Source organism: Schistocerca cancellata, chromosome 6 (assembly GCF_023864275.1).
Source record: "Schistocerca cancellata isolate TAMUIC-IGC-003103 chromosome 6, iqSchCanc2.1, whole genome shotgun sequence".
NCBI lineage: Eukaryota > Metazoa > Arthropoda > Insecta > Orthoptera > Acrididae > Schistocerca > Schistocerca cancellata.
Window position 1 is genome coordinate 513,031,911 of NC_064631.1, and position 72,089 is coordinate 513,103,999.

Here is a 72,089-nt window from a genome sequence, read left to right on the forward strand (position 1 = left end):
AGAGCGGCACTTGGGCTTGCGCCGGCCCTGGGCACAGTGAAATATGGAGTACCACAAAGCTAGTTGCTTAGTACCTCACTTTTCCGAATCTTTATTTATGATCTGACCATGTTCGATGTCACAAAACCACACTTCAACCTATTTGCAGATGACGCAACCATTGTGATAGAGAAAGTGCCAAACTGCAGTCTTCTAATGATCTGTCTCTCAATATTAACGATACTCAATTCATTCAGTGTCAAACAGCAAACATAATACTGGAATATACCGAAATAAAATGTGACAAAGAAATATTCAGAGTTGAGTCTTCCAAGTTTCTGGGATTAGACGTTAACAACACTCTAAACTTGTCAGATCACATCATTGATCTATGTAAAAGACTGAATTCCCCAGCATCTGCCATTTGCTCAATTTCATCTTTTGTGACTTGAAAACAGTTAAAGCTGCATACTTATGATATTTCCATTCACTTATGCTATATGGCATCATGTTCTGGGGAAACCAGTCACAAGGAAATAAAGTCTTTATTACACAATTATTATGGGTACAGTACACCCTAGATGCTCATGCAGAAAACTTTTCAAACAACTGGGGATCCTCACCATACCATGCCTAAACATTTTTCCTCTAGCGTGCTTTGTGAACAATAATCATACAATGTACAGGACAAACAGTGAATATCATGGTACAAGAAGCTAGCATGGTCATCACAAAGATATAAAAAATACAAGCATGTACAGAAAGGAGTACATTACTCAAGCATAAAAGTATGCAATGAACTTCCAGTTCATGTTAAATCAGTCATTGGGGATAAGACTAAATTCAAGAAACAGCCTAAACTTTATCTTTTGAATAGTTCTTTCTATTCTTTAAAGAAATTCTTTTAACAATGTGTAATAACTAGTGAAATGTGTTCCAGTTTAAGCATTTCTTTAAGAAATGACTATGTAGTACTGGTATATCAATTGCCGACAATACTTTTTTGTGAATTAAAATGTATGCCTTATAATTCGTTTGTGCAAGATCATTACTACTACAATCTATGTTGTTATTTGAAAACTTGAATCTTGTGTATATTTTTACATATGATTTAGACTGGAATTTTCATGACCATTTGCATATTTATTATTGTAATAGTCTGACACATCCTATGATACACTCGCATCAAGGATTCATGGATTGACTGACTCATTTTTTTAATACAAAAATAAAATAAGATAGCCTTCATACGATTATTAGGAGTGTCTTTCTTCCGTTTAGTATGCTCGTCCTTACCAAAAAAATATTTTTTACTGTTCTGATTTGTACCAGTCCCGTCCACTTTCTGTATTGTGTTCACCATATAGTTCAAGGTCTGAGTTTACACTTTCTTCACCTGATTCTTCACTAGCCATTTCATTTAGCAGTGTGTAGTTACACAGATCTTTTCTCTCATCCATTTTAGTTCTCTCCTGAAATAAGCACCCTGATTCAGCGTATTGAATGTGTGCTAAAATCGTATTTATGTTACGAAAAAAGATATCACAAATGCTACTCTGGGTCCCGCAGACGCAAAAAGTACTTACCTGCTTGCTACCATCAGTTCTGGCAGACCCAAACACGTCAAAATCGCTCCTAGACAATGGACTTAACACACATTCAGCAATTAAATTTCACAACAATGAAAGATAAGAAGCTACACGAAATGCCACACGGGTACTGTGTTATAAATCTAACAAAAGTTAATCACCAACATAGCCCAGAGTCTCCACTACGCTACTCTACAGTACCAATGGAAGTTTAATTCAATATTGCAGGTTTACGCTGAAATGTCAAGATATTTGAATACGCCTGTCATTCACAAGCTCTCTCCACGGCCAATGCAATTAAAGGAGAGTCACAAGTCAGAGCTTGTAAGAAGGTAGAAAGACAACTGACATTGCAATTAGAAACCACCGAGATAATGATACTGTTACTTGTAGTAGAAAATAATCCAAGTGGGTGGAGCAGCTGCCATTTGAAACAAAAGTAGTAGTTGCCAGAAAGATACACTGACGGTTAAAAGTCATACTGATTGACTGTTCGTTTGCATCAACTTTTCTGTGATGAGTCTTTTAGCCCAATTTTGCTTCTTTCTCCTATTTATGAAGAAAGCAATGAGAAAGATACGAGTAAAGTCACACATTTAATACACATAAATATAAATGATTTTGAATGCTCATAGATCTATATATACCTTGTTGTATATCGAAAGTGAGAACTGTACTGTAGGACTATTATCACAATATCAGTGTGATTCACGTGCTAAGTGTGTAAACAGACTTCGAACTCCAGAGTCTAAGTGGAATTTCAACTTTTGCGTGTCAGTTCTATTAGAGGCAAGTGGGTTGTTAGCATTTCGCAATTTCACCGTGCAAGGAAATGCTTAGAGTCGAGCAATGTATTAACAAAATAAAGAGCCGTATGGATTGTCACATTCGTGCCCATTTTACACTACTCGAGCCCGACCTTGAAAATTGTGCATATGAAAAACGATGAAAATAATCAATGTCGTAAAATTTTAGCGATATTGTTGTTGGACAGCAAAATGGAAAATCCATTTTTTCCGTATTCATTATAATGCAAAAAATGAATTTTTGTTATGGCCATGTCCTGTAGTGCTTGTTGTGAAACAGGCTTTCGTTCTGCCCGTTTGCTCATTTACCGGCGGACATCTGTAACTTAATTACTCAACGTACTCTACTTAAATCATTGTTTTACCATGGCGTTACTAGTTGCTGCCCAAAATATTAATAGCATTTTTCCACTTTTCTTCAAAGTTGCGGTCCTGTAGGTTAATTAAAGTAAATCTATTCCATTCATTACTCATATAGACCCTACTCGTATTAAACTTTCCTTTGCTACATTTGTGAAATATGCGTTTTTCAAAAGTGTTTGCAGCATGTATCACTAGAGCATATTTTGTTTTTTTAATTGTAGTATTCATTGCATAAAAGAAAGTCATTAGAACTGTGTGAGAGGTTTACACATATACATGTTGCAAGCATCTGTGTAAGCAGTTGGAAATGTTAACCACACCCTTACAGTCTCTATATCTACATCCATAGGCTACTCTCCAAACCACTGTGAAATGGCATAGCATAGGATAGGCCTACTCCTCATTGTACCAGTTATTGGGCTTCTTCCTGATCCATTCATGTATGGAATGTGGGAAGAATGGCTGTTTACATTCCCACATGCATGCTGTGATTAAGGTTATTCTCGCATTCCCCATGGGAGTGATTTGTAAGGAATTGTAGGATATTCCTAGATTCATCATTTACAGTTTGTTGTTGATGCTTTATAAATAAGCTTTCTCAGGACAGTTGTGTCTATCTTCAAATTAGTTAGTTTTGTGTTCCATGGATCATTTGTGTGATTTCTTGAGCACCTCGGCCAAACAAACCTGTGACTTCTGCTGTATGTGTTCAATATCTTCTGGTAGTCCTATTTGGTACGGTCACACATACTTACGAGCATTATTATAGTGTGGTTGCATGAGTGAATTGTAAGCAATCTCCTTTGTAGATAAATTGCATTTCCTTAGTATTCTAACAATGAACCAGTCTGCCACTTGCTTTACTTAAGACTGACTCCTAGGACACACCCAATGTTACTTAGTTATATGCATCATTTCCTCCATTCAAGATAATATGCTGCATCCTCCCTACCATGAAATCTTCAGTCCAGTCACAAATCTTGCTTGATAGGTCCATATGGGCTTACTTTTGACAGTAAGTATCGGTCTGGTATTGAGTCAAATGCTATTTGGAATTCGAGAAATTCTGCTGACTGCCTTGATCTGTGGCTTATAGGATGTCATGTGAGGAAATTGCAACTTCAGTTTTCACAATCATAGTTTTTGGAATCCTTTATTAATTTATGAAATCTGTCTCCAACAATACATTGCAACTCAATGTTGGGTTAATGGAAGCGTCCAATTCCACCCGTCGACTTTGACCCATGACATAAGGCTGTTGTGGTGTGTGACGTCACAACAGTGCGGAATTTAGTTTGTGAGAGTGACTTGTTTGTAGGTGTCGTTTTGATGTGATTGGCGGTGTTCTCTGGTGGTGTGTTTATGTGTTGTGTGTTAGGTGATGTTTTTGGATGTTTCATTGCATAAATCTGAAATGGAAATGCCATTTAGAATATATAAACTATAGAGTCTATCTGAAAAACCTAACAGTTTCTTTGGAAGATTGGTTCATCTCTTTTTTTTGCTGACCACAGTTAAGGAAATACTGTCCAACTCAATAGAACCTCATATCTCTATCCTTCACCCCTCTAAGGTGTCAAGTTCTTCTATTTCTAGTGCTGTTTTAGTGTTTGATTTTTTACCAGATGGATTTTTTTTCTTTTTGGCACAGGATATGCATATATCAAAGATTTCATCAGTGATTTCATCTTCTACATCAACATCTACATTGTGCAAACCACTATGAGGTTCAGGGCAGAGGCTATGTCCCAATGTACGTTATTAGGGTTTCCTCTCTGTTCTATTCACATAAGTAGTGTGAGAAGAATGATTGTTTCAGTGCCTCCATGCATGCAGAAATTATTCTAGTCTTATACTCATGATCCCTATGTGAGCAATATGTAGTGGGTTGTAGTATATTTCTACAGTTGTCATTTAAAACCGTTTCTTGAAACTTTATTAATAGACTTTCTCCGGATGGTTACGTCTATCTTCAAGAGTCTTCCAGTTCAGTTCCTTTGGTATCTTTCTGACACACTTCCACAGACTAAACAAACCTGTGCCCATTGGTGCTGCCCTTCTCTGTTTGTGTTTAACATCCTTTGTTAGTCCTATCTGATACAGGTCCCACACACTTGAGCAATATTCTAGAATGGGTTGCACGAGTGATTTGTAAGCAATCTCCATTGTAGATTGTTTGCACTTCCCCAGTATTCTAGTAATAAACTGAAGTCTACCACCTGCTTTACCCACAACTAAACCTATGTGAACATTACGTTTCATATCCTTACAAAGTGTTACACCTAGGTATTTGTATGAGTTGCCCGATTCCAGCAGTGACTCTGTGTTATTATGGTCATAGGATATATCTTTTTGTTCTGTGAAACGCAAAATTTTACATTTCTGAAAATTTAAAGCAAGTTGCCAGTCTCTGCTCAGCTTTGAAATCTTATCAAGAGCTGACTGAATATTTATGGATTATAGATAACTGCATCATTTGCAAAAAGTCTGATGTTACTATTAATATTGTGTGCAAGGTCATTAATATACAAAGTGAACATCAAGGGTCCCAACACACTACCCTAGGGCACACCCAAAGTTACTTCTATATCTGACAAATACTCTCCATCTGAGATAACATGCTGCATCTTCCCTACCAAAAAGTCCTCAATCCAGTCACAAATTTCAGTTGATATCCCATATGATCGTACTTTTGACAATAAACATAGATGTGGTACTGAGTCAAACGCTTTTCAGTAATCAACAAATACAGCATCTAACTGATTGCCTTGATCCAAAGTTATTAGTATGTCATGTGAGAAAAATGTGAGTGGGGTTACACATGATTGATGTTTTCAAAATCCCTGCTGGTTGGCACTGTGGAGGTCATTCTGTTCCAGATACCTCATAATGTCTGAGCTCAGAACATGTTCTAAGATTCTACAACAAATCAATGTCGAGGATATTAGACGGTAGTTTAATGGATCACTTCTACCTACCCGTCTTGTAGACAGGTGTGATGTGTCTTTTTCCAAGAACTGGGCATTGTTTTCTGTTCAAGGAATCTATGATAGATTATAATTAGAAGAGGGGCTAACTCAACTACAAATTCAGTATAGAAACTGACAGGATTCCATTGGGCCCTGGACTTTGTTCAGTTTTAATAATTTCAACTGTTTCTCAACACCAATAACACTAATACTTATTTCATTCATCTTTTCAGTGGTATGAGGATTCAATTAGGACAATTCTCCTCAGTTTTCCTTCATAAAGGAACATTTGAAAACGGAGTTAAGCATTTCAGCTTCTGCTTTGCTACCCTTGGTTTCAGTTCGTGTCTCACTAGGGACTCGACACTAATTTTGGTGAAACTAACAGCCTTTACATATGACCAGAATTTCTTTGGGTTCTGTGAAAAGTTACTTCACAATATTCTGCTGCAGTCATCATTGAAGGCACCACACATTGCTGTCTTGACAGACAAATGCGTTTCATTCAGCATCTCTCTACCTATAGCTATATGCTCTCTTTTACACCTATTTCTTTAGGAATATCTTTACAGTGACTGTATACCATGAGATTCCATTACATTATGAACGTTTCTACTGGGTACATGGTCAACTATTCTTTTAAACTTGAGCCAGAGTTCCTCGGCTTGCTTTTGCCCTGTGCTGAAAATTTCAAGTTCCTCATTGAGAAATTACACTACTGATTTTTTATCTAAGTTACTGAACATACATACCTTTCCACTTGTTTTAGTTGTCTTTTGTACTTTGGTAATCTTTGTTGCCACAACCATGTCATGGTCATTGATCCCGATGAGGATATCCTCAACAAGGTTAGGTCTGTTTGTTGCCATTAGATCCAATATATTTCTATTGTGAGTGGGGTTTCTAACTATGTGTTCTGTATAGTTTTCAGAGAAGGTGTTTATTGAATTTTCACAGGATGTCTTATCACGCCCACCACTAACAAACCTGTAATTTTCCCAGTTGACTGTTGGACATTAAAGTCTCCACAAATGATTATAGTATAATTGAACTGAAGTTTTCTCTAGTTTTAGGTTATGTCCTGAGATGAGTCTGGTGGGCAATAGAAGAATCCAATTATCATTTTATGGCCACCCAAACAGTCTCACATGCAGCTTCAATTTCTGCCTCGGTGGATTTTATTTTCTTGTCTGCTGTGAAAATACACCACCTCTATTTCCTATTTGCCTATCCTCTTGATATACCCTTAAATTTTCTCCAAAAAGCCTTCTGTTATAAATTTCAGGTGTCAATCAGCTTCCTGTACCTAGTATTATGTGAGCTTCACTGCTTTTAATAAGCAATTGAATTTCTGGTGCTCTGTTGCGAATGCTTCGGAAGTTTACCATCTGTGGGAGACATTTCTTTCGATCTTACACTGATACTACTATCATTGTATGGATTGGATGGAGAGTCACCTAAATGACATCAGAGCCGAGACAACAGGCATCATTTGTTCCAACATGAGCCACAATCTGCTGTTGATTGCAGCCTGTTCCCTCAGTGGCTGCTGGAATAGCCTCTTTGACATGTTGTGTGAGGCACCCAGGTGCACACATTGTTGCCATTTTCATCATTCGCTATATGCGTGAGCTGCCGATGATTAATAGACTCCTTCCCTTTTGCATTTGCCACCTCCTGACACTGGACAAAACACGTTTCTCCAAAACATGTGAAATGAGTCCCACTGGCTCAGTTTCAGTAAAAGACTGCACCTCAAACTTGTTGGTTAGAAGGATTGGTACAATACCCTGAGTCCTCCCTTGTCCCCACCCACCCTGCCGGGATGCCTAGCATAGTCAGATGGTGACAGTTTGGTTGAGAGTTGGCAAAGCCAATGGATGTGAAAGCAAAAAACCTGGTTGTGGTGAAAAACTTATCTGTAGCTTAGTCCCTTTGGAAAAAATCACCACTGATATCACATTATCATTGTCATGTTGTTTACAACATTTGTCACATGTTTTCAATGTCACTTGTCAAAGCCATCAACTAGTATCACATGTTCCTCTTTATCCAAATATCTTGTTCGCAGCATTTGCAAGAGAAACATATTCCCATTACTCATTTACTGTGGGCTATCTCTAAGTGATTTGATAGTTATGTTGTGTTTTTCTTATGTATGGTCCTAAACTGTGTATTTCATGTTAACCAGTTATAAAGCTGGGTATGAATCTAGAACAGGGGCAATACCATTACTTGCTTGTTTTGCTGAATAATGCTGGCAGCAGTCATTATTACATTTAATGGTAACTCAAGAAGATGTGCAAACATCTGATTGTAAGTACCCATGACGAGAGCAGCAGACAGGTGTGGTTTGTAACTATGGGTTGAACTACTAACAAAACACATCACACTTTCTCACCTGTCAAGGTTTCCAGTAGCTGCCTGGTGGTTACGAGAAACATGCACTTTGCCGCCATATGTACTGTATGGATAAAAGTGGATTAATTGAGGAATTCAATATTGCTAGCCAACACCCGAACCTGAATCTGACCTAGTACACAGGCTACACCACAGAATGGTATGCCACCACATTTATGAGTTCATGTTCAAATTTGTTTGCTGTGACAACTTACAACCTGTCACCTTCCGACCTATCCTATACATTGGGCTATGCTATAGATCAGTCTATCATCACAACCTACATTTCAAAAACTAATACAGACACAAATGCAGTTTGTCAATCTGTTCCCTTTTGTTTTGCGCACCTATGGTGTCACATCCAGAATGTCATTATGTTACGGGAAGAAACCAACATAGGGTATCAGTAGGTTCAGCTGACCCGAAAAAGCCGTCTGGCTGGTGGTGTCCCTATTCTAGATTTTTAATAATGTAATCAGGCATGCTGCCATTTTTCATTCTATATATTTTTGTATCAGATTGGTATGCAGTTACTGGAAATGAATTACCTGTAGTAGTCTCATTCAGATAATCTTCTCTTATTTAGAAATGTTAATATAAGAAATAAGGTAGGTGTTGATTTTGCCCCGTGTTTAAGATTTTTATCTGATTATGAGTTGGAAACTGAATTAAAACTAAGGCTCCCTTTGAATGCAATAACTGGTTTGAGAGGCCCAACCCCTTGCATTGCTAAAGGACCACTTATCTCGTGGCAACAAGAACCAAGTTTGTAAGAATGTGTTGTTTCTGGAGGATTATCTGACAGGTATAACACAGCTGCTGGTATTCCATGTTATGCTACAGATCCTTACAGACAAGCTGTTTGATGTAACAGTGTCCATAAGTTTCTGGACACAAGTTTTTTTTCTTTTTTTTAAAAAAAAGTTTTATAACCAATTTAATCAGTAATGATCATCATCAGATCAAGTCCCTGATAGTGTAATTATATAAAAGCTATCATTTCTATTAACACAGACTGATGTCAAGACAATCATTATAGACTGAAACACATTACCAAACAAAATTTAAAAAACCCTCTCATGATCGGACTGATGTAAGTACTATAATTTGAAGCATTTGTGTCACTGTATCTTCGTCATGATGATACCACAAATTCACTTTCCTGTATGCAGTTCTGTAGGCTATAGGGGTTGGACAAAAAAATAGAAACACTGCAAGAAATGCACATGTGAACATAAATGCCAATGATAGCCAAGCCTCAGGTGGCCATGTCATTTTTGGCCACTGATTGCACTTGTGCAATGTCCCCAATATGTTGCAAGGGATAGTTGTGAGTGCATTATGTTGGAGCTAAGTGAGTTTGAACATGGGCAGACTGTTAGTGCTCGAATGGTGGGTGCTTCCATAAACAAGATAGCTGAAGTATTTGGTATATCAAAGATTTATATAGCATACAGGGAAAGCACAAAAATATGATACGCTAACTCACAACGTGCACGAAAGTGTGTGATGAGAAATTGTGAAGGAAGGTCATTGAAGAAGATTGTGGTGAAAGATATAAGAGCATGACAGCAACAAAAATCATTTCAGAACTGAATGTCGCACTCACGAACACTGTCAGCATGAAAACACACGAAGGGAGCTCCGTAAGCAGGAAACAGTAGGGTGAGCTAGAATTCCAAAACCATTCATCGTTGATGCAAATGCCCCTAACGACTAAACATAAAATCTGAAATGTAAAGAAATTTTGTCATATGAGTCTTGTTTCACAGTATTTCCAATTCCTGACCAAGTTTATGTCCCAAGAGTGAAACCTGGTGTGGGTACGGTTATGATTTAGGCAGCCATATTGTGGATTCCATGGCCCTGTAGTTACTCAGCAAGGATGCATTACTACCAATGATTATGTGACCATTTTGGCTGGTCTGGTCCATCCTATAGTACAGTGTTTGTTCACAACAGTGATGCTGTGTTCCAAGATGATAGTGCCCCTGATCACACAGATCACATTGTCTGTGACTGGTCTTGCGAGCACAAGCATGAACTATTATATCTCCCTTGTCCACCAGTCAGCCACCAGAGCTCATTATTGTTGAGCCTTTGTGGTCTATCTTGGAGAGAAGGTGTGTGATCACTATCCAACCCCATCATTGTTACCTCAACTTGGCATTATGTTGCATGAAGAATTATGTAAGATTCTCTTGAAAACCATACAGGACCTGTGCTTATTCATTCCACAATGACTGAAAGCTGTTTTGAATGCCATCACGATGTGTTGTGTTTTTTGGTGTTCACATTTTGTCCAATCCCTGTATTTAGCTACAATGTAGTTAGTTACTATATTGCCAAGAAAATTGAGGTTTAATAGTTGAACAAAAATTGCATGTACTTTGCTTTGATGGGAAATATATAGTTATAATGTATGCCTCTGGATTTAGAGTTATTGTGAGTATGACACTTTACATTTGTTGAAATGTAGATCAGCACCATGGTAAAATATGGATTCAACTAAAAGATGTTGCAAATGCCAAGTATCATATAAAAATCTGAGTACAAGCTTCTTTGTCTGATATGGTGTAAAAGAAACCACTGTATGATCTAATAAGAAAATAGCGTCATACTGTCTAGCGGAAGGTCCATTCTGCATAGGTGGTTTTAGGATGAAACACAAAGAAGTTGTACAATGTTGAGATAGTGTTACTGCTGAGAATGAACACTATCCACAGTGTTCAATTTAAGTGGGACGAGTGTAAGGTGTATAACTGTAATGGTCATCAAGATTTTCAAATAAAATTTATGTAAGTAAAATTAGAGTCTCAAGTAAAATACACTGACTGATAACAGATTTTCATTTCTTTTCAGACATGGCATTCAGTGGAAAAGTGGTTTTAATTACAGGTGCTAGTTCTGGAATTGGTGCAGCGACAGCAATACATTTATCACGGCTTGGAGCTTCTCTTTCTTTAACAGGCCGAAATGAGGAAAACCTGAAAAAAGTGGCAAAGTCCTGTGAGGTTCTTCCTGAGCATCCTCAACCATTTTTGCAGACAGGGGACATCACCAATGAAAATGATACAAAAAATATTGTAGAAGCAACATTAAAACATTACGGCAAACTTGATGTTTTAGTGAATAATGCTGGTATTATAGAGACTGGAAGTATTGAGAATACATCACTAGATCAATATGACCGAATCTTCAGTACAAATGTTAGGTCTATGTACCACATTACTATGTTAGCAGTTCCCCATCTTATAAAAACAAAAGGCAGTATAGTAAATGTATCAAGTGTGAATGGTATACGATCATTTCCTGGAGTACTGGCATACAATATGTCTAAAGCTGCAGTGGATCAGTTTACAAGGTGTATTGCTTTGGAATTGGCAGCCAAACAGGTTCGTGTTAACAGTGTCAATCCTGGAGTGACACTAACAGAGCTGCAGAAACGGGGTGGTTTGGATGAAGAAGCTTACTCAAAATTTTTAGAACGTAGCAAAGAAACACATGCTCTTGGTCGTGTAGGGAAACCTGAGGAAGTGGCTGAAGCAATAGCTTTCCTAGCCGGTGATACTGCAAGCTTTATTACTGGTGCAAGTTTGCCCGTGGATGGAGGCCGCCATGCTATGGGTGTACGATAAGCCCAGATTTTGCTGAAAGTATTCAAATACTTGAATGGGGCTTTCATGGTTTAATACTGCAGCCATTTATACTATACAATATATGAAGTCATATTATGGGACCAAAGCATTTATATATACATGTGATACTTATTGTAACAATTATACTATGAATAAATGTAATTTTCACCAATGCAATTCACGTTAATCACCTTTCAACCAAATCTTTTGAACTTAAAAAATGCAGACAACACATAAATTAACAAATATTCTTTTAGTGAGGGAGAAATTTGCTTTGGCCAATCAACAGTTTAAAGGCCACCAGTGGTAAATACCACAATTTTCATAAAGTAGGTAATATTAATGAAGTTATCCAGAATTAACTAGACATACATTATTTGTAGTGAGTTTGATGATAATTTTCTCTCCGGTAGTAATGATTGATGTCACTCAGAGTTGTCATCCAGCTTTGGATTATTTCCCACAGTTCACCAGGAGAATTATGGTCCATAGCGCATCAGCTATTAAAAACTTGTTCATACACTCAAATAATTCCAGTGATTTAAATGTAAAGTAACAGTAAATAGTTTTCTCTCAGCATGATGGTCAAATATTGCCAATAAGACTTGCAAAGGTCTGCTTCAGATTAGAAAAGAAAAACTGTGTATAACAGAAACATAAGCAATTATTTTCATAAGGGTTAGAGAAAACTTACAGGAAGATCATTGGAGAAGATGGGGTGGGGGGGTGGGGGAGAGAGAGAGAGAGAGAGAGAGAGAGAGAGAGAGAGAGAGAACCCTCAACAGTGTGTTAGTGTCTTGATGAAAAAAATTGACTTGTCGGGTGCAGCCGAGCTTCTTACAACAATAACTTTATTTATTGGTAAAGTGAACAACTGCATCCAGCTCACTTATAGCAGTCAGGAGAAGCTAAGCAAAAAGAAAAAAATAAACACACTATTTCTGCAGTGTCATCTGTGGTGGCATGCACAATTTCACTTGACAAATATGCCAACAATACTCAGCAGGCATGTTGCTACATCAGCCCCCATGTTAGAATGGAGTGTCATCTGTGAAACATGCAGGGAAGTGCACATGCCATCCAGAGTGGTTCGTGTGTGTTGGTTGGGAACTGTGTCGGTTGGTTGTTGAGCTTGCAGGTGAGACTGAGTCTGAGGTCATGGTCGCAGTTCTGTCACATTGGCCGACGATATGTCATGACGTGGTCAACGGAGAGAGTGATGGTTATGCTGTTGACACAAATATCTAACCTCCATGAACCTCTTTGTAATATATGGCATGGGCCTGTGTACAGAGCTTGTAGCGAAGGCTTCATGCCATCTCGATGTGTAGCATCATGTTTGAACAGCTGACCAAGTGATATATGTAATGGGTGTGTGCCATGTCTAGAACCTTGACGACGGTGAAAAAAAAGCTGTGTACTCATGCAAATGAGTAGAAAGTCTGACTGATCTTGTGTCGTGGATGGCAGAGAGTTGGTGTCAACAAATTTGCCTGGAAGATGTATCACTTTGCCGAAAACCAGCTCTGCCAATGAAGCCTCTAGGTACAGTTTGTAGGTATTTTGTGAACCAAGTAACATGCTAAGCAGAGCAGTCACCCGGTCATATCATGCCACATGAGAGCAGCTTTTAGTGAACAGCGCAACACACTATCAGATTGTTGCTTGCTGGGTGATAAATTGTGGTTTTATGATTGGCATATCCACAGAAAATTGCAAGCTTGGTCAGTAATGCTGATTCAAATTGCCTGCCACAATCTGCTATGTCCAGTGGGCAACCAAATCTTGGTAATTTCATGGACACGAAGGTGGAGGTTAATATTTCCAGGTTATGTCCAATGGCACTACTTATGCCCAGCAAGTGAAACAATCCACAATAGTCAACTGGTATCGCAGAGCACCTGATGGAGGTAAAGGACCCATGACGTTGAGGTGTACATGTGCAAAATATGAGGTGTGTTAGGAATTTGTGCACTGATGAACGTGTGTGGATAGACACTTTGCGGCACTGGCGTGGTGCACACGTGCAGGTCCACTCATGGCAGTCCTCCTCCATTCCCGGCTGGACAAAGCACTTGGACATCGGACAAAATGTCAGAAGGTCTCTGGGGTGAGACAAGTTGTGTAAGTTGCACAAAGGCTTGCTTGCAACATTGAGCAGGTAGGAAGGGTCCTTGCAGACGTCACCATATATTTTAGCACCTGTGCCAGGCACACTAACAAGTTGGTAGCTGATGATGGTGATAAACTGCATGATAAATTCCAGATGATTATATTGTCTTGTTGAACAGTTGTTACTATTCTGCCTGAATGGATACATTAATTGTTTATTGTCAGTATAGATACTGAAATCTCCCACGTCTACCTGTGCCTGGAAGTATTCAATGGCTTCATACAAGGCGAGAAGTTTTCCATCACAAGTGCTTCACTTGCATTGCAATGGTGACAGTTTATGAGAATAAAAGGCTAGTAGTTGCCACGAGTCATCTGTCCATTGTTGTAATAAAGCACTTATAGCTGTTAGGCTTGCATGAGCTCACTGCCTCTGGCCACTGCACTGGAGAGTTTTAGCTTTGATATTCGTAGAATAGCTTCAGCTTTGTTCGGACAGACGGGGACTGCGAAAATTGATTTTGGGTCGTCCACATATATATTTAGCTGTGTTCAAAATGAAACTGTACTGTTCCAATTATGGACACAGTTCTGAGGAGTTGGTGTTCTTCTTTGGTGGTCAAAAAGATCAAGATATCATCAAGTTAGGCAAAGCAGAAGGGTAGGCCTTGTGGTAAAGAATCAAATCTTTGCCACGATTGGGCTGCATTACGTAAACCAAAGTTCATAAACATGACAGTGAACAACCTGAATGGTGTTATAAATGCAGTTTTTGCTGTATCTTCTTCTGCCACCAGTATTTGAGTATAAGCCTTGGCACAACCCAGCATGCTAAAGGTCGTTGCACCATGTAAAGCATAATTAAAATCTTGCAGCAATGGAACTGGGTAACAGTCCGGTATGTTTCTTGCACTAAGTACTTTATAATCACCACATGGACGCCATGCTCCACTCTTCTTAGAAACCAGATGCAGCAGAGACAATGAAGGACTATGTGATGGTCAGATAATGCCTTCTTTCAACAAGGTGGCAAACTCCGCCTTAGCTACTGCTAGGTGATCCAGTGCCAAATGTTGAGGCCCACATGTTACTGGAGAACTGTCCATGGTTTAAATAAAATGCACAGTTTTATGCTGCACATGTTTCGGAGCTCCAGGCGGCCTAGTCAGAGCAGGAAATCAGCATAATATAGAAGCATACTTATAGTCCTTCACTTACATTAGTTTGACACTGTGTACACTCATGCTAAGGCAGAACCCAGTTGTAGTCAGGCCAGTCTCACAAGTTGGGAATTTGCCATGTCCAGCATCAGTCAGTACTATGCCAGGAAATCTGTGCTGATGATTGGCTCAGCTATGTTGAAGTCCCAGATCAACGCATGGAATAGTCTGTAGTCGAGTTCCAGACACCGAGTTCCATATGTTGATATTGTGGAGATGTTAGCAGCCAACAAGTAGAATGTGGTCAATGGCCAACAGCAGTGCACTGAGGTTGATGTCCATATGTTCAAATCAGAATGTGAATCCACTAGATATTTTAGCCTACTACTCTTGTCAGTGGTAAACAGGCACTCTGATCCTGCCTAGCAGTTGGCTGCACCTTAGACTGACTACTGTTAGCATTTGGGAAAGAGCACAGACTTGTGCACTTACATGCCTTTTCACCAAACTCCTGATGATACCATCATATTGACTGTTATGAAGTAGAAGGTGAGGTGTTGTTCAAGGATTGCCTCCTGGATCTGCAATGATAACATATTTTGTCTCATCAAGCTGTTTGCAAGGGCATTTACTTTCACCGTCGGTGAATCGTAATCAGTATGCACAACAGCTGCTGCATAACTGCCACAGCACTAACTCTTGCAGCAGTGATAACCTGTTGTATGTGGTCTGCAAGTTTCATAACAGTGTCTAGTGACATTTCTGTTTAAGGCTCCACAATTGACATAAGTTGCGACTGTTGAGCCATATCTTAAGTAATGGGTTGTCGTGACCAGTACAGTCACCTCGCTTCATAAGTGCCAGAGGTACTGGGACAGTTTACAATACCCAATGCCCCTTGGTGTATTCTTTTTGTGATATGGCTACTCTTCAGATGAGCTGTTTTTTATTTCCTATAAGGCTATTTTTTTATTCCCTATAAGACTTCTGCCGGTGGCACAGTTATAATATCCTGTAATTCGGCAACATATTGACGGTCTAGCTGCTTACTGCCAACAAAAACATTGTTGAATCAGTGGGAATCCCTGCATAATTGAAACTCGCCTCCACTTGTGCAACCAGAGTATGGGATTAAGTGGCTAACGTACAGATAATGATGATATTATGGCTTCTTCTTACATCTTGTAACATATTCTGGTGTGGTTTGTCGTCAAGGCTTTAATCGCGTCAGGGTCACCAGCTGTGGGGGTGCAGCTGAGTTCAAGGCCACTAAACTTGTTAGGTGTATTCTCCAAGGCTACTAGGGCGTATAGACGATCCATTCTCCAAATTACACAGAACATTAACTTGATTTGTTAGTAAACCGAACACCACCACCCAAGTCAATTGTAACTGTGAGGAGATGTCTCAGATGAATAATTAGACAATCAGATGAATAATTAGACAATCTAATACATAACTATGTAAAATCACCAAGAGTCAGCAAAAAGCAAAGAATAAAAATATTGTCCCTGCAACATGTACAATTTCCATTGACAAATGTGCTGAAAATACACAACAGATGACAGTGACATGTTGCTACAAACACATCCATAATTACCTGTGACTTATATTCAGCTAAAGGTGAGGTACTATTAAAGGCAACAAAGTGTTATAACAGTGACACATTGATAATTCTATATAAATATTTTCGTAGTTTCATGCTAACTAAACATTTTAGACTCTCACGAGCTAAGTGGGGAATAAAATGGCCAACTACATGGTGCTGCATATAAACGGTACACCCAACTCATCCTGGCAAACGCTTCTTATTAATGCTTAGTGTAGGTTACCATCACTGTTTTGAACACTGTTCCTAGCTGTGCTGTAGCCCTTTATGCCACATCACATTTTTGCTTTTGTTTAGGTCTCATCAGCTGTGGGCAACTTAAAACTCTGTATTTGATAAAGTATGTAGCCCAGAAATAATTTCAAGTAGAAAGCAGCAGGCTGTAATTGATTTAAAGGGAAAAACTTTTATTTATGACACACTTTCTAAAGAACTAATTATATTAGCAGAACTTGCTGTTGAAAATTACAGTTCTAACAAGCAGAAAAAGGAACACATCGAACTGAGGCATGTTCGAGTACCATTGAAATATTTTCAGCAAAAACACTCTCACTTTTTTTTGGAATGCTTTAGATAGTGTAGAACTTACAGAATGAAATTTTTACTCTACAGCAGAGTATGTGCTGATATGAAATTTCCTGGCAGATTAAACCTGTGTGTCAGACCAAGACTCAAACTCTGGATCATTGCCTTTCATGGGCAAGTGCTCTATTGGGGTAACTCAGTCAATACAGCACTTGCCTCCAAAAGGCAAAGGTCCTAAGTTTGAGTCTCGGTATGGCTTACAGTTTTGATCTGCCACGCAGTTCCAGTGCAGAACTTGGTTTGTAATCGAACTGTTACCAGGTGATCATCTGCTGCAGATGTAACTGATAGCAGTAAAGTAGTGTGTATGAAATCAGTGCAGTAAGATGTGTTAACCTGGAGACATGCCATCAGGGCTGAAAGGAGCTAACGCAATTTGACGTGGCCATGACCACACTATGATTGTAGTTAAAAGTTCGTTGTTGAATCAATGCAGACAGGCCAACGTATCAACAAGGAAGGTGTACTTCTCACTGCTATGTGACACGACATAAAATCAATGGCCATAAACAGTGACCAGAGAAGAGTCTTGTGCGTTGTTAATGATAACTGGTTTCAAAGCTGACAGGAATTGCTGCTGTCATTGAATCCCAACCACTTTTTGAGAAAGAACTGCAAAGAGAACTGCTTGCAATGGACATAAGGAGTTCAGTTTCTGCTACAAGGCTATCATTCAAGTGGCACATTAAGCTGCAGATCATCAATGAGCCAGAAAGCACAGAAACTTGACAGCAGCTGATAAAGAGACAAAGTTGTGAACTGACGAGTCTCAATTCTGCATCTTTTCAAATGGTACAAGGCAGCAAGTGCACTGATGATCCAATGAGGTGTGAGTGATAGTTCACACTGGAGGTTATTCTGTGATGTTTCAGTGGTGTTTGTAGACAATTTCAGTGCACTCATTCTGATTACTGTGAACACGAAATGGGTTGTTTATTTCAACATTCTCAGTGGTCAAGTGTTGTTCTACCTCTTCGTGCTGAGTATGCTGTTGACACTTCCACCTTTCCAGATAACAGCGGCGTTCTCAGGGTTGCAAAAATACATTCTCAATTCACAAATACTCAGGCACCCTGTCACACCTCAACTAACTCACTAAATTACTTACCTAAATCTTGTAAAAAAAAAAAAAAAGTGGGGGGGGGGGGGGTTTCCTCAGCCACCGTTATTTGCTGGACATGATTTCTCTCTTTCTGTTCCCGAGGCTGAAGAGAACCATGAAAGGACATCATTTCGCCACCACAGAATGGCTGTAGGAGCTGAACACCGCAACGAAAATTGAGTCCCAGAAGTGCTTCCAAGATTGGAAAAAGTGCTGACACAAGTGTATTAAATAATAGGGGGGGGGGGTCAGTTTGAAGGGGAGAAAGTTGATGTTGATGGATAGCAATACCTCTCTAATTTGGTAGTTTATCATCAATGAATGGCTTCAGTTGCCTACGAAATACTTGTGGACCTTCCTTGCCAAATTATTATGAAGGTTATAAGGAAGTGTTGCACAGTATTAGCGTAATGTTTCCTGGGAGTGACAGTTAAAAAAGAACTAATTGGGCAATGCAAGAGTGGTGAGGTGAGTAATAAGAAGTGGGTTGGATGTGGAAGGAGGGGGGAGAGGGAGAGTGCAAACAGCTCACACAGATGGCCACTATCTCTAGCTCCCAAGGCCAGACTGAGAGTGACAGTGCATGATGGGAGAAGCAATCTTGAGTGGTGGGGGCTGGGGCAGGGAGAGGGTGGGAGACCGGATAAGGGTGGGGAATGGTAAAGTGCTGCTTGCGGGAGCATAAAGGGATGAGGCGGAGAGAGGGTAGGACAATTAGATGCAGTTGGGAGGCTAGATGGGGGGGAAGGGGGGGATGCGAGGCAGAAAAAAAGAAGCAAAATGACTGTGGGTGTGCTTGTGGAATAGAAGGCTGTGTAATGTCAGAGTGGATACAGGGAAGGGCATATATGGGTGAAGGACAATGACTAACGAATGTTGAGGCCAGGAGGGTTACGGGAACATCGAATATATTGTAGGGAAAGTTACCACCTGCACAATTCTGAAAAATTGATGGTAGGAAGGATCCAAATGGTACAGGCTGTGAAGCAGTCTTTAAAATGAAGAATGTTGTGTTGGGAGTGTGCTCAGGAACTGAGTAGTCATTTTTTCGTGGTCACAATTTGTCAGTGGCCATTCATGTGGGTACAGATAGTTTGTTGGTTTTCATGCCCACTTAGAATGAAGCACAGTTTCTGAATTGTGCAGATGGGAACCCTCCCAGCAATACATCCTACACTTTCTCTTAAAATCCTTCTTGCCTCAATCTTCATTAGTTGTTGTCCTTCACAAACCTGTCCCCTTCCCAGCTCCCACTCCAACACTACACAGCCTTCTATTCCGCAAGCACAGCCACAGTCTTGTTACTTCTCCCTTTTCTGCCCTCCCCCAACACTCCGTCTAAACTCCCGACTTCCCTACCCTCTCTCCACCTCGTCCCTGTACAGTCGCACTGACAGCACTTAACCATCACCCACATGCACCCTGCTCTCTCTCTCTCTCTCTCTCCCCCCCCCCCCCCCTCCTCCTTACCATTACCCCATCACACAGATTGCTTCTCCCCTCATGTGCAGTTGCTCTCAGTCTGACTTCAGCAGACAGACTGTGAAAAGCTTACATGTTTATTAGTCTTTTTGTTGTATCTGTCTAGGACTCATCATCTCTGCTATATGGTTAGTAGCAATCCATCCTTTTCATAGTATTGCCATTATGCCACCCTGGATTTTCTATTGTTTGAATTCATAGCAATTGCACATATACTACTTTCTGTAAGCAAATATTTGATAACATGATCAAAAGAATATTTTACCCTGCTTGTGACATTTAGGTACAACAAACAGGGATAGGAAATTTGAACTGGCCTCAACATAAGACAATAAATGGAGCACACAAAAACTACCGAAGTAGTAAAACACAAACAAAAAATGTTGCATAAGCAAATGTCTTCTCTTGATCTGCTAATCACATATCAACCTGTTTAATACCAAACTAACTTATTCCGTATTCATTTCAATGGCTTTCTCAAACTGGGAAAATTTAACTAGCACTCACTTTGAATATTTAATAGTAAATTAGGGAAAAAAACACTAACATAAAAGGTTTTTGTGTGCCACATTTCTTAGCCTGTTTTCTCCCTTTATTCAGTGTCTAACCCTGGATATTGTGTTCCGTGACAAGTGAGTGTGCATATTATGGGCTAATAACCAAGCTACACAGTGTTTCAGTCATCTATTTCTCCTCATAAAAAGTAAAGCAATGTGATAACATTGAATGATCACACGAATACAGATGTGGCATTATTGTGCACTGTCAGTAAATCACATTTTGGTGGTAAATACTTCTTTATAAAATCTATTATGGCACCATGACTCCCTGAATAAAACTGTACTAACCACTGTAACTTCTCCTGCTGCACCCTCTCCCCTTTACACTGCATCACTTCATCAATGCAATGCCTGGAAGTGTGAATATTATGTTGTTACACACTTAACCATTTCTTGAATTTTAAATCTGTTTTTGCTCTGCAGTGCTGGCCTCAGTTGAACCAAAATTTTTGCACATATGGTTCATAACTACAACAAAAGCACAGTAACTGCATGATTTGTACAAGCTGATATTCCTTGTATCTCAATGTGTATTATTCTACTACACAGATACACAAGTTTACAGCAAAACAATGAATTTATTGGTATTTAAGATTCATACATTACTAATCGGAAACTACAGTAATAGAAATTAAACCAATGAAAGACAATCAGATACCGTCACGTACCATATTTACATACTACCAGTCTATATTAAAAGCAACATCTTTAGAAAGATATGCCAACACTACAAATCAACAAGTCAATAATAATACATACAAGAAGCATACTTTTAATTTGTGGAAATTGAGGAACTAACACTACCATTAACTAAGGAGCACCTACGAGGAGCATTTACTTGCACGACACAGATGGGTCCTCTATATGGGTTAATGAACTACAATAGGGTGTAGTTACTAATGGAATTAATAACATTTTAGGTACCATACTGGTAACTAAAGAGTTAACAGAATAAGCCTATTTGCAGTACCCTTAGGTGCACTGTAAAGTAGCAAACTGTTGCATTGATATCTTAAAAATAGGTCAGGAATGATAATACAATATGTTTTATAAGTAAAACATTCAGTAACATTAGATAACATATGTCAGATGTGTTTACAAATCATTTTGGAAACTAAAATGATCAACTGAATAATAAAAGTACAGCATACACATTTTTTTCTACAATAAGACCATACATTTACAAATATTTCAATCTCATAATTATTCTGGAAGCTCTACTTCTTAACAGGGAGCAGAACATCCAAAACTCTGTCAATATTTCCATCCTTGATTTGAATCAACTGTGTCAGCCAACCTCCCTCATTTGTGAATCCCATTGCTAGTAGCTGCTTCAGTGTTTTTGCTACTTTTGGATCTGTAAAGAAATATGAAGACATGAATTAGCGAAATGCTGATGCTAACAGTAACTACGTGAGAAAATTTTTTCAAAAATAATAGCAGCAGAGTAATAATCAGAATTAAAACCGGCTGGAATAAATTCATCACTGTATTTTTTTATACTCTGGAATAAATTCATCAGAACTGTTGAAACTTCAAAAATTAAATTTTTACATTTCTTATAATTCATACATAGGAGCAAGCAAGCAAGAAAGGAAACTTGTTGGGAATGACTGGTTTCATGCAATTTCTAGGTCTATCAGATCATTTGAAATTCAGTTATGTATTCTGACATTTTCAGCAATCAGTACGTGCAGGTCAGGGTATATTATTGGAAGTACTCAAAGGTGATACATCCAAGCAACCATCAGATGATTATTATTTCGGCTACAGGAAAAGGCACCAGAGAGGCATTTCTGAAATTATACTTGACAATGGAAGCAAGATATAACAAAAATCAAGGCACGTTTGTAAGATTTACTGACCTTGAAAAAACATTCAGCAGTGTAAACTGGTGCAAGATGTTCAAAATTCTCAGGAAAATAAGTGTAAGCTATAGATCAATACAGAATGTAAAACAAACCAAGAACCAATACTACGTATAGAAGACCAAGAGTGAAGTTATTGGATTAGAAGGGGTGTATTACAAGTTCTATTGTTTCATCCCAATTGTTCAATATACACAAAGAAGCAGCAATCACAGAAATAAAAAGAAAGTTCAGGAGTGGGATTAAAATTCAGGGTGCAAGGATATTGATGATAAGGTTTGCTGATGACACTGTTATCCTCAGTGAAAGTGAGGGATGAACTACAGGACCGGTTGAATGCAATGAACGAACTAAAGGACACACACCAAGGACTGAGAGTAAACTGAACTAGTGCCCCCCTCTTGCCGATGCTTACGATTATATAATGAGTTGTTACTTTTATTGTTTCCATTCAACCAAGGACTTTCCACCACATTTTCATTGCCACACAGCAACATTTTGAAATGCTTTGTATCTGTTGAGGGAACACCTGAAATATGGGAGGTAGTTACTCAAAAAGGTCAGACCTAAATTGAGTAGTTTGAATGTCTACATACAGGATGTAGTTACCCAGCCAGACCTAAATTCCACCCAGTTTGAATGTTTATGCAAACAGTTCCCTAGTCAACTACGGTAGTCAACACTGAAATGAAACTTCCTCAGTTTAACTCTGCAGTGGACCATTCTTCTATTTGCTTTTTGCAGGCAACACAAGGTTCAGGTTTGAAGTCAAGAACTATCAGATAATTTTAACTGTTAGGCAAGTGGAAAATAACAAATTCTTTTGTGGCATCTTATGAGATGTAAATGAATGTGATATAAACAATTTTAAGACTTCCTGGCAGATTAAGAACTATGTGCTGGACAGAGTCTCGAATTCGGGACCTCTGCCTTTCGCAGGCACGGTTCTGAATTGGAGTTTCAGTCTGGCACATAGTTTTAATGTGCCAGGAAGTTTCACATCAGTGCACACTCTGGTGCAGAGTGAAAATATCATTCCGTAAATAAATTTATTTTACATTCTTTTTTAAAACCACACCCTGTGTTGTGCATCTTGTAAAGGATTCAGTTTGTAATCAGAACTCCTGAATGCTAACTAACAGCATGCTGTAGCAGTGTGAGAGGTACCTGTAATGGACTGAAGTTCTAATTCACGTGTTCTGGCAATCACATCATCCACTCTAGGGTATATTGGACAATAATAAGGTTCCTCAAGAGTCTTTAGTAATTCGTCAACAGCTTTACTGGCTACAGGATTTGGAGATCCAACATTATCTGAAAGCATAGCACAATGTTTATTGAAACATACCCACATAATCTGTATCCATAATAAAATTGAACAATGGAATCAAAAGGTTTTCAACAAGAAAATTGCAATACTGTAAACACATGAGACTACCCAATTTTGTAGAGAATGGTGGCATTTGTAATAGTGCACAGGACTACTCAAAATTATATGCGATTCCTTTGTAAACTTTGTTGATGTTTCAGCCGGCATTTTGTATGGTTTGAATATCTTCCAGTACATTGTCTCATCATCCAAATATCTTGAAGCTAATATTTTTCCATGAGGTATATCATCGGAGCGTGAGCGCAGGTGTGTGTGTGTGTGTGTGTGTGTGTGTGTGTGTGTGTGTGTGTGTGTGTGTAGACATAGCAATAAGCACGTGATTTTGCTTTACACCTTGAGTCTTGCCTTTCTTCACAAGATTCATCAGTATATGTTACCTATTTAATCTTCTTTATAATTTAAAATTCGTCATTTCTGCTACATCGTAGAAATGTGCTCCAAAGGCACATAGAATTTCATTTAAGAAGACTGACCACTGGTCAGTATTCTATAAATTATATCTGCATAACAAAACATACTATTCACTGTAACCCAGAATTATTTATTTTTTCCTTTGTTCTGTTCATGGATGGGGATGGGAAGACCAACTGCATGTACCTCTGTACTACCTAGGATTAGTATTAGCTGAAGCTTTACAATTCATATGAAGTTTGTTTGTAAGAAAGATGAAGAAATATTCAAGTTCCTTGGTATAAAAGACTTAAAACTTTTTAAGAGAAATTTCACACAAGAATTTGTCTAGCGTCTTCTCAATTCTGCATGTGCTAAATCTGATAGGTCTACAATAGACATTTTTTTCTACAGGAACATTTAGCTATTGCTTCTGTCCTCATTCACAATGTACACTACTGGCCATTACAATTGCTACACCACAAAGATGACGTGCTACAGAGGAATTTAACTGACAGGAAGAAGATGCTGCGATATGCAAATGATTTGCTTTTCAGAGCATTCACACAAGGTTGGCGCCGGTGGTGACACCTACAACGTGCTGCTGACATGAGGAAAGTTTCCAACCGATTTCTCATACACAGACAGCAGTTGACTGGCGTTGCCTGGTGAAACGTTGTTGTGATGCCTCGTGTAAGGAGGAGAAATGCGTACCATCACGTTTCCAACTTTGATGAAGGTCGGATTGTAGCCTATTGCGATTGCGGTTCATCGTATTGTAACATTGCTGCTCACGTTGGTCGAGATCCCATGACTGTTAGCAGAATATGGAATCAGTGGGTTCAGGACGATAATACGGAACGCCGTGCTGGATCCCAACAGCCTTGTATCACTAGCAGTTGAGATGACAGGCATCTTATCCGCATGGCTGTAATGGATTGTGCAGCCGTGTCTCGATCCCTGAGTCAACGGATGGGGACGTTTGCAAGACGACAACCATCTGGACGAACAGTACGATGACGTTTGCAGCAGCATGGACTATCAGCTCAGAGACCATGGCTGCAGTTACCCTTAACGCTGCATCACAGACAGGAGCGCCTGCGATGGTGTACTCAACAACAAACCTGGGTGCATGAATGGCAATCGTCATTTTTTCGCATGAATCCAGGTTCTGTTTACAGCATCATGATGGTCGCATCCGTGTTTGGCGACATCACGGTGAACACATATTGGAAGCATGTATTCGTCATTGCCATACTGGCGTATCACCCGGCGTGATGGAATGGGGTGCCATTGGTTACACGTCTCGGTCACCTCTTGTTCGCATTGACTGCATTTTGAACAGTGGACGTTACATTTCAGATGTGTTACGACACATGGCTCTACCCTTCATTTGATCCCTGCGAAACCCTACATTTCAGCAGGATAATGCACTACCGCATGTTGCAGGTCTTGTACGGACCTTTCTGGATATGGAAAATGTTCGACTGCTGCCCTGGCCAGCACATTCTCCAGATCTCTCACCAGTTGAAAACGTCTGGTCAATGGTGGCCGAGCAACTGGCTCGTCACAATACGCCAGTCACTACTCTTGATGAACTGTGGTATCATGTTGAAACTGCATGGGCAGCTGTACCTGTACACTCCATCGAAGCTCTGTTTGACTCAATGCCCAGGCATATCAAGGCCATTATTACGGCCAGAGATGGTTGTTCTGGGTACTGATTTCTCAGGATCCACATGCACCCAAATTGCATGAAAATGTAATCACATGTCAATTCTAGTATAATATATTTGTCCAATGAATACCCGTTTATCATCTGCCTTTCTTCTTGGTGTAGCAATTTTAATGGCCAGTAGTGTATTTAATAGTTTGTTGAAATAGGTACTTTCTTATCCAAAGGAAACACTCCATTTTCTGTTATTAATCCTCATGATTATTTCCATGACAACATTTACCCATTCACATGCAGTTAAACAGGCTTGTCAAATACTGAAGTGAGCTCCTGCCAGTTTCCAATTTTGAAAGTTTAAAGAATGATTTACCATTAAAAATTTTTCACCACTTTATTTTAGCTGTCAAAATATACATACCAGCTTATGCTTCATGATACCTTTTTGCTGCTACATTTATCCCTCTGTCTTTTGCTGGATCTCTAATGATTTCAATGTTGAGAAGACGTTCAAACTTTTTGTTGGAATATTTAATTCCTTGTGTTTCTACGTTTTGTCATTTTTAGGACGAGTGAATGGCTGAATATCTCAAGCATTTTTCCTTCGATGTTAGAAATCTCTTTAATACACGTAACGGACACATTGGAAGGAGATGGAAGTTTATAATTGACCTAATAACTTTTTCCCAAGTCATTAATTTTCCACTATGTCCCTGTCCCAGATTTATTTTATTATTGCACAGCATCTATCCTTGCTCTCCACAAGTTTTCCAATTTCCCCTAATGACCAGCCTCATCAGCTCCCAGCCATTATTATTTATTTTTACCTTTGTTGTGTCCTACATCCCAGATCATTAACAGAGGAGCCATATTTCTCATTCTGATTACTGTTAACAGCAGATTGGTGAACTTGCCAGAGCTTAGAGAACGATTACTCAATTGCAGTAGGGCAAATGTGATGAATACCTGTGATAAATTTTTGCCTTGGAAGGTCTGTAAATGAGATAGGAAAAAAAAAGGTTCCTTACCATATATCACGTGATGCACTAGAATCTTAAATAATCTTTTGTTAAAGTGCCAATCATCATAGCTTTGTACTTTATTCAGTAATTTATTTTTATTTATTTTATAATTCTATTATTAAGACACACAACAGGCTACATGAACCTTGAGTCATGAAAATTGCATCATAACAGATATTTTTCTAAAGTTATATTTATCACAGGAAATGCCTCTAATTATACAAATTGCAGGTTTGCACTTTGTGTAACATCTCAGTCTATCTAACTTTTTCTTAAGCATATTTTACAGCTCCATATACGCGCATTCTTCCTTCTCTTTTAAAAAAGAAACTACGTTCAGACACACAAGTGGGCTCTTTGGACTTTATAAAAGTTGCTGAAAGTGTTTGAAACTGCTGTAAGTTACAAAAGATGTGTACGCAAAATTCAGAAATAAGAACTGATAATTATTTTTGTTAGTTCACAACCTGCAAAAAAACTAAATTAATAACCATATTGTATTAACTAAAAGAAACATAACAATATGCCAATAAAATCCCTCTACTGACTACCAATGAAGAAAGTTATAAAAACATTATTATCTATTTCTAACATATTGTGGACGAATTATAAATACTAATAAAATACCCATCAGGAAAGCTGACATGTCATTAGCAAATAGCACTAATCAACTAAAAATTTAAATGAACCAAACTACAATAATTTGATAATTTTGACCCCTGAAGACCATTTTTATCTGAGTAAGTCAGCCTGCAAGAGAAAAATACCACAAGAAACTTACTGTATTGTTTGTGTAATGAACACAATGTAGGAAAGCAATGAGTGGCTTTGAGAGAGCAGATTACAATGTTCTATAGAAGCACTACAGGATTTCTTAGACTGTAATAAAATCAGATATACACAAGTTGCTATGACACGTCACAATCATTTTTTTCTTCCATTTATAGTCTTATTAAAAAAAAAAATTTACAGAAAGTGTGTTAGGCTTAAATATAAAAGGAAGAACTTGATGTGTTAACAAAGGAATTAAAGGATATTTAAACAAGTCCAATATCTCAATGGTTAAGTTCCATACTATGATCTAAAGATTTGGGGTTATAGCCAGATCAATATAACAAAGTGATTGACAGTTACTTGTTTTCAGTACACCTACCAGTCACAGCTGGCCACAGAATGAGTGAAGTAGCATCTTTTGTTCTGTGCATGTTTGTCCTATCACTCTGTTGCCTCACATGCCCGTAACCACACTCAGCTGCATACAACTACTGCAGCTTCTAACTAAACTGTTGCAGTTTGTTTCAGTCAAGTGTTCTGTTTCCCAATACTGATTTAATTTTGGTTTACGATAAAGAATATCCAGATCTTGCAGCATGATTGAGAAGGAAGTGAAAGCTGTTATGATATTGCCAAGTGAACTCTATACTACATGTTAAAGGACATGTTAACAGACTGAGAACTGAATCTCTCAGCTGTTGCTGCCAAAGCAATATTGCATGTGCAGGCAACAGCAAACTCACAAGCCTGCACCTGTCAATCACTTTGTTATGCTGAGTCAGGTATAGGCCTATAGCTTCTACCTGCCACTTAACATTTCACGACACAATACGATTCGGAGTCCACTTTTAACTGTAGGTCTCTTTATAATGGCTAGGTAGTCAGTTCAAAGGTAAATGAGAAGGGAACACTACTTCCAATACAACCACACCTTGAAAGCACTGTGATGTCCAAACCAAGCAACAGGTTGATGACAGCCTCTTACCTGCACTAACCAACCACCATAATAGTAATGTGAATTATGAAGAGGCTACAAAGAGAGAAGAGAGAGAGAGAGAGAGAGAGAGAGAGAGAGAGAGAGAGAGAGAGAGAGAGAGAGAATAAAAGGAAATAAAACATAAATTAGAGACAAAGTGTTTACAATGTTAAAAGTGTTGTTCTTGGCTGACAAATCACTCATAAACAAGAATGAACTTTGCTGAGACTGTTTTACCTGGTATGAGGACAGTCCACTCTTCTGATTCACTGGAATGTTGTTCTGGTGGGGCTGATGGAGTCTCTGGACTCACTTCCATAGGCTCTGACACTGAAGCTGCCTCTGCCATTTCTGCCTCCCCAAACTGAACATTCTTCTCTGCTTCCTTGGCCTGGGCAATATTCTCTGCTTTCTTGGCCTGTGCAGTATTCTCTGATTCCTTGGCCTGTGCAGTTTTCTCTGCTTCCTTGGCCTGAGCTGCACCCTGGGGTGTATCCTGCTTTTCACCTGTCTGCTTCTGATTCTTGTCCTTAACCTGGATCTCAACATCTATTCCTGGTCAAACACAAAGAAATCAACAAACTAAATGACAGATTTTTTATATATTTTGTAATGCATGAAGTTTAAAGATTCTTACAATCAAATTCTATATGAATAAAGGTTTACTAAGCACAACTTTGTTGAACATGGTTAGCACTTTCCTGATTCTCCAGGAATGAAGACCACACCAAAATTCGAGTACCTGGGACACACCATGGTAAAAAGTAATTTCAAGTAACTGCATCAGTAGTAACGACTTAACTGAGTTTTAAAATTATTGGATACGATGTCCACTTCTCATAATTTGAACTGCAAGCATCACAAGTGCAAGAGCAGCAAGTCCAAATGAGGAATTTTAAAACCTAGCCGCCCTGCTTATATATCATTCAGGAAGATTAAAATCACAATGAAATGCGATCAAACGTGAATTTCGTAGTACAGAAAATAAGATATAAATCTGTACAGTTTCCACAGTCCCACCACATGTAACAAGCTTCCTTACAAAACTGAGAAAGGACCCAAAAATAGAAAACTACATTGATTCTTTTACATGTGTATTACAGAAATCGATACTGTTAACAGTTATTGCACTCGTTATTTTGCTTAGAATAATTCCTCCTCGGATACTACTTTCTCATTCAACAGGGCTACATTCAATTGGGGAAGTGCTATGGAAGTATAGATAATAGAAATGAACGGATACACTGCCTCAGAGCAGTCTTTTAGACTTCTTGACATGTAGATGCAGACCTTGATGATAATGCTGGCTAAGGAAAGCCTTGTGGATTACCACTTCAGCAATGTTGGGAATTTAGAATGGATAACAGCAAAGAAGACGCTTTCCACATTCTTACACCACACACACGGTAGCAAATGGGTAAATGTTCCATACTTACTCTCATTCTCATTTACTTAAAACAACTGAATTACCATAATGTTAAATGTAATTCCTTCAAGGTTATGATGACACAGAGAACTATAGCTAAAATCATTAGAAAAGATAAGATGGGCAATGAAGAGTACAAGGTATTCATTATTATCTTTGTAGTGCAAGAGTGAAGTAATTTACAGAAAACTGTAAGAGTGGATATAGAGGGATTTCACATCCAGTCCTCTCTCATTCCATTCATTTACAAGCATGGTTTGGTTCTTTGCAATGAATTTTTGCAAACCACTATAATTCTTTGCTGTTGCCTTTCTAACTGCAGCTCTCTTATCCACTTTAATACCACACATCATATAGAAGCAAGCTAGATCCCTCTCTGTACTATGATGCAATAGTTCATGGACGCTGCCACTAGATTTGAACACTGCCTACTGACACTACTGCTGCTTATCTGCTCAGTCAAGCACCTGTTTCGGTAACTTTCTTTGCAGAGCCACTACTAGAAGAGGTCATCCCATTCTGACCACTGTAGATTTCACTGGTGTGTGCAAAATATGGGAGCAGAAATAAATGATCAACAATAGAACAAGAAGTTGGTACTGATTAACTAAATAAAAGACAGGGTGAGAACAATTTTTACTCATAATCAACGTTAACATCAAACTGATTGCACAAGAAGGGAGAGCGAACTGACTGGGTTCTTTCCAAAATAGAATCTTCTGGAATTAACCCAAAAAATTGCAGCAGCCACAGAAAATCGAAACTGAGATCACTATAAGGGAATGGGAACACTTGCTTTAAGCAAGGAACGTGATGGTTTCTAGTCTCTCATCACAGACAAACTCACTGAAGCATGGACAGTTAAGTATTAGTGAATTGGAAGAGCTTATCACTGTCAGCTTAACATCTCTGACTCACACCAATATCTGGTAAAAACTGGCTTACTGCAGAAAGGGAAACATCATTGATCAAAGAATTCAACATGAATTTGGTAAAAGAAATCTGAATGATACAATAACTAATATTATGTGATGGCAGGAGGGAACACTTATAAAGTTACTGAGATCTGAAAGCCTTTAGAGCCAGTGACTCCTCCTCATGGCAGAAGGATTGAAGGGGAAGGAAGAGGAGAAATTCTCACCCATTTATTACCCCTTGTTAAGTCTGTTCGCATGATGCTCGTATGAATTTTTCTGATCTCACCGCTCATTTATCACGTTTTTCTTACTCCCCCCACAGCTTCTTTTTTGCCTTTCCCACCATCCCTTAACATTACAAACCCTCCTCTCTTGCCACAACAAATCTCATCACATATTACATTTGGTCCTTTCAAAAACAGCAACACTAAGGTCCCATATTCTGTTTCTTGAAACCTGCTTGTCCCTGGGACTTAACCCCAAAGGCCTAACACTGAAGGTCCCTGTTTCTGGATGCAATCCTACTTTAAACCAGTCCCTTTTACAGCCTCAAATACAGCAATCTTTTGCACTTCCCCACCTTATCTGTGACCCATGTGGCACGTCGACCAATTTCCACTTCACCAAACTTCTCTTCCCTCACAAAATCCTGCAGTTATCTGACTCTCATGTTTCCTTGGATGGTATCACCCTCCAAGCCAACTTCAAACTGCAACGACAGACCAGACTTCACCTCAGAAAGCTACCCACCTTCTTCTAAACCACAACAACAATTGTTTTCCCCTTCCAGTCCCTCTCCAGCTATCTAAACAGCCACACCATCAACCACCACTCCTCTCCTACAAACCAGTTTGGCCAACCTTCTTAACATCCCCAGCTTTTACCACTGCCTACCAGAGCAATAACAACTAAATACCACAAGAACAAGTCACAACAGCACAGTGTTCTCAACCCTCCTGAATTATCTGTATTACCCAAGGGTCTTTCAGCTCTAAATCTGCATTTAAGCTTTGGTGAAGGACCTATTTTCCTTCACACAACTGGAAATATTACTTTGTGACCCAATAACAATACCTTTCCAACAGCAAACCTAACATTGAACCCTGTCTGGAACAGTTCCAACCACAGTCCCAACATGCAGCATTGCTTCCGAGTCCTTCCTCTGGTCCCTACAATATGACTCTAATGTCCTCAGCAGAACTCCAGGCTTTTCATTCCATAAAAACAAGGATGAATAGGCATAGGCAGAGGATGTATACTGGCAGTGCACAAAACTGTGTTGCAGAAAATGGTCTACAACATGACTGTCATGACCTCACACCTATTTCACCACACACACACCATCTGAATTCTTCCCCGCAGTCACCAGTTTCTCAGAACTTTGCAGGTAGAAACTGGCACTACAACATGTTCTTCACTCTCGCCCTAAACCTGCCCTTAATTTACTTCAGTTTTTTCATTCCGTTTAGTTTTCTATAGCTTTCATTTTCTAACTTGTCTATTTTTTCCCTGCTCCCCACATCTACCACATAAAATGCACTTAAGCTTTCCATTCTTATTAACTCATATACCAGGGTGTCTACATGGACAATGAAAAATAATTCCCGGATTTTTCCCAGATTTTCCGTGTTAAGTGGCAGTATACTTTTTCTCGGCACTTATCAATCCTTTTATGGTTTACAGTGTTATACACCGGCGTAGTTTCCCGGCACTTTAGAAAATGAAACGCAGGGGAAAAAAACACGTTTTGGAAAGATCTTTGATGTGCAGCAACATATACACTGCATATTTCCGTGTTACGAAGGTATAAATTCGAATTCCACCAAACACCGCATGTTACTTTCTGAAGCATTAAAATCGAGATTGCGACGCACTTTTGTAAGCCAGTCACAGCTCATGTCACCTGATCTCGCCAGCTGATGACAGCATTTGACACATGATGCAGACAGCCAATACCAAGATCACTCTTAAACAGCGCGAACACACAAATAAGAAAAATTAATGGCTTAAATTAATGTACAATTGTTGCCACAAGAAAAGCAAAGCTATCACATATAATATTGGTCTCTAAGATTAATAAGCTGCAAGAGAAGCTAAGCTTCCAAATATATAGTTGATCTTTTTTGAGCGTCATACATCACATAAATGTGCCAGTAAAATTTTTTAATAACGACGTAAATGTCTGATCTTCTGGGCTCGAAATTCTTCATATGGTCGTCCCCAAAGAGTTGATTTTTAAATGAGAGTCAAACGCTCTGTGATTTAAGAAATTCATCGTACACTCTCTCACATAGTTTATCTCACATAAAAGGAAATTTACTTTGAATGTAACGCTTTTCAAAGCAATATTCGCAATATTTTTCCGTGACCTATTAGAAAGTTACGTTTCAGCAGTTGCCAGAGACAGCCAGATAACAGGCGTCACTGCACTTGCACAGCTACGATGACGCAGGAAGCCCGCATGTTCGTACGTGTGAAACATTAAAAGATCTTGCATTAAAACGAATCTAATGTAAAAAAAAACTGTCACATCACGCTCATTGGAGGCAATTTGTTGTTAAGAAGCACTGCACAGTCTTCCTAAAGCCTTTGACACACTTTGCTGCTGGCAGACGCTTCAATGAGCATTGTGTTTTGTTGTATATGGCTAATTTTCTTTGCGACTTAAGTTTTATTTTCTTTTTTTTCTCTCGTTCATGTTTTGTTGCTGCAGTATTATTCTGCAGAAGCGGGATACAGTAAATTTTTTTGTTAGAGTATTGGTTCTTACCAGTCAAAACCACAAAAATTTAACTGAAAACTAAAACAAAGAAAAATTCACGGAACTCAAAAAGATTCCCAGATTTTTCCCGGTTTTCTCCTGGATGAAAAAATTCCCAGGTTTTACCCGGATCTCCCGGTTGTCCCGGGTCGTAGACACCCTGTATACAATGTTCTGTCAGTAATCTTTGTCACCCGTATCACCCCATCATCCACCTTTCAGTTCTCAGGTTTTCAAATCTTGTCCAGTGGTGCAGTCTTTCCTTCTCATCCTGTCCATAAAGTTTCCCCTGACTCCGGATTCTGGTAGACTTTTCTGAACATTTCCCACTTCCTAAGCCTCCCCAGTCCTTTTGCTTCACCCCTCTTCCTTCCCCTTCAAACTTTCTGACAGAAAGAGCCACTGGCTCCAAAAGCTTGCAAATTTCAGTACAAATCTTTAACATAATGCAGCACTTCAGCAACCGTGAATTGTTCAGACAATAAGAAATTCAGCCTTCAGTTGCAAGGTAAAATTTGTTTAGTTTACCTAGGTTTCCATGCCAATTATGGTATCTTCTTCAGAATAGATCTGTGATATGGACAACGTTTGGCCCTCAAAATAATTTTTGTTCTGAAGAAGATACTATTATTGGCATCAAAACCTAGGTAAACTAAGGAAAATTTTACCCTGCAATTGAAGGCTGAATTTCTTATTGCCTGAAATTTCAGTACCTTTATTCGTGTCTCCTCCTGCTGCCAATTGGTGAGTAGATTTTCTATCTACCCCATTACGTTTTCAAAAACTGATTATTTGCACTGATACAACTAATATTAATTCAACTGTGCTAGAAAGAAGTGTAAGCCAAGCAAAAATATTACCACGTAAGTACGGAAAAATTGTTTATCAATGTTTTATTATAGTGTTAAATATTTTAGTGTGAGTTTACATAATTTTCAAAACTAGTCTCACCAATAACTATATCACTTTGGAACAAAGAAATTATGCTTCCAATACTCTATCTATTGCTCATCATTACTACTTCAATGCTGCTGTTTGTATTTTGATAACACATTCTTATACTTTATTGCACATTTGATAGTGAACTGATATTTTCCCTATCATATGGTTAGAAAATATACCATCAAGGAAAACAATATAAACTCACCCAGTGGACTAAGCAGTGCTGCAACAGTCTCACCCACATTCTGTAAATAAGTTGTATCTCTCTGCTGATTAGAATTCCTTTGTGTTGCTGTTCCCTGTGGACCTTCTGTGCACTCTGCTGCACTTGAAGTAGAAGGTTTTGGTGTAGCATTTTCTGTGGTAGTAGCAGTATTGCCTGCCTTTGGAGGAATTTCAACCTCTCCTGGAAGATTGACCCATTCACCTAGCTGGCTGCAGAGATACTCCAACCAACCAGGATGTTCACTGTAGGACCTTCTGTATGGGCACTGCACATTGCTTTCATTAACACCTTTCACATTGTTTGTGCGACGCTGGTGGTGATGCCTGTGAGTTTCAGACTGGCGAGACCACTTGGCCATATGATGTGCCAAACGTCGGCTGTAAGTTGAACGCTGGAACACATACAAAAGAACTTTGTATGAGAAATTAGCATACTATTTTATTTTATAAATGAATGTTTGACATTTCTACATTTGTTTGCTCCCACCACAATACCTAAAAATCTTCAAATTTTCTTCAGTGCAATATGTGAAAGTTGACAAACACCTGACACCATTAAGTCAACAGTGCATGGATCACAAGTCTGTTACCTCTAAATACACTGTTTTACAGCAAGGCATGAAGACATTTACTATAGACTATAACTTATATGAGAACCCCCCCCCCCCCTCCCATGCAAACACACAAAAAGAAACACAACCACAAAAGCAATTATACAATCTCACATACCCACTTAATTGGTTTTGAAATACGTATCATGAAATGTTCATCATGCATTCCAAAGCCTTCACATGAAGAGCAGAGGTCAAAATCAGGACAAACAGCACACTTGTATCTGAAACCAACAATCAGCTTGTTGCAGCCATCACAAGTCACTCCCTCGTGAACTGCAGGACCTTAAAACAAAAGCAACATTGCGTCATTATGGATAATAATTATAGCTACAAATATTAATTTGAAAAGAAAAAGAGGGAAAGATAGAGATCTGACAAGATCTTACCATCTATTGGTCGTCCCATTTCAGGCATTTCTGCATCGGGAGCTAAAGTTTCTTCAGGTTTGACAGCAACATACAACTTTCTTACGTCTGTATTCATCTCACTCAGTGCTAATGTGAGTTCCTCATCAGATGATATTGTAATTATGTCACCTTCCTGATCTGTTGGGTAAAAACCAACCCTATTAATATGTTGTTTTAAGGTTTCTAATGAAGTATTAATTAAAAATTCAAACTTTAATAGAAGTGAGGAATTTGTGATTTTACCTTTCCAGGAAACATAAAAGTTCCTATTCTGCAGTGATGGGAATACTTTCTGGAGTTTCTCTCTTAGGAAATTGAACTTGAAAGCAAGACTGCGATCAATCCCAAAACGTCGTACTTCGGTAGTGTCTGTTCCATCTTCCAGATACACTTTGTACGATATGCTCATTGATTCTGCCATCTTTGCTTTCTCTGATAACAGACTGCTTACTGCAAAAGCATTTAATAATAGTGTCAGTTTGCATGTTATCTACGCATGAGCTGCATCAGAATAATTCTAACCTAAGATCTCAAATACTATACAATGAATATACATCTATTTCTCTATAATCTTATATTAAATAGTGAAATCTGTGTGTATATAGATGGACAGCGTTCACCAGAGATTGCCAACCACATTCAAGTTCTCCAATTTAACAACCAGGCTACTGCTACACTGTCTCATACCAACAGTCTCTTCTCGGTTTTAAAATCATTATTCATTTGCTCTAGCCGGCACTGTCATCTGCTTTGCCATGTAAAATGGGATATCTGAATGCAGTCAACATGTCTGGGTGAATGTTGTGTGGGAATAATTTGTGTGGATCCAGAATAAATTATCACTCTGCAACAGAGCACGTACTGATTCGAAATTTTCTGGCAGATTAAAACTGTGTGCCAGACCAGGACTTGAACCCGGACCTTTGTCTCTCACAGTTAGCTGCTCTACCAGTTGAGCTATCCATGCATGACTCATGAACTGTCACCATAGCTCTCACTGTCAGAAGTAACGCTGTGGGTTGTACATGGCTAGTTCAGTCGGTAGAGCAATTTCCCGTGATGGGCAAAGGTTCTGGTTTCAAGTTCTAGTCCAGCTCACAAACTTTTAATCTACAAGGAGGTTTCAAATCCATGTGGGTGTTGGTGAAATACTATAGTTCTTGTTCATATGGAGAAAGGACTTCAAATGGGCGAAATGGGACAAAAATTAAATTAATATATAGAAGAAGAAAAGGGAGAGGAGAGAGAGAGAGAGAGAGAGAGAGAGAGATATGCAGGATCTGACAGTCCCATACTACTTTACAGTACAGCTGATTACTGACACTCAAGATGAAAAGTAAAATAGATACAAAGCTACTGGGTGAAAAAAAGTAGATTATGAGAATTTATGTAATGGCACAGAGGTATGCCAGATTACATTACGTAGCAAGTTTACAGAGTTAATAAAATAAAGACTACAGACTACAGACATGAATAAATCGAACAAAACTTAACAAATGTATCGGGTCATTTCATATCAAATCACCCAATAAAAAATAAATTTTACACCCACCTCCTTAGATTTTCATGAAATTTGGCTCAAATGGTTCTAATACCATCCTGACAACACCTGCAATTTTTTTTTGCTGTATCTCTTACAGTTTTTTTTAAATAAATTTTTAAAGTTTTTATGTTTTGCGTTTTCTGAACCATCGTAAATGGTCAGTTTAATTTGTATTCAAAACTTTAAATTTGCTTATCTTAAAAACTCTTTTAGATAACATGATGAATTTTTGCAGCAAGTTTATTTATTATACATATTTGAAGATAAAAATGATGCTATTAAAATATATTAATATTTTCTATGAAAAAAAAAAATATATATATGTATTTTTTCTTTTTTTTTTAACGGATGTTTTGTTTTATAAGAATTGCAATATCTCAAGTCTCAGACCTGATAGAATGCTCAAATTTGTTTTAATTTACTCTTAAACATATAGGCTACTTGATAAAACAAAAATAATGATGGCTTTTTAACATGTTTATTAATTATAGTAGATTACATTAGAATTATGTACAAAGATAGTTTACTTACGACACTTATGTATAACCCAACTGATTGCTTGAAACATTGAATTTTTTGAGTAATTTTGTCTTTTTAATAGACATTAATGCTGATTCAAACTGTTTTTCCACTTCATCCAAGAGCTTTCAGTTCTTTTTATACAGTCTTTTTTGAAGTAATACATTCTCCCAGTGCCGCTTGATTGAGGTGCGTCTACTACACAGACTATGTGCTCCAAAGGCACTATGCAGGAATCTTCTCTTTCAGGCCAATAAAATGATGCAGCGGGTCCTGAAGGATGTAGAAATAGAATTTCTGCATCTTCTTCATCATTGAATATTGTTTTTACCAGTCCAAAGTACCAGTTACCATCATAATTTGCAGCCACATAGCAATTTATGGATGGTTCAACACGAACCCAATCAGAAGAAGAATGGAAAGAAAAGGCTAAGGAGGGTTTTACACTATCTGTAGTCCTTCTAATTTCAAGGTTGTTTGTTGGAAGTGGTTTGAAGTTATGAAAACTTCTAGTTCCAGGAATGGTTCGGGTTGCTGAAAAACGTTTTTCTAGTTTTAACCGTAGCAAATCAGCTTCTTTTTTGTCAATAAAGTGAAAATGAATGTTTTCAATATTTTTTTCACAAAACTTATACACATCGATTGCTGTCATTATTTGTTCTTTGTCTGAAAGCTGTAGACTGGCTTTCCTTAGAACTCTTTTAATACACTCCTGGAAATTGAAATAAGAACACCGTGAATTCATAGTCCCAGGAAGGGGAAACTTTATTGACACATTCCTGGGGTCAGATACATCACATGATCACACTGACAGAACCACAGGCACATAGACACAGGCAACAGAGCATGCACAATGTCGGCACTAGTACAGTGTATATCCACCTTTCGCAGCAATGCAGGCTGCTATTCTCCCATGGAGACGATCGTAGAGATGCTGGATGTAGTCCTGTGGAACGGCTTGCCATGCCATTTCCACCTGGCGCCTCAGTTGGACCAGCGTACGTGCTGGACGTGCAGACCGCGTGAGACGACGCTTCATCCAGTCCCAAACATGCTCAATGGGGGACAGATCCGGAGATCTTGCTGGCCAGGGTAGTTGACTTACACCTTCTAGAGCACGTTGGGTGGCACGGGATACATGCGGACGTCATTGTCCTGTTGGAACAGCAAGTTCCTTTGCCGGTCTAGGAATGGTAGAACGATGGGTTCGATGACGGTTTGGATGTACCGTGCACTATTCAGTGTCCCCTCGACGATCACCAGTGGTGTACGGCCAGTGTAGGAGATCGCTCCCCACACCATGATGCCGGGTGTTGGCCCTGTGTGCCTCGGTCGTATGCAGTCCTGATTGTGGCGCTCACCTGCACGGCGCCAAACACGCATACGACCATCATTGGCACCAAAGCAGAAGCGACTCTCATCGCTGAAGACGACACGTCTCCATTCGTCCCTCCATTCACGCCTGTCGCGACACCACTGGAGGCGGGCTGCACGATGTTGGGGCGTGAGCGGAAGACGGCCTAACGGTGTGCGGGACCGTAGCCCAGCTTCATGGAGACGGTTGCGAATGGTCCTCGCCGATACCCCAGGAGCAACAGTGTCCCTAATTTGCTGGGAAGTGGCGGTGCGGTCCCCTACGGCACTGCGTAGGATCCTACGGTCTTGGCGTGCATCCGTGCGTCGCTGCGGTCCGGTCCCAGGTCGACGGGCACGTGCACCTTCCGCCGACCACTGGCGACAACATCGATGTACTGTGGAGACCTCACGCCCCACGTGTTGAGCAATTCGGCGGTACGTCCACCCGGCCTCCCGCATGCCCACTATACGCCCTCGCTCAAAGTCCGTCAACTGCACATACGGTTCACGTCCACGCTGTCGCGGCATGCTACCAGTGTTAAAGTATGCGATGGAGCTCCGTATGCCACGGCAAACTGGCTGACACTGACGGCGGCGGTGCACAAATGCTGCGCAGCTAGCGCCATTCGACGGCCAACACCGCGGTTCCTGGTGTGTCCGCTGTGCCGTGCGTGTGATCATTGCTTGTACAGCCCTCTCGCAGTGTCCGGAGCAAGTATGGTGGGTCTGACACACCGGTGTCAATGTGTTCTTTTTTCCATTTCCAGGAGTGTAGTTCCTCCTAGGCCATCACAAATTGACTTCCCATGACTTGTTGCAAAAAAAGAGTGTTGGGCCTTCAAATTAAAGTCTCTCAAGTGTTCAGTCAAATTTTTAAAACTGTTTCTGTTTTTGTACTGCCCAGCACAACCATCTGTAAAGTAGTGAACTGAGTCAATGTCAGTATGATGTAATGACAGCCACTTTGTAATTTCTTTTTGTACAAAGTTAACAAAACCAGTGTCATGTTCTTGGTCATCACTAATAAAACAGTGGTTGGAAACAAAAACATTGTTTTCCTCATTTCTTAGAAAAACTCCAACTGGGTGTAGAGTACAACCACCTCTATTCCAGTGGTAACTTTGGATCTCATTCTGTATAACAAAGGAATAATTTTCACTGAAATCCATCACAATAATTGCTGTTTTGGGTGGTGGGTCTTCTTTCAATCTTTTAAACGCTGCTGATTGGGATTTTGCTATAAAAGTGTGTGGGGTGAGCTTTTCCAATGACCTAACCAATAAAGAAATGTAGTCTTCAACACTGATAGACTGATTGATCATTTCTGCCCTGTCTGTGTTAACCCACTGACTGATTACAATTTCTTCTTCTAAATCATAATCTTTACTTAGTTTTTCAGTTAAGCACTCTGTTAGCGCAGTATTTGCAGGACAGCTGTTGCAATGATGTAGCATGCAGTTTTGGTTTTCTGTGTTGCACACAAGCATCTTAATTAGGTCTTTATAAGATTCTTCAATTTTCACAGCATCCAGTAATAGTTTAACATTCTGGTGGATACTGCATACACATACAGTGTGTGTGCCTGCAGCACCAGCAAGGATACACCATTTAGGTCTCAAGAAACAAAATTTTGAAACTCCTACTTCTACCTCGGGATTCTCCCATTTGAAATAATAGAGTTCTCTCAAGTTACACAAAATGAGTCTTTTTTGCATGTACACATTTTTTTGAACACTTACTTTGTCTTTTGTTCCAGGTAGCACTCCGGAACTTTCATCTTTTTCATAAAAATCTGTTACAAGTCTTACTGTATTTTCAGAAAGAGTTTTACCTTTTTTTGGACCAGGAGTTTCCAAAATACCCTTTTCAGATTTTAGTTTTCTAGCTTGTCGCACCATGTACTCACTTACATTAAATTCTTTCATCACTTTATTTCGAGTCCAAGAATCTGGAAACAAGGTCAGAATCTGGATTTTTCTAGACCTCCCAACAGATGAAATCTTCTCTTTCATAAGAGAAATCATTACATCAAAATCCTTTGCTTTCTCAACCACACTTTTATCTTCTTCGTCATCATCAGAACTTGGTGCATCATATTTTAATGCTTTTGAAACCGCCTTTTTTGCAGTCTTTTCAATACTGCTAACCTTCCTTTTAAAATAAGACCCTTTACTTTGTTCTGACAAGCCATGAAGCTTTATCGGTGTTAAACCTAAATAATCAAGAGCAATGTTTGTTTGTACGAGGGATTCATTTCTGGATTCCAATGATTCTAATTCAACCATGACTTCATCATCTGTTTCACTTTCATTGACTTCAACTCTTCATTTTTCCTCACAAAAGTTACGGCATGTTGAGCAAAGCTTTTGTCCAGGTTTTATGCTAATATTTTTTGTCAGTAATTGTTTAGAAAGATCCAAGCCTACACTTCTCAATGATTTTTTGATGGGCTTTTTGTGTTTTTTTAGTGGGTCTACACATGTTGTTTGATACTTTTCAAAAACATTTAAAAAGTAGTAGCTGTGGTGTGAACATATATTCTTAAATTCACACAGATTAATTCCAGATCGTAAGTGGATAAAATCTTTTTCTTCTCACTCAATTCTGATACCGGTTGTAACTTTTTTGAAGGTGTGTAGGTTGTTTGGAAACAGTCAGATTTTTTAAATAACCCTACACTACAGGTTTGAATATCTGACATACTGATTTCACTTTTGGTCTGATTACTGTTCTGGTTACTTTTATAGGATATTGGAAAAGAATCTCTGTAAACTAAGCAACCGTACTTACTGAGAGTTCGAATAAACTTAATAAAATACTATCCAAGCACTATTTAACACAGTAATAATTTTTTACTTCAAAACACAGGAGTAACAATACAAAATCCAAGTGTACATTGTTACTCCAAGAAGACAAAAACTTATTTTCGGTGTCTAAGTCACTTGGCATTTTTTATTTTTAAAATATAATTAATATTATTTTAAAAATTAGATAACTATTAAACAGGTTAAAAAAGCCAACATAATTTTTCTTTTATCTAATAGCCTATACAAGTAAGAGTATTTTAAAACAAATTTGAGCTTTCTATCAGGTCTGAGACTCTAGATATTGCAGTTTTTGTAAAACTTAACATCCGTTAGCTAAAAAAATAAAATAAAAAACTTATAAATTTTTTTTCATTTGGAAGAATTTAATATACTTAACATCCGTTAGCTAAAAAAATAAAATAAAAAACTTATAAATTTTTTTTCATTTGGAAGAATTTAATATATCTTTACGGTAATTTTTTTTAACATTTAGATATAATATACAAACTTGATCCAAAATTTCATACTGATATCTTGAGTATTCTTTAATATACAAATTTTTTTAGTTGTGAGGACACGTTTAAGTTACAATTTCCGACTGCTGAAACAAAGCCAAATCTAAAAACTTTAAAAATTTATATAAAAAAAACTATAAGAGATAGAGCAAAAAAATTTTACGAGTGCTTTCAGGATGATAAAAGAAGTAATTGTACCAAGTTTCATCAAAATCTGACATGGTTGGTGTCAAGGCCTGGGTGACTTGACATGGAATGACCCTATCACAACTGCTTACTATGCTGCAGGAACAATGTAAACCATAGAAAAGAAAGTTTCAAATGCAACATGACAAGTACTGCAGATAAGCAAACGTTAGAAGCAAATTGTAGTAGGAGCACAAAATATGCGGAACTAAACTGTAGCTAACAAGGTAAAGAAAACTGCAACAGTATTTTAAGACTTCTTACGGACCAAACTCGCAGATGTTCAATTGAGAAAATAATGATATTCTGGAAGTGTTGCTAATAAGATTTATGTTATTCCGTACCCTCCAACCCTTTGCATTACTCTTAGTTCACATATTTATTCATTTATCAGGTTCCAAGGGGCCATGTGAGCTACAGCTACTTGTCAGTATTTAGTTTACAAAATGAAGGTTAGAAAATTTGTAAACAAAAGAATAAAGCATAAAAATTGTGAGTATGCAAATAAACAACACAGTACGGAGAAAAATTCTCAATTACTGTAAGAAACTCCTGAATAGAATGGGAGGCATCAGCAATGAGGAAATGTTTGAAATTAGTGTTTTCTACTTTATTTTGATGTTTATTTCATTTATGTACAATCCATATGAAGACAATACTGTCTAGAAATTGATTACACATATGTGAAATAAATGTCAAAATCAAATATAGCTAAAAGGAAATTAATTTTCATTGCAATAAATAAATAACAGCTGTAAGCAACTAAACAGAAAACTTTTGAATTGTATCTGAATATTTGAAGATGACTGCTCTGCTCTGGCATCCTACCAAAAAGGAAATCTGCTAAAAAAAGCACACCTTTCTAATAAATACTTACAAAAGTGTTATCGAAGTGTGTATTGAATCTACACCTAGTGTTCACCAAATGAATATCATAGTTTCTCCTGAATGAGTCAATATTGTCAACAACAAACCCTTGGAATATATTTACACAGCTATGATATAGTACAAATTCTGAGACACTCTTTCTTGTAAGTATTGCATTAAAGATCATATGCTTTTTTTACTTTGCTCACTTTCACTCTATTATCTCACAAGGTGTCATATTTTAGAGCAGCTCTGTGCACACACCAAGAGTATTTTAGCTCAGTGATCGGCAGTGTCAATTCATGATCATCGCGGAGGCAAATTGTGTACACTACCCTCCTCCACATTGCATCAAAAACTTCTGAAAACACTGGTACCAAAGAAAATTCCCTGTCACTGTTTACATTATCTCTTTTTACTACTCTTATAAAGTGGTTTCACTACAGAGTATTTCCTTTTGTCTGGGAACAGAGCAAATCTGTGCAGGTGACTTGTGCATAGAAGTTCTACTATCTGTGCACTGCTCCACATAACCCAGCTTGACATTTCATTATACTCACAGGAGTATTCACTCTTTAATAATAATAATAATAATAATTACTATTACTATTTTTTTACATTGTCATTTTACATTACTATATAAATGATCAAATGAATATAAAACGCATAGTACAAAAATCAAACACTCAAAAATTTTGTAAATCAAATTATTTGTTTCACATTTCTCTGCTAAATAATACAGTTTTTCTGCATTTAGGCCTACTTTGCAGTTTTACATTTTTTTATACAAAGTGTATTAAATATGGAACAAATATAGGCTTTGGTATAGGCTATTTTAAAAGTCAATCTGTTTCTGCAACCTCCCTTCGCCAATTCAAAACCAACTACACTACAGGCCTGCCACTACAATCAAGCTCTTGAGGGTAGACACTATCACACTGCAACTGAGAATGCCAAATGAGGTGTATGAAGCCATTCAAGATATACAGACAGAAAATTACCTCGAGACAGTGTTTCAATAAAAGTAGTTACATTTTAGGGCAAAGTAAAAGTAAAGTAACTTACAAAATGATTTATAACGTGTGTGCATTCCTCGAACAATATTGTAACCTCCACTTCTCAAGAAAGAAAATAGCCAAGACAAAAGAATTACAGACAATATTATCACTGGCTGTACAGAAAAGAAACTTGGAACTTAATCAACCAAAGTAACGAAGTGGCATTAGAAGCCAGCAAAGGAAAATGGATAACTTGCAAATTATGAACAAAATAAGTGAACAGAGCAATATTGGGTAGTCACTGATCACTAATGCAACCTACACACACACACACACACACACACACACACACACACACACACACACACACACACACACACACACACACCTCCAGTGCGGCTAAACTCACAGACTTTGGGTGTAAGATAGAAAGTAGTCCTGGAAAATCAAACTCAATTGAACTAACAATCTATAGGCAGCACACTGAAAAGAAAAACGTACAAATTATCAAAGAATTTTGGAATGTGTTTACGAGTTTTTGTATTTAGGTTAGTTTAAGGCAATGGCTGAATGGCCAGAACAAGAAAATGAGTAAATATGGTCTTGTTTGTTTTTGATAAACTAAACAAGTTTTCAAAACACCACTTCTGATGTGTCCAAAAAGAGTTCACTAGGTGTGACTTAATGAAACTATTCTGGAGTTAAAGACTGCTCAGTAGACATTGGAGAAATATATGTTAGTGATTACTACGACAGGCAGGGAAAGAAACGAAGCAAGGAGTACTTTGAAGTGGAAAACGCAATTACGAGTACAATGAAACCGAAATGTAAGTGACAAAGTCGCGTAAAGGAAGTAGCGCTAGATCTTCGCAGGATTTCGGGGGAGGTGCAGACCAAGAAAGCGATGTAATTTAAGTGGTTACATGACAACAGAAAATCTGTGGGAACCGCATGACTACGTGAAGTTAAATACTGCAATGTATGGTAAAGCAGACGACGTCATCTTCCAGTGGCAGATGTCAAATGACTGACGATGGTTGTGGAAGTTTCATTGGGTGTATGAACACAAATATCATGTAATTTGCAATTATTCTCGTCCCTCTTTATTCCGTGAAAATTAATACATATTTTATCTTCTAAATGCGATTAGAAAATTCTTAAAACTCGAATCTGCTGTAGGTATCGTTTGGGCAACTTTCAGCAACTTTTAACCATTACTAAAGTTACAGTCAGGGCTTTACATCAACGTCGTGACGTTGTACGATGCATTTCAATATACCGAACATTATGCATTCTTTCATTCTACTGAAATTGGTTTGTTTAGAATTCAATAACTGGTAGTTATGACATAGTTACGAAAAAGTTTTCAGTGGTCCAGGAAAATATTATAATTCCAGTCTTGGATCACAATTTTTATTTGTAATCAGGTTATTAATTTCGGCAGGTAATGACCATCTTCAGATCTGAGTAGAAACATGTTGCTTTACACGTATCAGGCCTTATATGTGATACTGCAGTCAAAATCATAAGCCATTTCGGATTCGTCAAATAAAACTAAGGTATGTAAAGTGCACCACTGAAGCGTACATACTGTTCATGAACAGAGGCTCAGTAGCACTCCTTGACATATAATATATGTATAAACTGCGTGAAATAATGCAACAAGTTATTACTTAGGTCTGAAGATGGTCGTTACCTAATGAAATTACTAACCTGATTACAAATAAACATTATGATCCAAGACTTACAGTATGAAGAGTCAATAATCCGTGGCTGCCCAACAATTACATTTTTCGTAGACCCAACAGACGCGCATTACACGTTGTCATTAGAACATATTGTAATAATAATTTAAAAAAAGTGCAGTGAAGTTGTGAGGAAAGACGATTCTGATCTTAAGGCACAAATGCGAGTTTCTCATGACACGAAAACTACGAACTATTACGACTCTGTTTTTCTGAAACGTCATAAGAAATCATTGATTTACAAATTTAAACTGCTGTTGCACTTTACTTACGTTAGTAGCGACAGCAAGAACGCAGCGTTACGAAGTAATCTTCTGTGCACACGTTACAACAAAACTGATACAGCCACTGCGTCTGCAAGTCTTTATATACCTCAAACGCCGTCAGCAATTCTGATGCAACTACGCAACACACTGGAACAACCCACCATGATACTTTAAAATCGAAGATTACGATTGCCAACGTGATAGATTCGAACTTATGCTATACACAGAGGCCTTTTGAGCTAAATGTACTGGAGTATGTTGGCTGCACTGTAAGCTACTTGACAGCTACACGTCACGTGAACTGCCTCAGTACTAAAACCAACTATTTTCACTTTTATTGCCATCTGCGTTATGACTGAACTTCCGAATTTTCAGTTAAGAAACTCTGAAATAATATTTTCTTGACTTACATTCACAGCGAAGTTTTCTGACACCCACTTCTATTTGTAATGCAATTTATGTCGGCTTGCCTCATTGTGATTTGATGTGCGCGAACTGTGCAAATGCATGCAAAATATATCAAGGTGTGCACATAAGGATTATTTCGTTAGCTAATTAAATATGTTTGAGATCGCTGTGCGCGGAACCGCTGTATGGGTAGATCTTCGTGCGTGGTTCCCGCTGGAGCAAGGGACATGGGCTAATAAGTTTTTGGTTTAGCCCGGACCAGCGGCCATTCGAGCGTATGTCTACAGTACCTTAACCCAGGCAAACGTGAGAATCAGTTAATTTCTTTTGCGAATGATGTTAACTAGGCTGAAATTAACATTCAGCTAATGGCATCATTTGTATGTACACTGTTCGAATTTTACATGCAAAAAACACTTTTTCTGGGAGGTTTTTGAACCGCGCCACTTCTATACTTTAAACTTGTCGTAATTGGTTCAAACTTTGCGCTAAGGTAGATAAATGGATACACTCAAAACATTTTTTTTTATCCAATACTCTTTACCCGTTGTCGAGATACGATGGTTTGCAGTCGAGGTAAAGTGTTGCGCGTGAAATTCACACTTACATAAACCGAATGCTTGGAAACGGTTTAAAGTGATTCAGATAAATAAAAAAATGCTTTCTTACGATAAAACTGAGAACTTCCTTCCGAAAATCTAGATTCGTTCGGATTTTATGTGTAAAAAACACATGTTTTGTGAGGGTTTTTTTTTTTTTTTTTTTACGTGGGCCACTTCTATCTTTCAAGTTTGTGAGAATCGGTTCAAATATTGTAAGATGGTAGGCAAATACTTGTAGTTAATGGTCGTCCTGTTGTTTTGCGAAATGTATATCAGTTGCCATGATACAAGCAATGTGCTTCGAAAGACAATCAAAAAACCTATCCCAGATCAATGGTCGCCCGAGTCAGCAGAAATCTACTTCGGTTGCCAAGCTATCGCGGCCTAACGTGAAAATTATGGTAGAGCAAAAGTTGGGAACCAGAATGAAAAATGCTCCTATCATAGCACATGTGCCTGGGGCAGAATGAGCGATGTAAAAGAAGGGAACTAGGTTTTAGACTTATCTGGAAATTTCGAAAACATTTGGATCAAAACATCTTGACATATTCGTGCTTTTTTACGAGTTAACCCCTACTCTCCAAGCGTAGTGAGCTCTCCCTAGTAGCAAGATGATGGCGCACACTGCATCTTGCAATTTATGGACTCAAGTCTGTGATCCTGTGCTCAAAATCCAAAAGATTCGCTCGCCGTAGTAAACAAGATATAATATCATATGGCTGAAGACCATACATGTGATAGCCAAAAATAAAAAAAAATTAAAAAAAATTGGGGGGGGCGGATAAAATTTCTAGAGGTGGATTTGTTCGTGGGGGGCGAGGGTCGGTAATACAGCATGCAGCTTGATACTTTGCTTCACACGATGTATTACATTTCATGATGTGCATACTAATAATAACAAGTAAAAGTGTACAAATGTGTGAAGATATTGTGATTTAAATGCCTCTGAAGCTGCCAGAAAAGTCGGAAATCTATTTCCCTTCTTTTAAATACATTCATCACTCTGCCATCACATACGCCTTCTTTATGCTATGAGAGGAACATTTTTCATTCTGTTTCTGCTATATGTATACACCAAAATCCGCTGCACATATTTCAAAATGAGATACAGAGCTCTCTGTTAAGGTGTTCCCAACACTGAATGAAAGTATGATGAAATAGTTTGTTATATTTGAGATCTGTTTCCCAGTTCACTTAGTATTGTATCAATTACTTTGAAGCACTGTAGGTCAAATAGTTTTACTCCAGGCCTCAGTTGGCCAAAATCGGAATAAATCAGTCAAATAGCATATTTTCTTCAACACACGATCGCCAACCTTTAATAGCCCACAATACTGCAGCGAAGTATCAGCAAAAAATCCATTGTCGAAAATAAGCTAACTGTGTATGCGGCAGTTATAAGAACAAAGCGCACTATTGACACACAACCCATGTACCAACTGTTCAGAAGTAGTTATTTCTTCATGAAATTACACAGTGTGTGGCAACAGCGTGAGTAGTAGGGTGATGGCGGTACTGGGACAATTTATATTAAATTGACATCATCAAATTATGCAAATTAATTAAAGTGATCAATTAATTACCCCCCGCCCCCTGATGACATCATGGATTGTGCCCAGCCGGCACGTGGGTCCCTCCTCCACCCCTCTGGGAAATACAGACCTCTCACCCACCCCTTCCTCCTACCCCCCCCACTCCCCTCTCCCCCCCCCCCCCGCCCAGAAAAAATGGCAGGAAACCCGCTCAATCTGTATTGAGCTACTTAACTGAGAGGATCAATATAGTATTTATTTAAACAATTTCATTCTGTTTATTTATTTACTTCAACAATTTGAGGGACAGTTTTCACACTCACTATCAAGTATTGCTGGAATATCTTTATGTTCTCATAATACCGATGTTTATCTAAACTATTTGTGGGAATATTCTTTACTTATAAAATTATGAAACACGATACCTTGGGAACTCCTCTTTGAGTGCACCTCAAACAGGTTTCGACATGCATACTTGAATACAGCTCTACTATTGGCTAATATAGAATTGGTGAAGGTATTTTAACCACTACCAAACCACTCTCGATCTCAGTCAGTTATCGCTTGTGGTTGTGTTCGCTTGTGCCAGTAAGTCTCATTTATCCTCTGCCTGTGTCTCGTTGTCAGTTTTCTGAGAAAAAATGAAACATAGCAGCAGCAGTATCAACAGGAGCGGTGCCAACAAACGGTGTGGAGAGTCGGAAGAAACTGGGTTACCCTGTAAGGAGTCATTCAAATGTGACTTTCGTAACATGTGTTCATAAATGACTTTCATAGTATGTGCAAATTTTTTTCGTTGTTGCAGCATTTTTGCACAAGATCTTAGCTGACTTCGATCAGCATCTGGAGGCTGAAAGACAGCAGAGGCAGTCTCCAGCAGTAGCTGAGGCAGCAGCACATCAAGAACACAAGTACATACATTTTTTTTGGTGCTTTTTTGCTGTTGAACATAGTTTAAAATTTGATCATTTATTATGTTCTTGTCTGGGCTATACATTGTATGCTATAGATGAATCTATGAAGCAACATCAAATGATCTGGGAAGGGCGCATGCTGAGGATGAGGGCCAGGAGCCAACACATCCATCTTGTAAGTAGCGAGTTTATACATTTTGTTCGTACATTGTGTATAAGTTTTAAAATCATTATTTTGTTGTTGTAACGATTCTATAGATTTTGTTCATAGATTTGTGTATAAGTTTTAAAACCAATGTCTTGCTGCAGGCGATTTCAGAAAGTTAGATCGATGGGTCCATGCTGATTCTGATGAGGATGAGACAGCAGAATGGGTCAGGGAAATGGCAGTGGAAGAAGAGGTTTAAAGGCACCATGACCTGGTGCTGTTAGAGGAGGAGGAGAACATACCTGAGGGAGTGGGAGATATTCTTCATGAAATGGATGAAGTGCTCCTGCCATGCATCCAGAGCAGGAAAGGTCATACACAAAATGTGTATTCTTTTTGAAACTTCCTGGTACATTAAAACTGTGTGCCAGACTGAAACTCGAATTTGGGACCTATGCCTCAAAAGTTCAAGTCTTGGTCCGGCACACAGCTTTAATCTGTCAGGAAGTTTCATATCAGTGCACACTCTGCTGCAGAGTGAAGATTTCCTTCTGCATTCTTCTTCTTCTTCTTCTTCTTCTTCTTCTTCTTCTTCTGTCTGGAATGCTGCACTTAATTTTCGTTATTCTCTCTCTATGCTAAGCGGTGGCACAGCTCGCTTTGACTAGGGTTGGAGGGATGATGGTGGGCAAACCAATGGCTGTGAAGTGCTGCCTGACAAAGCATGTGCAGCCGTGCAAGGCACCTGTAGTGCAGAGCAGGAAGCTGGTGTAGTTATGGCTGCGGCTGCCGCTCAGCCCACTCCCAGTTCTGACCCAGTGCCACCTCCACTCTGGCATCCCTGGACAGGTCATCAACAGCAGCAGCAAGAACTGTCACCACTGCCAAGCTGCTCTCACTGACCTGACCCAGTAGTGTCACCTCCTCCTCCATTATAACATCCGAACCAGGATTGGCATCAACAAAAGGTATGTATGCACTCAGTGCATACCCCTTTACTCCTCATTGGCTTCATCATCAATAGGATGGACATCCACACCTACTAGTAGCAGTACTAGTAGTAATGATGATACTATGGCTAGTATTAGTTCTCTCTTCCATCCTTTTAGTTGAGGACATCAGGTCAGTGGCGTCATTTCGCCATTAGAATACTGCGCAATTGCTAAGGCCTTTAAGGGCCGAACCTCATTCACAAGAACTGAGAAACTAGCAGGAGGGCACTGAGAGCCAGCCAGGTTTCTGGAAGTGTGCCTTCCTGTGCTGGAAGTAGAGCTCCTTAAAGTCCTTAGTTATCTGTGGTATCCCACCATCATATGCAGTGCTGTTCTCTGCTGTGAGTTAATGCATCCCCCCCCCACCCCCCACCCCCAAACAGCAAGGTGACACTGAGGAAAAAAGTCTTCATTACATTTTGGGGATAATGGCGTGATATTGCGGAGCACATCAATTGTCGAGTGGTTTCATGAGTCCATTATGAGAGCTACACTGGCCCGATTTTCTGAGATGGAATTAAGGGGAGCAGGTAAAGCACTCAGCCAAATGCTACATCTTGACATCCATATACATGCCTGTGATCCAGTAAATGGAGTATCTAGCTATAAAGAGCTACCTAAAGATACAGTTGATGAAAATACATGTTAATGTTCAAAATAAAGACTGTAGTGGATTGGCAAGACAGCCAACCCACTATGAGGAAGCCGAAAGGCACGCGTTTTAGCTCACGCAGGCTGGCGTGATGTCTGGAACAGGACAAGGAAATGAGACTAGCAAAAAATGTACGTAGCTGCTGGAATACTTAACTTTAATCCATAATTGGTGAACATCGCTCTTGACGGTACATGTTTTACAGCATCAATAGTAACTGGTAATGGCGCCTTCCTAGGTCGTAGCAAATGACGTAGCTGAAGGCTATGCTAACTATCGTCTCGGCAAATGAGAGCGTAATTTGTCAGTGAACCATCGCTAGCAAAGTCGGCTGTACAACTGGGGCGAGTGCTAGGAAGTCTCTCTAGACCTGCCGTGTGGCGGCGCTCGGTCTGCAATCACTGATAGTGGCGACACGTGGGTCCGACGTATACTAACGGACCGCGGCCGATTTAAAGGCTACCACCTAGCAAGTGTGGTGTCTGGCGGTGACACTACAAAGACGATGAGGCTTGTTTTGCATGGTCAATCCTGGCTTGTGAGAGAAATTATACAGTGCATTCAGAGCACAAATCTCGATTCAGTAAATACCTTGATATTCATAGGTGTTATAACTTTGATGGTATCGAGTTCCCCATTGAACTCCAGGACATACCTAAATTTGAGGCATAGAATACCGGTACATTGGTTCATGCTTATGCAAGTCTGATGAGCATAACAAGTGTATATTCATCAGCCCCCTCCATTTCTCAAAATTTGCTGGTGAGTTTAGATGCATGTAAACACGCTCTTATTCTCCAATGAGAACAATAAAGACAACGACAATTACGATTATTTTGGATCAAAGGCTTCTATTCTCCCACCTGAGTAAACATGAACGTAAAAGCATATTTGCTTAAGATGTGTCAATGCCTTTTCAACAAGTGAGTTATTAACAAAGCATCTAGAAGATTGCGTTTCCAAGGACCCAGTATATCTTATTATGTCTACTGAGGAAAACAAATTCATAAAGTTTAAAAATGCTCACCATCAGAAGCGATGCTCTTTTGTGGTGTATGCCGACTTTGAATGCCTCCTCACCCCTGTGACCCACTGTGAAGGTGACCCTACGTTTTCACATACCATCTTTACAGAAAAACACGTACCATATCCGACTGCTTCCCTAATTATATCATCCTATGTTCAAGTTTTAATAGCTGTTTGGGATAATCCTGCAGTTTGGCTTGTCACTGAGCTTGAAAAACTTTCATGGGAGGCTGATAAGCATTACAGTGACAATGTTCCCATGACCAAACCTAAGGAGAATGAAGATTTGTGCAATAACATGGTTGATTGCCGTATTTGTGGACTTCTGATATATAGGAAAGTGGGAACTCCTCTTAGGGATCACTCTCATCTCACAGGGAAGTTATATGGCGCAGGTGCCACCCACAGGTGGGTTAAGAGTGTGTGTCATGTGGCATTGAGAGGCCACTCTATCGATGACTATTTACAGTGTCTGTGCAGCAGTGTTCACAGTGCTCTGCCACAGTCATAACACATGATGCTGCAGACTAGAACTTGTCCAATAGGACACAAGGTGCACACTGTGCTGCACTCTAAAGTCGGTTTGTCATCTCATGACAATAACAGGATCATTCGTGATGATGGGATTGAAACTCTCCTTTACTCACACTATTCACTTGTTGAGAAAGCTAGGAGGGGGGAGTGGGGCCTCTGATTGAGTGAGAGGGAGAGAATGAAAGAGAGTGAGAGTGAGAGAGAGTGTATGTGCAAAATAGTATGATCCTTACATCATAGTGAAAATAATTGTGTGTGTGTGTGTGTGGGGGGGGGGGGTAAATATATATTTATTGATGCACACAATATGTGTGTGCTGGGAAAAACGCAAAAAAGTTATAGAAAAGCATAAAGAGAAGTATTTCAGTATCTCTGTTGCTAGTTGTCTAAATATTTATACGTACCTTGTGTACTGTGTACATGTACAAATGTATCTCTGCACAATGTGGATTATGTAAATAGAATAGTTTTTTAAGTTACACCTACCACTAGCCATCCAGTCCAATTAGTTTTTAAGTGTAGATGTCTATAGATCCACCCATTTCATTGTAAATTATTTCGTCTGTTTGGGGGGGGGGGAGAGAGGAATGTACAGATCCATTTCATTTCATTTGTAAATTTTTATTATTTCGTCTGTTTGTGTGGAAAAGTGAATATCCATCCAGTTCATTTGAAAACAAAAAGGAAAGCAAAATTCATGTCCTTTATTGGATCTTCCCAGTCCATCGTGAAAATTTACTATTGCACCTGTTTGGGTGGACCTGTAGGTCCATCCAGTTCATTGTAAATTGGATGAATTTCTTTAGTATTGGTATTAGTGTAAGAAGAAAGTACCTCTGCATTAATTATAGTCCTTTGTATCTGTGATGTGAACCTAAATGTTTCACACAGTATCACTTTGAATCACTGATGTGTGTCAAAATATTTCAGTCTGTGATACTCTGAATCTGTGATGTGTTCCAAAAGAACTCTGCCTGTAAAATATTTCAAACATCTGTGATCTGAACCAAAAATCTGCCTGTAAAATATTTCAAACATCTGTGATCTGAACCAAAAATCTGTCTGTAAAATATTTCAAATAGCTGTGATGTGAACCAAAAGAACTATCAAAAAAAAATTTTGCATCAACCACACTTCCCAGAACTCCTGAACATAGACATTGACTGTGGATATTGTATCACAGATATAGTCGCTAAACCCGCCCAAAGATGTAAAGAAGCATACATGAGCAGTACCTAATAGACAGAGGGCATCCGACAGCCGATCAGTTCCATTCATTCCACCACGAAGGAGGTACACATGTTGTCTGTAGTTCAACCATGCCTAGACGGTCAATATCGCGGTTCGATCGCGTCTGCATTGTTACTTTGTGGTAGGAAGGGTTCTCAACAAGGGAAGTGTCCAGGCGTCTCGGAGTGAACCAAAGTGATGTTGTTCAGACATGGAGGAGATACAGCGAGACAGGAACTGTCAATGACATGCCTCGCTCAGGCCGCCCAATGGCTACTACTACAGTGGATAACCGTTACCTACGGATTATGGCTCAGAGGAACCCTCACAGCAACGCCACCATGTTGAATAATGCTCTATGTGCAGCCACAGGACGTCGTGTTATGACTCAAACTGTGCACAATAGGCTGCATGATGTGCAGCCACCATGCACTGTGGTACAGATGGGCCCAACAACATGCTAAATGGACTGCTCAGGATTGGCTCACGTTCTCTTCACCAATGAGTATAGCATATACCTTCAACCAGACACGCCTTAGACATAGTGTCCAGCAAGTGCAGCAAGGTGGAGGTTCCCTGCTGTTTTGGGGTGGCATTATGTGGGCCGTAATGGCTGTATGATACATGAATGCCATCCTCCAACCGATAGTGCAACCATATCAGCAGCATATTGGCGAGGCATTCGTCTTCATGGACGACAATTAGCACCCCCATCGTGCACATCTTGTGAATGACTTCCTTCAGGATAACGACATCACTCGACTAAAGTGGCCAGCATTTTCTCCTGACATGAACCCTATCGAATATGCCTGGGATAGATTGAAAAGGGCTGTTTATGGACGACGTGACCCACCAACCACTCTGAGGGATCTATGCCAAATCGCCATTGAGGAGCAGAACTATCTGGACCAACAGTGCCTTGAAGAACTTGTGGATCGTATGCCATGACGAATGCAGGCATGCATCAATGCAAAAGGACATGCTACTGGGTATTAAAGTACTGTTGTGTATAGAAATCTAGACCACCACCTCTGAAGGTCTCGCTGTATGGTGGCACAAAATGCAATGTATGGTTTTCATGAGCAATAAAAAGGGTGGATATGATATTTATGTTGATCCCTATCCCAATTTTCTGTACAGGTTCCAGAACTCTCGGAACCAAGGAGATGCAAAACATTTTTTGGTGTGTGTATTATACATGTATAAAAAACATCAATATATATATATATATATATATATATATATATATATATATATATATATATATATATATATATATGAATAAAATTAATTACTATATGCCTTTGCTGGTATTTCACAAATCCCTACCCTCACAAATGTATATAAAGGCTGTACAGGACACACAAGCTATTAGTCTGAAGCAAGAGGGAGGTGATGTTTAAGATGGAGAAAAACAAAATCCATAAAATGGTGACATGGGACTTTGCCTATCGTGCTGTCCATATTGGGTTATGAGAGCAGACAAAATGTGACCATGTCTGTTTCCAAAGATGTATAGGAAAGATGTCTAAACTTATATTGTCGGTGCTTGAGGAAAATCACAGGTACAGTGTCTGGACTATATGACATGGGTCAGGGTGAGAAAAAATGATACTACATGAAATGAGTGAGAGAGAAACCCAATTCATTTGTTTTTCTTCATTCAACTAAACAGTATTTTTACATTTTCATATGTAGACACAACATTGTTTTGTTCATATTCACACATCATCTTCTTGAGCCAATGGTGAGCAGGGCACTCACAGAATTCCCAGTCTTGAATAGCAGCATACTTGTAGATTCCACACATCCATGTGATCTTCTCTTCTTCTTTAATGTAGTCAATGGTATCTGTGCCTGTCACCACATCTTTGTAGGGTAAATCAGGGTCAGTCCAGTGAAATCTTTGGGAGAAACGCGTTAAAAACTTCTCCTTATTTTAGGACAAAAATAGTTCACATTGCTCTGAGCACTATGGGACTTGACATCTGAGATCATCAGTCCCCTAGAACTTAGAACTACTTAAACCTAACTAACCTAAGGACATCACACACATCCATGTACGAACCAGGATTTGAACCTGCGACCGTAGCGGTCGTGTGGTTCCAGACTGAAGCACCTAGAACTGCTCGGGCATAGCGGCCGGCCTATTTTAACACAGTTCTCGTCCTTGAAAGATTTTTGCGGTGCAGTGGTTGCTGAATACGTCTCTATTATACCATAATGTTCTGAGAATACTATGAAAGCAATATCTTTAAGTATGAAATGTTTCAACTCAGCTTGAAAGCCTTGAACATCTGCAATGACGTTCACATTCTTCTTCTGAAACTTGCAGGCTCAGTTACAACACTTGTTCATTTATACATCTCACTGCACAACACCAGTGAGTGGTACATAGTTAATCACACAGTCATGTGGAACTAGAGCATATGCTGCAGTGTGTTGTGGGAAAATTTCTGAAGATTCAAATTCAATTCACACAGCTACCAGTCCTGATTTAATTATTTCGTCCTGTTTAGAGCAGTTTGTTACGATGACCTCTGGGAGTTCCTTGAATTCCCATGGACTGAGTGGACATCCTTCTTCTCCTTCATAGCAAGAGGCACAGGACCCTGCATATATGTCAGATGCTATGCTGTATACATTTTCATCCCACTGCAGCAGTAAATTGTCATATGGATAGAATTCTGAATTCAAGTAGACTCTGGCATTAGTTAACTTGCAGTTGTGAAATATTGTGGAATCAGCTGTTATATTCCCCCCTTCTATTTGCCTGAAACGCAAATATGATCAGTTTGGGGGTTTCTAATTGACTTGTAGTTTTAGTATCCCACATTTGTCTGCTTGGTGTTCGTAGCAATGGGTTTTGAAAAAGCTCCTATGAACAGAAACTTAATGACAAATATGGACCAGTATTCAGGACTTCTAAAAGCGTCAAACACTCCTTGTCCTAAGTGTTGATGTGAGGCATTTTCCATATAATTTTATTGACGAATATCTCGTTCTCCTCTGGAGGTGTACCTTGTGTGAATGAGTTGTTATCCGTTGCACTCTGTACCAGAATAACTTCTTGTTTAGCATTCATAATAATTCGCTCTGTGTTCTCAAAGTTTTTAGAGGATGCATGCATCGTTTGTACTCGTCCACCTTTCTATTTTCTGTCTCCTATCTGAACCATACTGCATTTTCTAAACTGTTCAAATTAGAAGGCGATGCAGACACATAAGTTTTAATGGTTGAGCCTATACCCATACTACGTGTAAAGTCAATCTCAGCACTGTTAAACTCATATCGTATCTCTTGAAACAGAAATGTGAAAGCATTACGTGTAAGCTTCCATGCACCTGTTGGTGTGCCATCCTTTAGCCTAAAGGACCCATTGAGGTATATATAACTCTTGCATGGAAGGGTTAAAGCATTTTGATGCTGAATGACAATCCTAATTTCATCGGTCTTGTTAAATGTGGTTGAAGCATAAGGTTTATGCGAGAAGTATTCCTGATGCATGGTTCGCTCATCATTTTCTACAGGCTCCATTATAACGAGCGACTTCTTTGCAGGGCTTCAGGCCTACTGATGGAAGAAACTTGTGTTCACACATATGATCACCTTGGGACTCTGCTGCAAAGTACCATGACGTGGACTGTGCGCATTGGTTTTATATCTTATACCCATCCTGCCTTAGATGCAGCCGTATAATGATTTCCTCACCACATAAGTTAACGTGCTGATTATTCTGGTCTACAATACGCAATTCCATTTAGTCCAATGTGTGAACTGTCGTTGGAAGGTTTACTGTATTGGTGCGAATCTCAGTAATCTTATACCCTGTTCCTATTGAGAGGAAGAATCCGTAATTGTATGAATCAAGCCATCGTTGAGATAGGAGTTCATTGCAATGTTGCATTCAACATGGATTGTGCTTACAGGTAGTATATCAGCAGTCTGATGAGACTTGTAAATTTTACTAGAATCCTTGTTCAAAACCAGAGTCTTTGTGAAACTCAGTAGTCGTCCTATTGAACCTTTCTGGGTGAAGTCAATCGTTGCATTTACAGTCCTTATTTCAGATTTAAGTGTACTCATGTTTGCACATAGCTCAATCCCTGTTTTAAAACTTCGTTTAAGTCGTCAGTATCTTATGTGCCAGCTTCTGTTTTCACAATTTCTTTGACACCATTAATTTCCAGATGCAGTTTATTATTTAGTCCAGTCAAATAGCAGATATACCTTGCAAAAGGTGGGGTAGAAGAGTTTATTTTTTCAACTCGTTCATATGGTTGGAAACATTAGAAAACCGAGTTTTGCCAACAAAATTTCGCTTGGGAAAACTTTCTGCAGTCAAAAAACTTGGAAAATTTCGGCCTTTTTTCAGTTTTTTTTCAAAATATCTCAGTTTTTTGCTCCTATCGCTTTAACGTCTGGTTTCTTTTTTAAAGAGCACAAAATTCTCTACAAATTTGATTCTTGCCATTTTTTTCTACTCCCAATATCTAAGGCGCTACAGCGCCTCAAAAAATACCAATTTTTCAAATTTTGAGCATAGTGTTAGCTCAATGCGATCCCACACTTGACAGGCCAAAGCAAGGTGACACAAGAAATGCGCTCGCACAGCCCTGGAATATGCATGTCCTGACAAAATCTTTTCAATGTTGTTTTCAGCGAATATTACACCAAATAAGTCCTTTAATCCACTTCCACCCATGATCATACCAATACATCCCATGAATGACATAAGGAAATGGAAACCTCCAAGTTGAACCTCCACATTATGAAATTCAGGAAGGTCAATCTCCACAATATCCCTTGCCTTCCAATACAGACGCTGATCAAATGTGACAAAGCATGTGGTCTGATTATGTCTTTTACCTGCATCTCTAGCTATCATCAGAGCAGTATATAAGGTGTCATAATGGGTTGGTGATGAATTAAGAAATGGAAGACACTTTATTTTAGAATGTTCATATTCTTTGCCCGCTGTCAAGTGTCCCATGTAACCATTCCATCCTGAAACAACTGCATTCTGAAACCATTTACAATATAGCCACGTAATTTCGCTGTTGAGATCACGATCTCACCTTTTGCAGGAGGAATTATGTCCAAATCTTCAATTTTTATAGCCTTCAGCCCTCTAACTTGTGTTCTGTGGAATGTCTGTATGTCATTTTTTCCGGCTTCACTAACAAGTTGAGCTGAGGGACGATGATTCAACTTTTTAATATTTTTCTGAGGGAGCAATGCATCATGAGGAGTAACACACATTATACCTCCCATTGCATGAAAAGTACCAGTTCCATCTAGGGTGTTTACATTGAAATCTGCATTATCAAACACAAATAGGCAAATTGCGTCACTTTGTTGTCTTTCGTTGCCAAGCTGAAGGATTGAAGACACTTCCAATAGGGCAGCTTCCGTATAAGATGCTGCAAAGCCAAGGGAAGACAGAACCTGGATGAGATGTTTTGAGCCAAACTTCCGGTACAAGTATGCACTAATAGCAGTCAAAAGTGATGAAATAAATAAACGTGGCCTCGCAGCACTTATGAGTGCATGAGCAAGAGAAACATATTTTCCCCCATTTTCTGAGAGACCGCTTGTGTTTCAAAATTATAGTTTCAAAGAGCAATTTTACAGATTCTGGTATGACAGACTCTACATCACATGAAAAATTATCAGACGGAGGGTACTGTTTTACATCGTACACTACTGATCTTATATCGTCTAATATGTATGATATTTGCAGCTGCTTTGACGATTCGTAGTCTTTCTTGCTGAGGATCTGAATTTCTTTTGGTGTACCAATTTTCACTGAGTAGTTGGTGCCCAACATTCTTGAAACATACGACTGCTGGCTTTGAAGCTGTTTCAACTATCACCACAACGTCACCATATTTCTGGAAAAGACGAGCCTTGACAGTTCGAATATCAGGACGAGGTGATGTGGGTATTTGCTCTAACACATCGTCCATAGAAAACTGACATTCTTCCATATTGGTTTCCAGGTAGGCAAATATAGCCTCCATGCCTGAGGATGTCGAAGGCTAGCTGCTATCATTCTCTCATTAATGTAGCATGCTTCATGCACCATCACTTCACTGAGCGTTTTCAAAAAACGGGTGTGAGCAGACTCCCTGCGTTTAGCACTACAATCGATAAGTGTGCTTAGTCCTTTCTTTTTCACATTGCGTCCACCACTCACCACAGTTTTTTCGCAAATGAAACACAAGTTCATGTCAGATGTACTCATTTTCAGCACCACAACATATGCTGAATGGAAGCGACTCCAAACTGTAGACCCTTAATGTTGTGTGCTAATAGCTGTCAGCGCTCTGTGAACAATCACCAGAGATAATCGCCTTCCGCCCGCCAGAGAATAAATACGCTTTTGTCCGCTAAAGAACAATTCCTACATACTTCTTCTTATAACTGATCATTAACGTCAATCAACTGTAGAAAATGTACGGCACCTGCATGCAATCGTATCATATTGTAACACAAATAAACTTCACACAATCCAATGTGAATGTGTTCGTAGTTACTGAATATGATGCTGTTTGTCCTGGCCCTGCAGCAGAGTGAGATGGTAAATTCCATTGAATAACATGATGAGTAATATGTTTATACTACACAAACAGAAACTGAAATAACAGTGTTCAAAAATTAGGTAATTGGCCACGTTGCTCGAAATTTGAAAAATTGGTATTTTTTGATGCGCTGTAGCGCCTTAGATACTGGGAGTAGAAAAAAATGGGGTAAGAATCAAATTCGTAGAGAATTTTGTGCTCTTTAAAAAAGAAAATAGACGTCAAAGCGATGGGAGCAAATGAAACTGAGATATTTTGAAAAAACTGAAAAAAGGCCGAAATTTTCGAAGTTTTTTGACTGCAGAAAGTTTTCCCAAGAGAAATTTTATTGGCAAAACTTGGTTTTCTAAGCTTTCCAACAATATGAACGAGTTAAAAAAATAAAATCTTCTACCCTACCTTTTGCAAGGTACAGGCTTTTTTTCTGACAGTTTCACTGGACTGATTAGCCACTGTGATATTTGGAATGATATTGTACACCACCAACCAAATCAGCGCTGTACTCCATTCACTCATGCTTAAATCAATTGGTGGAAAGTAATTCACACATAATACTGACAAACGGTCTTTTAAAGTCATAGTGTATGACATTGCATCTGAACATTAACTGCATTAACTGATGAATGGATGTTTAATGAATCTCCTTATATATATCCTTCTCCTTCTTCATGAATGTCAGGATGAACATGACCCACAGATGATCACACAGGGTTGTATTAAAGTCTTGGTAGTGTTGAAAATTGTAGAACACTCGTTTATGCTGGTGAAGTAATGTCACAATTCTTCCAAAGGCTACAGGTCACCGAATGAGTCGAAATAGTAGACGTTATTTCCATTTGTTTTAACATAAGGTCACCAGTGGGCCCAGATTCTAGCAACATCTAAATTCATAATTCCAAAATATCTGGATTTCCACATAGTCTTCGGTAATGTATTACCCATAAACACACCTCAGAATCTTGGAATGAACAATTTTTTTCTGACAAACTTGAGCAGATCAGTATTTATAAGTGCCCTATCTGGTAGGACTACCACGAGGCTTTTTAACTTTTTTAATTTAAGAAGAGATTAAGTCCTTTATTGTATGGTTTCAAGTTTAGTTCTTCTCCAATGGTCAGTGCTTCCATCATGTGGTTATGTCTTCTTGCTTCTTCTAGTTGTTCCCGAGCATTCTGTGCATACTTGATTGTTTGGCAATAGCGGCAACCCCACCAGCGAGTGAACCCACAGCTGAGAGACTGGAGAGTGCAGAGTTGAGGAATAGGATAAATCTGCCTGACGCCCTGGGTAGTGGCAGTACCCTGGTTGCATTAACCGATCCTCTCTTCTTCTGCTTCTTCAGAGTACCTTTAATGCCATACATCACTGCCAGGATACAGTTTTTTATGCACCCCTGCTTCATCATCATCTTCTTCGCCTTGTTCTCTGCATGACATGTGGCTTTCATAACTTGCTTGGAATTCATCACCCTTAAGCCCAACTTAATTTTACCATGCATGATTTTGTCAACTGCAAATGCTGCAATGCGTTGACCTACACCAGTACCCTTTCTTTTGCATATTGCCTTAGCCTTATCAGCTAAAATTCGATCTGCAATGTGACGACTTGAGAGATCTTTATTTGCAGTTTATGTGATGTCGTGTTCCTAATATGGTTCCTCAAACAGACTAATTCCTTATCACCCTGTGCCAAATGCTTTTGAAGCTTTGTTCTTGGCCCACCATAATTACATACCGGAATGTGTAATTTCACAGGTATTTTGCCGAGAACACCAGTGTCTCCTCGAATGCACCTCCTTTCATGCATGTTGTGCTACTGTGGCGGTTGTGGTGTGCGCACCCCATTATACATCAGATCGTAAGAGTCAATCCAACTGTTTTGTGTTGCTGGAAAACAAAGCCATTTGAGTGTTCTATTTCCTCGATGTATTCGACACTCACCACGAAAAACACATCTGGTTCCGAGCTTTTTGTAACCCTGCTGTGTAAAAGTCTCATGCTGTTTCTTCATTTTAACTTTTTCTTTAATATATGCATTATAGGATTCGTTCTTTGCACCTTGGAGACGGTGACTATTTCAGATGAACAGCTTGGCGTTTATGATTGCTCAAAGGTTGTCTTATACTCTGAAATATGAAATAAATCACCCACATTTAACTTTTGTTTGCATGGGTCTGCCATTTTAATATGATTGTATATTGTATTTAGAAGTTCATTATCACAATCAATAGTTCTCATTTTTACTGTATGATGTTTAGTTCAGTTGTACTGATAAGTTATTTCTGGGAGAATATCTGTCCATATGTATGATCCACGAAGATTAAAACACATCCACAATTGACCTTTTATTGTTCAGTTCTGCTATTCAGATATACTTTCTTTCAAGTGGTGTATTCCATACCGCTCATTTTCTTGCAGTATCTATTGTAGAAGTCCCCACCATGATCTGTTTGAAGACTGTCAGGGAATCAATTCGTTCCCATCGGTAGCAATTGTTCAAACATCTATCCCAGTTTTCGTTTTCACAGGTAATGCACAGTCAAATTTAAGTATGTATCAATGATCATTACAATGCACTTGAAGCCATTATTAGCATGTGAATATTCCCTCCTGTCTACAAGATCTGCCTGCCATAAGTCAGCCAAACCTTTAATCATAACATGCTTGCAAGGGTAGTTTTTTGTGCTGATTTGTGTAGGTCTCAAACCACAGCCTCCATGCTTATTCGATGATACCTCTCTCTCTAAGCTCAGAAATTATTGAAACAACCTCATTTGAATGAGCTGTATTACCAACAGCAGCTGATGCCTTAAGCAGTTGTAGCCAGTCTATTAGCTTGTTGGGGTCGTCATAATATAATTGAGGCAGTCGATTGTTCGCCCTCTTACACTCAATGTCGATACCTTCACCACTAGTATTTTCATCATGTAGTAAAGATTTTATAATAGTACCATACATTTTTAGATCTTTAGGTGTATTTACAATTCTTGTGGGTCATAGGAAAATGAGGTTCAGCAGACATGGTGTTCATCGAAACTGTTTTTCACTGATCTGTATTGTGTTATCGGTTAAACTTATTAACTGTATGCCCACCATGTATGGTTGTACCCTGCTGACACCGAATGTTCGATCTATTATAGCATCACTGTGATGGTTAATGAAAACATCGATGTCATCATTGTTGTCGTCATCACATAATTTCACAGAGAGTTGCCTGAGAGAGTCAGTAACTGAGTTAATGGTTTCTCTTAGTGTTTGCGCTCAGTCGAAACACCCTGACCTTAGCTGCCGTAATTTCTCCCTAACGGACTCACATTCTTCCATGACTTTATGCTTAGTTGTTAACATGGTGATGCAGGCTGAACTGAGTATGAGGTAGTATGTGACTTACATATTTTTATAAACCTGCTTCACTATCTTCATTACTCGAACATTGCTAATATTTATACTATGCCGTGTTTCTTCTAATTCATGGAGTGTTTTATTTACCTCATTTCTGTGCTTCAAAAGGGTATTACTGAAAGCCATATCTTGTTCATCCTTGATTGAGATTCTTTCATTAATGATAATGATCTGCTCAGTATGATTTCTAAGACCTTCATTGAGTATTTGTACATTTTTAGCAATTTTTTCAGATTCATGTTGAGAGGTCGAATTCTATCTTTTTTTTTTCGCATCCACATTTGGACGAATGTTCTGACAATGTACACCCATCTAATCAGGATGAGTGCTTGATGTACAGTCGAATTTATCTGTGGTACTACATATACTGATTTACTCACCTCTTTGCTGAGCTGTATATGTAGGAACTCATGGAAATTTTGTCTGTACCTACTGTCATTCAGTTTTCTTGTTTTGTCAATAGTGTGCATGATTCCAGCAATCCCCAAATACTTTTACGAATTGTTTGAATGACCTGTATGTTCCCACATGTGCTTGGTAAATGTGCTTTAACTTCAGATTGTCTTGTTTGAAGGCTGTAATGAGCTGTGCATGATCCCTTATCAACTGGTTAGGAATTCTGGAGAATATCTGACTTAAGTAAAATACGTCAACACCCATATGGCGACCAAAACAGAAATACCTTCCAATTTGATTTTGGTTTTCCACAGTGCCATCGTCAAATATGAACACTATGATTTGGCTTTACTTTTCCTGGTGGAGAGATATCACTGTTTTCACTGTATGTCATGTATGTCAAACCATATACATCCTGCAATATCTCTTGCAATAGTTCATATTTTGCTTGAAACAGAATTTTTGGAAATAAACATACACGTTCAAAGCGGGGTCGATCTGGATGTAACAAAAGCCACAGGATTTCATTTGTTTTACCACTCTTGGACAGACCTTACGTTATCAGGAAGAAGTATATAATTCTTCTTTCTCTTCTTCTGGCCATCGTCACCACACGACCAGTGGCTTACAACAAGTGTTTCACCCACCCTGACTTGATACTGACTACGTCAGGCATTGGCAAGCAATGGGCTTCCATAAAAAAGGACACACACTTAACCTACTGTGAATTTAGCTAGTTCTTCTTCATTCAGTTATCTGCTGCTACAGTGACAATATTTGTGATATCATGAATAAGAAATAAAAACACATACACAGTTTGAAATTATTTGAACATACTTATTCAAAAATCAAGCACTGGATGCACTATATCTGAAAAACGAATGGATTCTTTCTTCATCTCCACTCCTGTACAGAATTTAGCAAATAAAGTTTTCTTGTATGCATGGAAATCAGCTTAAATTTCTCTCAAACTTATTGGTTGTCATTTAGTTTCTTTTGGCACTGTATTGATACACTGATGTAAGTCATCAGCATTCACACTATTCACTCAGTGATAGGCCACAATGTCTTTATAGACAGTTTAACAAATGCAGCCATCTGTTCAGTGTTTCCAACACACAGGATAATGCCATACTTAGTCCACGCAAGTCTGTAACGGTGGAGCATGGTAGCTAAACGGATGTTTCCCCTAATTTCACACAGAGTGCTGAGTCATCATACACCACAGATAATATCCTGGGGAGAACGAGTTGGATAATACTCGGTGATCATCTGCTGATTCATATAGGCTTCAGCACGTTCAATTTCATCCCATTTGTGCTCAGCAATGTGCACTTTAACATTTTTAGATACATTCTCAATTTCTAACAAAACACATCAGTCATCATCTTCTACAGCAGGTAGTTTACTGACACTTCAACGTTTTGAACCAGTTGTTGTTAAATTGTATGTTGAAGCAAAAAGCATTAGAGCACTAGATGGAATACCTACACCTTGTTCTTCTTGCAGTGGCACTAGAATCCTCTGAGATGGCTCGCATGTTGGCAATCAGTACTGGCATGCACCGTGTTTGGGTAAGACCACCATATGCAAAATTACTCTTCTCAGGAACAGGATGAGTGCCTTTGTTACTGAAATTGACGAGCAGAACAGATAAATGTGGCTGAACAAAGCAAATAAGAAGCATCCACAGACAAAGACATGCTACAGACAAAACACACACACACACACACACAGAAGAGAGGAAGCAATGAACATCCATAGACAGAGATAAAAAATACTCACTTTTCCATTTCTTCAAGGAGCAGAAGGAGGCAACATATGATGATCTCAGCTGACACTTCATGGTTCTGCTGTGACAGAAACAAAGTGGCTAGCTGTTGCCCCTGCCCTATATCCCTCGGTGGCAGGGGGATACTGTATTCCTATTGGTCCTCCAAGAAGTGGCAGGAGAATACTGCATTACTATTGGTCCACCAGGATACAGTGGTGAGGGGAAGACATGGTGCGTTCTGTGACGGTTTTGTGAACTAACTGAGTTAAGAGCCATACGTTAAGGTGAGCAGTCACCCTGTGTTGAGTATTGGAATAGGACGAAATTGTCTCTCACAATGAGGATTGACTGTCCATTTCAAAAAATAAAAGAAAGAAAAAGAAAACCACAAACAGCTCCAGCAAAGACAGTAGTTTCTGAGTTGCAAATTACATCTTCAGTCGATCCCTCTGCATTATCATTATTTGCTAGAAAGTATTACCCTTACACTCATACATTAGGACTTCCTTCCATTCCTAATGTAGGTGGTTATAACATAGTTCTCCACTGTATGCTTACAGGTAATACAAATGTTAAAATTCTCTCTGCTAAACACCAGCATTTCATCTATTGAGCACAGTTTTCCCCGCAAAAAATATATAAAGACGTCCTTCCTTTGAGGCAGGCAGCTCAGTGCACACTGAGCAGTTCCCACCAATTTACAGGAGGGAGAGAGTGAGGGTGGTTTCCAGGAGGGGTGAAGGTATCTTTCCTTTTCTCTACTGGTGATGTCGTAGCACAATTGGCTTAATTTTTCTTAAAAAATCCCGCAAAACCCTAAATTTCCGCCATTTTTTGAATTTACTGCCAAAATTTTAAATACCCACCTTTTTATCCAGGTTGGGGTCTGGATTTCCCAGAAGTGTGGGGGAAGGGATCCATATGCTGGCTGGGCAAAACACATAACATCATTAATTGATTGATCAATTTAATTAATTAGCATAATTAATTTGATATCAATTTTATATAAATTGTTCCAGTACCACTGTTACCCTACTACAGGGGTGCATTTATAGTTCCAGGCTGACAGAAAGCCTACTCCTCACAGGCAGAAGGTAGGAACACAACAGATAATAAAACCGATATAGCAGTACATCTCCCAAATAATTCTTATAAATTTTTTTGGTCATTTTTCGTGGCCCCTCTGTGCAGAGGCTAATCCCACCATGGCTCAGTGTGGCCGTAGACTACCACCATGGCCAGAAGGTGATGTATCGATTTTGAATGTCAACACAGCGCTTGTACAGACAGATCCCATTCAAAACTAGCTAGATTTCACCCACTAGATTTGTAGATGTCTTACAGATTCGCATGTGATACCTAGAATGAACATGGCATGTAGTTTCAAAGAGGTAAATGCAAATGTAACTTGTTTCCAACTACACAAATCAGGTCAGATGACACAACTCACGTCAGATGTTGCTATATTTCTGTGGGAAAAGAAAAGTCACAATAAGTTTTGTACAGTACATGATAGTGTTGCCCAGTGTCTGTTTCATTAAGTTATGCAATGGTGGCTATGATGTACAGCTTTGAAACTGGCCAGAGTAAACATCGAATTCGGAGCTATGATATACTGCAAAGTAGCAAGTTACATTTGTTCATAATTCTTATCGATTTTATTTATTCATTTTTCCCATTTGTAACAGACAAGCCCAAAACATATTACGAGGGCATGTTGAAAAGTAATGGCTTTGAATACTTGAAGCTTTATAAATAGAACAAACGTTGTTAGCATTCTACATCTGTATTCTTCATGTCTACATATGAGATATCTAATAGAAAACCAGCCAGATTACAAAATTTACAAAAATGAGTTACAGTTATCACTTTAAAGTAGTAGATGTAGATCACTATCAGGTGAGACAAGAGTATGTTTCACCATCTTCCTGTCACAGAGCATTGAATTCTTGGTTGTGCAACAGAATGGGCCAAGTCTTGCAGGCAGAGAATTCATAACCCACCATTTCAAGGAACGAGCAACAATTTCCCTGTCGTAGAGTTTTTGTGTGGAGTCTTGTGTAGTTAGATTATGGAACAATGTAACCATGCAAGGAGAAAAATCTGTTCCTTATATTGTATTTTCTTTGAAGTCATAATATTTCATTTGTATGTCGATAACATCAATCTTTTACACTAATTCATACCATAATTGGCGGGAAGACAATCCTGTTTCCTATGTGCTTTTATTCTGTCATTATTGCGTACTGTAATGTGAATATTGTTCCGAGTGATGTACTGAAAAACTAACTTTCATACCTTGCGCTACATAGCGGAAACATCAGTAGATGTAGCCCTCAGATCAAGTGCAAGAAAGGGAATAAGAAGCAGACCAAAGTGGAAATTATTAATATACTAGAATATTTGCAGATCATTTTGTTTTTTATTGTGTTTGGCATCTAAGAGGACTACAAACTTTCAATGAGTGAAATCCAATTTTTATTCTGCTCAATTTTCTGATTTTGTTCTTGACATATTAGGATCCAATTTATGTTTAAGAGTTGTTTTTATTGCTACACAGAAAAGTCATTATATCACTTGTAACCTCCCCGCAGAAATTAAAGATATTAATTAAATATAAATGGAGCCAAAAATAACCTTCCCGTAAAAATATAAAAAGACAATACTAATGAAAATGTGAATAGAGCCAAGTGTGATTTCCCAGCAAAAATAAAAGAAAAGTCTATGATAATGAAAACGTGCCAAAAGTTATTTCCCCACAAGATTACTGAATAATAATGACCCAAATGTTGTTGAGCTCCCACAAAACATCGTTAAATTGAAATAAAAGCGACTGTACCTTCGCTACAAAAATATTGAAAAATAATGGTCCAAGTGTAACCCCCCCACAAAAAATTTATATGACAATTATTAAATATAAATGGTGCCAAGTGTTACCTCCCGTGAAAATTTCTAAAGACAATACTAATGAAAACGTGTCCCAAATGTTGACTTCCAACAAAATTAACGCTAAAATGAACCTGATAAATTTTATAAGGGCAGCTGCGCTGTCCCTCGGCCCTGTGCGATTATAAAATGTGAACAAAAAAACCAAAATTCTTACATCAGTAAACTCCCTCAATATCTGCTCTTGTTTTGCGGCACAGCTCCGTGCAATGCTGGCGTATATTTAATTCTGATTCTTGGAGGAAATGCATAGGAAAAATTCTCTAAATGGAAATGATTGCCTTTCTTTAGAAGATTTACTTTATAAAAAAAATTATTATTGGGTGAATTTTTCAACAAATTAATTACAATTACAATACATTAATAGCTGAGCGCAATGCTGCTTCATTACCTTATTTAACAATATACCTCGTCCTGAATCGTGACCAGAGACCCATGTCGACACCTGCCGACTCCTCACACGCTACTGTACTGACTGACTACTGCAGACAGAGTGCAACTTGCAACTCTCGCGCGGTCAAGCGCAGACTAGCAACGATAAATAACTCTCTGGTCAGAGATTCTCTCATGCCTCGCCATCGCTGTCAATGAATACACTGAATACATACGCGTTTCACACTTTATTTTCATTTAGTGCTTTTTGCACAAGAGTTTGGAATTTAAAAAGAGTACAATTTTATAAAAAATTATTAATACAAAATTACATTAAATTGCAACAAAAATGGCCAAGCCAACAATAACTAACAAAACGATTAGTTCATTATCCGAATCCACAAAAGGATAGAACTTAAATATTAAACTATTAACGATGAAACTACGATAGAAAAACGTTTGTGGCTCTGAGCACTATGGGACTCAACTTCTGAGGTCATTAGTCCCCTAGAACTTAGAACTAGTTAAACCTAACTAACCTAAGGACATCACAAACATCCATGCCCGAGGCAGGATTCGAACCTGCGACCGTAGCGGTCTTGCGGTTCCAGACTGCAGCGCCCTTAACCGCACGGCCACTTCGGCCGGCAAAATGTTTGTGGCCATCACTGTTTTGTTTCTAGAGGTTTTTCATCCATACTCACCCGTACTTCGCAACATAGTCATTCTGGTAACGAATATATTTCTCCCAACAAGAGACCAGTTTGTTAATACCGTTTTTTGACTTTGTTGACGGGGCCACAACCTCACCTCTGCTTGCACTGCTTCATCACTATTAAAGCAAAATCCTGAGAGGTGTTATTTAAGTTCTGGAAACTGATGAAAATTGTATAGCGCCTAGTCGGGACTTTATGGAGGATAATCGATGATGGTGAACCCGAAATCTCGGATTGTTGCAACGTCACAGTGCTCGTGCGTGATCTGGCATTATCGTGCTGAAGGAGGCAGTGCTCCATGTGTGGGCAACGTCTTCGAAGTCAAAACTCGACTACAGCACACTGTTTTTCACGCAACGACATAGTTGCACAGCACCATGTTACATACTACATTGCGGAGCTCTCTAGCTGCAGAGGGCTGAAAGGATATAATTTATTTAATTTCTATGATAATGAGTGAGGTCACCCACGAGTTTTATTTTTTTACAATTGTCAACACCTTAGACTCACACTGACACAGATTCAGATTCATTTATTTTAAGGTGATTTCTGGTCCCAAGAACCAAATGCTTCTAAGACAGGTAATACGATTTACCCATATCTCTGTTGTAGACGTCTGCCATATGTAATGTCCGATAAGCAATATCACAAGTGTTAAAACTTTCTAGCCCTGCAACCTTATCGACTTTAAGTCCAAGTACTAGAGCAACGGTGACCCAGCCATCACCGTGCTGATTGGCAACATTATTGCTAAGGGTAAAGTTAAGAACTCCACCACAGAACACTGATGGACCATGCAGGATGACTTGTGCACCTTACATATATTTCCTTATTTAAGCCGTTTGAATATGAAATATGCATTAACACTGTCCATATTATCGAATTCATAGTCTTCTGGCTGCACATATCCCAGTATAATTTGTTCTAGAATATTTAGAATAGCCAGACGCAGTGGGTTGCCTGAATAATCCAATTTCCTGCAATCATCATTCTACGTTAACAGCGTCTTAACGGTAGACTGTACTATGTCGAAAGATACTTCGGTGCTGAGGGCTTGCAGTATACACTTGCAGACTGTGTGTAAATTAACGACTAACATCATTACTCTCTTCTTATCGCTTTTAGTGTCTGGTATCATGACATATTCATTGTATGTCATGCGATGAACCGACTGTGGTGCTCTATGTAAGGTACATCTTACATACCAGAAACCAAGCATGATACACATGCAGTTTTTCCATGGAGGTATAAAAATGGGAGATGGCACTATAGACTTACACCATACATTATTTTGAAGCCAGAGTGAGCGAGGCCTGTCGCCA

The 72,089-nt window shown here is 38.9% G+C and overlaps 2 protein-coding genes across 4 annotated transcripts; one reads left to right on the forward strand and one right to left on the reverse strand.

The window, feature by feature from the left end:
* The first annotated feature begins 2,013 nt into the window (after window positions 1-2,013).
* LOC126191440 (3-oxoacyl-[acyl-carrier-protein] reductase FabG-like) lies at window positions 2,014-11,916 on the forward strand. Of its 2 annotated transcripts, none has more exons than XM_049932318.1 (2): window positions 2,014-2,150; window positions 10,969-11,916. In XM_049932318.1, the coding sequence occupies exon 2, from the start codon at window positions 10,971-10,973 to the stop codon at window positions 11,742-11,744; it is 774 nt and encodes a 257-aa protein (XP_049788275.1). In that variant the 5' UTR covers window positions 2,014-2,150; window positions 10,969-10,970; the 3' UTR covers window positions 11,745-11,916. The 2 variants fall into 2 exon arrangements, with proteins under 2 accessions (XP_049788275.1, XP_049788274.1); XM_049932317.1 differs by lacking the exon at window positions 2,014-2,150 and adding an exon at window positions 2,231-2,357.
* Window positions 11,917-20,912: 8,996 nt separating this feature from the next.
* LOC126190786 (sequestosome-1) lies at window positions 20,913-46,719 on the reverse strand. 2 transcript variants are annotated; one of them, XM_049931330.1, is made up of 8 exons: window positions 46,547-46,717; window positions 35,982-36,188; window positions 35,718-35,876; window positions 35,447-35,613; window positions 34,698-35,109; window positions 28,684-29,001; window positions 23,390-23,536; window positions 20,913-21,711 (listed from the first exon to the last, which is right to left on the reverse strand). In XM_049931330.1, exons 2-8 carry the CDS (start codon window positions 36,157-36,159, stop codon window positions 21,572-21,574), a joined length of 1,521 nt encoding a protein of 506 aa, XP_049787287.1. In that variant the 5' UTR covers window positions 36,160-36,188; window positions 46,547-46,717; the 3' UTR covers window positions 20,913-21,571. The 2 variants fall into 2 exon arrangements, with proteins under 2 accessions (XP_049787287.1, XP_049787288.1); XM_049931331.1 differs by lacking the exon at window positions 23,390-23,536 and having other exon boundaries at window positions 46,547-46,719.
* Window positions 46,720-72,089: the final 25,370 nt, after the last annotated feature.

What these genes read in the sequence shown, in the direction of transcription:
- LOC126190786 (XM_049931330.1), bottom strand. Translation starts at nt 36,159, where the DNA reads ATGGCAGAATCAATGAGCATATCGTACAAAGTGTATCTGGAAGATGGA. An exon ending in AGCACTGCTTAGTCCACTGG is followed by an intron (nt 29,002 to 34,697) that starts GTGAGTTTATAT and finishes GTGTTTGACCAG; the next exon opens with GAATAGATGTTGAGATCCAG. An exon ending in AGAACTTCAGTCCATTACAG is followed by an intron (nt 21,712 to 23,389) that starts GTACCTCTCACA and finishes ATTTCTTTACAG; the next exon opens with ATCCAAAAGTAGCAAAAACA.
- LOC126191440 (XM_049932318.1), top strand. Translation starts at nt 10,971, where the DNA reads ATGGCATTCAGTGGAAAAGTGGTTTTAATTACAGGTGCTAGTTCTGGA.